Source organism: Hylobates moloch, unplaced genomic scaffold (genome assembly GCF_009828535.3).
Source record: "Hylobates moloch isolate HMO894 unplaced genomic scaffold, HMol_V3 SCAFFOLD_6, whole genome shotgun sequence".
NCBI lineage: Eukaryota > Metazoa > Chordata > Mammalia > Primates > Hylobatidae > Hylobates > Hylobates moloch.
Window position 1 is genome coordinate 81762791 of NW_026652281.1, and position 66810 is coordinate 81829600.

A 66810-nucleotide genomic window follows, 5' to 3' on the forward strand; every position below is an offset into this window, starting at 1 on the left:
TACTCAGGAGGCTGAGGCTGGAGAATTGCTTGAACGTCAGATGCGGAGGTTGCAGTGAGCCAAGATCGAGCCACTGCACTCCAGCCTGGGCGACAGAGCAAGACCCTGTCTCAAAAAAAAAAAAAGCCTAAACTATGTAAACTATATGACGTTGACATTGAGCTGGACAGTGGCTGGTAAGGGAACTGTCACTGAAAGTTGGAAAGATGGTGACATGTGTTATGCAATGGTGATGCATTTGGTTAAACTGTAAGCTTATGACCAAATGAGCTTTAGGCTTTAGGTAAAGAACTGGGAAAAGGGAATATTGGTAGCATGCTGTCACTGCTATTGCATGCATTTGAGGAGTTACTAGAAGAAAGAGATGACTCAGAAATTAATTGGTCAGTTTTTAAGCAGAAATGGAAGAGAATATAGAAATTGGAGGCAAGTGATCCACATTTTCAGTAAAAGATACAACTGAGAAAGTCCTTGAGCCACAAGATTTTTGTTTTTGTTTTTGAGACAGAGTCTTGCTCTTGTTTCCAAGGCCACCTTCTGGGTTCAAGCCTTTCTCCTGACTCAGCCTCCCGAGTAGCTGGGATTACAGGCATGCACCACCATGCTCAGCTAATTTTTGTATTTTCAGTAGAGACGGGTTTCACCATGTTGGCCAGGCTGGTCTTGAACTTCTGACCTCAAGTGATCCTCCAACCTCGGCCTCCCAAAGTGCTGGGATTACAGGTGTGAGCCACTGCGACCGGCTGAGCTACAAGGTTTGATTAAAAGTCATCTTTGTGGCAAGGGCCATATCAAGTACGTGGCTATTATGCCCTTTGTAAAAATCTCCAAACTGATCAAAGTGGTTCCCAATAAATCCTCTGAGCTAGTCAAGATGATTCAGAGGAAAGAGCTTAAGAGTGTAACTCACCTTGGCCGGGCGCGGTGGCTCACGCCTGTAATTCCTGCACTTTGGGAGGCTGAGGTGGGCGGATCACCTGAGGTTGGGAGTTTGAGACTAGCCTAACCAACATGGAGAAACCCCGTCTCTACTAAAAATACAAAATTAGCCGGGCATGGTGGCACATGCCGGTAATCCCAACTACTTGGGAGGCTGAGGCAGGAGAATTGCTTGAACCTGGGAGGTGGAGGTTGCAGTGAGCCGAGACTGCACCATGGCACTCCAGCCTGGGCAACAAGAGTGAAACTCCGTCTCAAAAAAAAAAAATGTAGCTTACCTGGGGGAGTCAGTAGGCTCAACTACAGTTAAGTCCAATGTCATGGTTATGTCTGAAAATAATTATGGGTATGCTGTTGACCCATGGATCTGAATGGATTAAAATACATAAGTTCGGTTTTGGAGGGAATTGCCCTGCTTCCTCTGCCTAATACCCCCTCACCCTGACAAAAAGCCACCAGGTTAAATCTTGACCATGAGTGTTCAAGACTTAGTATGACTTTTAGGTCCCCAAGTTTCTTTCTTTTTTTTTTTCTTTTGGAGACCGGGTCTCACTCTGTCACCCAGCCTGGAGTACAGTGATGCAACCACAGCTCACTATAACCTCGAACTTCTGGGCTCACACAATCCTCCTGCCTCAGCCTCCCAAGTAGCTGGGACTACAGGCCCATGCCACCCCAGCAGGCTAATTTTTGTTTTTCAGATTTTTTTGAAACGAAATCTCACTCTGTCACCCAGGCTGAAGTGCAGTGGCACGATCTTGGCTCACTGCAACCTCCGCTTCCTGGGCTTGAGTGATCCACTTACCTCAGCCCCCTAAGTAGCTGGGACTACAGGTGTGTGCTACCATGCCCGGCTAATTTTTGTATTTTTTTGGTAGAGACAGGGTCTTGCTATATTGCCCAGGCTTGTCTCAAACTCCTGAGCTCAAGCGATTCACCTGTCTTGGCCTCCCAAAGTGCTGGCAATATAGGCGTGCGGTGCACCACCATGCCCAACATATTTTTGTTTTGTTTTGCTTTGTTTTGAGATGAAGTCTTGCTCTGTCACTCCAGCTGGAGTGCAGTGGCACAATCAAGCCTCACTGCAGCCTCTACCTCTGGGCTCCAGTGATCCTCCTACCTCAGCGTTCTGAGTAGCTGGGACTACAGGCGTGCACCACCACACCTGGCTAATTTTTCTATTTTTTTCTGGACAGGGTTTCAGCCTGTTGCCCAAGCTGGTCTTGAACTTCTGGTCTTAAGGAGTTCTCCCTCCTTGGCTTCCCAAAGTGATGGGATTACAGGTGTGAGCCACCATGCCCAGCCTAATTTTTGTATTTTGGGTTTTTTTTGTTTTTTTAGTAGAGATGGGGGTCTCTGTATGTTGCCCAGGCTGGCCTCAAGCAATCCTTGCCTCAAGTGATCCTCCTGCCTCAGCCTCTCAAAGTGCTGTGATTGTAGGGTGAACCACCATGCCCGGCCTGGGTCTCCAAATTTCTTTTTTTTTTTTTTTGAGACGGAGTCTCATTCTGTCGCCCAGGCTGGAGTGCAGTGGCGTGATCTTGGCTCACTGCAAGCTCCACCTCCTCGGTTCACACTGTTCTCCTGCCTCAGCCTCCCAAGTAGCTGGGACTACAGGCGCCTGCCACCATGCCCGGCTAATATTTTTTGTATTTTTAGTAGAGACAAGGTTTCACTGTGTTCGCCAGGATGGTCTCGATCTCCTGACCTCGTGATCTGCCCGCCTCGGCCTCCCAAAGTGCTGGGATTACAGGCGTGAGCCACCGCACCTGGCCCTGGGTCTCCAAATTTCTATGGGCATGAAGGAGACTGAGAAAGCTACTCTACTTCAGAAAGACATAACCTCCAATGTCCTCTCAATTGTGGCCAAGGAGAATAAGTGGAAAAGGGTGGTTTACTCTAAGGGCAGAGCCAAGAATGTGGTGAAGAATGAACTAGGGAACTCTTCCCACTCCCAGGGAAAGGCGGGGGTTCTTCTCAACATCTGCCCAGCAGCACTTTAGACTTACTGGGGACCAGAGCCTGCTGTGTGTCTCCCGTCCTTCGTTCCTTTTTTTTTTTTGACACAGAGTTTCCCTCTTGTCGTCCAGGTTGGAGTGCAATGGCACTATCTCGGCTCACTGCAACCTCTGCCTCCTGGGTTCAAGCAATTCTCTTGCCTCAGCCTCCCGAGTAGCTGGGACTACAGGTGCATGCCACCACGCCTGGCTAATTTTTGGTTTGGGGGTTTTTTGTTTTTGTTTTTGAGATGGAGTCTTGCACTGTCGCCCAGGCTGGAGTGGAATGGCACAATCTCGGCTCACTGCAACCTCTGCCTCCTCGGTTCAAGTGATTCTCCTGTCTCAGCCTCCTGAGTAGCTGGGACTATAGGGGCCCGCCACCACGCCCGGCTAATTTTTTGTATTTTTAGTAGAGACTGGGTTTCACTATGTTGGCCAGGCTGGTCTTGAACTCCTGACCTTGTGATCTTCCCCCCCTCGGCCTCCCAAAGTGCTGGAATTACAGACGTGAGCCACTGCCTGGCTAATTTTTGTGTTTTTAGTAGAGACAGGTTTTCACCATGTTGGCCAGGGTGGTCTCAAACTCCTGACCTCAGGTGATCCACCGGCCTCGGCCTCCGCCTCCCAAAGTGCTGGGATTACAGGCATGAGCCACTGTGCCAGGCCCCGTCCTTCCTTCTGAACGGGAGTGTGCTCTGCTGTTCTCCTGTCCTTGTTCTGCTTTATATGTTAGATGTGTGCATGTATGTGTGTGTGTGTGTGTGTGTGTGTGTGTGTGTGTGTGTGTGTAGAAATGGGGCACAGATAACTTGTCTCTGTCTCTCTCTTATTTTATAGCTCATAGGTCTCTGAATCAAGAGAAGCCACATCTGGACCTGATATAGAAGAGACTATTAGAGATCCTGGGCTTGAGGCTGATTCCATGTCAGATGGGTCACTTAGGTGGTCTCCCTTGGGAAGGGGATGCATTTATTTTGCATATGGAAGAAAATGCAAAGGCAGTATTTGTAAGGAAGAGGGTAGACGGGGGAAGATTTTATAATTGTTCAAAAACATTCACTGGGCTGGGTGCGGTAGCTCACGCCTATAATCCCAGTGCTTTGGGAGAGTGAAGCAGGAGAATCACTTGAGGCCAGGAGTTTGAGACCAGCATGGGCAACATAGTGAGACCCTATCTCTACAAAAAATAATAAAAAAAATTAGCTGGGCGTGGTGGTGCTTGCCTGTAATCCTAGCTACTTAGGAGGCTGAGGTGGGAGGATCACTTAAGCTCAGGAGGTAGAGGCTGCAGTGAGTTATGATTTCACCATGCACCCATGCACTCCAGCCTGGGCAACACAACAAGACACTGACTCTAAAAAACCAACCAACAAAAAAAATCACATGTATTCACTGGCCCTCTCTTTGGGGACCTGCTATATAGAATGGTTTTTTGTCCCCAGTTCACTGACATCAGGTTTGGCTATGTGGCTTTGCTTTAGACCATGGACTTTGAGTGGAAATGACATGTGCCACTTCCACGGGGAAGCTTTAAGAGCTGTCATGGGGTCTGCCACCTTTCCTCTCTTCTGTGTCTGGAGAGGGAAAGTTCCAGCTTGAGGCTTTTCCTTCAGACAGGGCTCTGGAATGAAGATAGCATGGAACAGAGCGGTCCCATGGAGGACATGGATATGAGTGAGAAATCAACATGGTGTTGTGAGCCCCTAAGAGTTGGGGGCTGCTACTACTGCAGCGTAACTGGATCCCAGCTGATAGATGCAGCCTCCCTGTGGGTTGTGGATGCTCCCCTGTTCAGGTATCCTTTCCCATCACCATGACAACTGACACACCATAATGAGCTATGCTGACGTTAGGAAGTCTCCGCCTTTGCCCCTCTTCAGAGCTGTTCACCCTCAGGTCCTAACCAGTGAGCCTCTTTCTTTCTTTTCTTTCTTTCTTTCTTTCTTTCTTTCTTTCTTTCTTTCTTTCTTTCTTTCTTTCTTTCTTTCTTTCTTCTTTCTTTCTCTTTCTTTCTCTTTCTTTCTTTCTTCTTTCTTTCTTTCTTTCTTTCTTTCTTTTCTTTCTTTCTTTCTTTTTTTTTTTTTTTTTTTGAGATGGAGTCTTGCTCTGTCACCAGGCTGGAGTGCAGTGGTGCGATCTCGGATCAATGCAACCTCTGCCTTCTGGGTTTAAGCAAATATCGTGCTTCAGCCTCCTGAGTAGGTCTGAAACTCCTGACCTCAGGCCATCCGCCCGCTTTGGCCTTCTAAAGTGCTGGGATTACAGGCATGAACCACTGCGCCCAGCCGAGCCGAGTCTTCTTGATTCTTGCTGGCATTTGGCAACTAGTAGCAGCTGCTCACAGGAATTGTAAAAACATCTGGTGGGGCCCAGACCTTCTAGCATCAACATGGTGCCTAGTAAATGTCAATCTCACATGCATACTGAGATGCATTAAAAAGAAGCTGTCCAGGCCAGGCGCGGTGGCTCACGCCTGTAATCCCAGCACTTTAGGAGGCCAAGCTGGGCAGATCACAAGGTCAGGAGTTCGAGACCAGCCTAGCCAACATAGTGAAACCCTGTCTCTACTAAAAATACAAAAATTAGGCCAAGTGTGGTGGCTCATGCCTGTAATCCCAGGACTTTGGGAGGCCAAGGCAGGTGGATCACAAGGTCAGGGGTTTGAGAACAGCCTAGCCAATATGGTGAAACCCCATCTCTACTAATAATACAAAAATTAGCTGGGCATGGTGGCATGTGACTATATGCCCAGCTACTCAGGAGGCTGAGGCAGGAGACTCGCTTAAACCCAGGAGGCTGAGGTTGTGTTGAGCCTAGATTGCGCCACTGACCTCTAGCCTGGGCAACAGAGCGAGACTCCATCTCAAAGAAAATAAAAAGAGCTGTCCAAAAGGGTAAGACGGAGAGAAGCAAAGTCCAAACAGGCCATCATTCCATGGATGCCCACCCTTTCCAAGCAGCCTCAACATAATGGTTAGTAAGGTCTGGCGCCCTGGCTCATGCCTGTAATCCCAGTACTTTGGGAGGCAGAGGTGGGTGGATCGCTTGAGCCCAGGAGTTTGAGACCAGTCTAGGAAACATGGCAAAATCCTAGCTCTATTTAAAAAAAGGAGGGGAAAAAATTAAAAGGCTGGGCATGGTGGTTCACACCTGTAATCCCAACACTTTGGGTGGCTGAGGCAGGTGGATCACTTGAGAGACCAGCCTGGTCAACACCATGAAACCCCATCTCTACTAAAAATACAAAAATTAGCTGCACCTCGTGGTGCACACCTGTAGTCCCACCTACTCGGGAGGCTGAGGCAGGAGAATCACTTGAACGTGGGAGGCGGAGGTTGCAGTGAGCCCAGATCACGCCACTGCACTCCAGCCTGGGCTACCGAGTGAGACTCTGAAAAAAAAAAAAAAAAAAAAGAGAAAAGAACATAATGATTGGCTAGGCATGGTGGCTTATGCCTGTAATCCCAGCACTTTGGGAAGCCGAGGGGGCAGATCACCTGAGGTTAGTTTGAGACCAGCCCAATCAACATGGTGAAACCCATTTCTACTAAAAAAAAAAAAAAAATTAGCCAGGCCTGGTGGTGCATGCCTGAAATCCCAGCTCGGGAGGCTGAGGCAGAAGAATTGCTTGAACCCTGGAGGCACAGGTTGCAGTGAACTGAGATCGTGTCACTGCACTCCAGCCTGGGCGACAAGAGTGAAACTCTATCTCAAAAACAAAACAAAACAAAAAAATCATAATGGTTAGTAAGTGAAAATTCTGAATTAGTTTGTGTATGTGTATTGCTGCATATAATAGAGACCCAAATTAACTGTGGCTTAAATAAGATAGAAGTTTATTTCTCTATTCTATAAAAGTCCAAGTTAGTATGATGGCTCTTTCCATGAAATCATTAGGAGCCAGATTCTTTGTATCATTCATTGATTCATTACTACCATTAGTAGAGACAATTTTCTGTGCCATTCAGGCTGGAGTGCAGTAGTGCGATCATAATTCACTGTAACCTCAAAATCCTGGGCTCCAGCGATCTCCTGCCTTAGCCCCAACAAAGTAGCAGGGACTACAAGCACATGCCACCACGCCTGGCTAATTTTTCTTTTTCTTTTTCGTAGAGGTGGGGTGTTACTATGTTGCCCAGTCTGGTCTCAAACTCCTGGCCTCAAGTGGTCCTCCTGCTTCACCCTCCCAAAGCTCTGGGATGACAGGCATGAGCCACTCTGCCCCTCCAGGTCTTTTTTATCTTGTTGCTGTTCCATCCCTAGGGCGTTGCCCTCACCCACATGATCCAATATGATTCACCACCACTTCCACAGTCTGGCTCTTCTGAGGGGTGATGGTTTGCCCTTTGCCCTAAAGAGCATGATTCAGAAGTACAGATCATTTTTGCTCTAATCCCCGTAGCCAGGATGTAGTCATACGGCTACATCCCGATGAAAGTGTTGCTGAGAAATAGAACCTCTACCCTGAGCAGCTTTTTGCCCAGATAAAAGTTCAGTTACTCTGGGAGAAGGGTAGAATGGACAATAAGCAATTGCCACCACACACATTGAATGTTAACCCATCCCAACTGTATCAATTTTTTTTCCTTCCTTCCTTCCTTCCTTCCTTCCTTCCTTCCTTCCTTCCTTCCTTCCTTCCTTCCTTCCTTCCTCCTTCCTTCCTTCCTTCCTTCCTTCCTTCCTTCCTTCCTTCCTTCCCTCCCTCCCTCCTTCCTTCCCTCCCTCCCTCCCTCCTTCCTTCCTTTCTTCCTTTCTTTCGACAGAGTCTCCCCTCTATCCCCTAGGCTGGAGTGCAGTGTTGCCATCTCGGCTCACTGCAACCTCTGCCTCCTGGGTTCTAGCAATTCTCATGCCTCAGCCTCCTGAGTAGCTGGGATTACAGGCATGTTCCACCATGCCCAGCTAATTTTTGTATTTTTTGTAGAGACAGGGTTTCCCCATGTTGGCCAGGGTGGTCTTGAACTCCTGGCCTCAGGTGATCCACCCACCTCAGCCTCCAAAATTGCTGAGATTATAGGCGTGAGCCACTGCCCCGGCTTCAAACGGTATCAATTTTCTGTTACTGATGTAACCAATTATCATACACTCAGTGGTTTAAAACCACACACATTTACTTTCTTACAGTTCTGGAAGTCAGAAATTCAAAATCAGTTTCATTGAGCCAATGTCTGGTGTCAGCAGGGCTGGTTTTTGTTGGTGGCTCTGGTGGACAATGTTTCCTTGCCTTCTTCAGCTTTTTTTTTTTTTTTTTTTTTTGAGACAGGGTCTCGCTCTGTTACCCAGGCTGGGGTGCAGTGGTGCGATCATAGCTCACTGCAGCCTCCATCTCCCGGGCTCAAGCGATCCTCCCATGTTAGCCTTCTCAGTAGCTGGGACCACAGGCTCATGCCACCACGCCCTGCTAATTTTGTTTATTTTTTGTAGAGATGAGGTCTCACTCCGTTGCCCAGACTGGTCTCAAAGTCCTGGACTCAGGAGATCCTCCTGCCTCAGTCTCCCAAAGTGCTGGGATTACAGGTGTGAGCTGTTGAACCCCACCCTCTTTCAGTTTAGAAAGGCTACCTGTATTCCTTGGCTGGCGGGTCCATCCTCCTTTGGAAAGCACATGGATCCATCTCTGCCTTCATCATCACTCCACTTTTTCCTCTGAGACTTATTCCTCCTGTGTGCCTCTTAGGAGGATGTTCATGATTACATATCGCCTACTTGGATAATCCTGAATAATCTCTCCATCTCAGGATCCTTCACATTTTCAAAATCCCTGTCATCATATAACGTGACATTCATAGATTCCAGGAATAGGACGTGGACATATTTAGGGGGGTCTCTATTCAGCCTACTGTACCGTGCCATTCCACACTTAACTCCTTCACTCATTTATTCATAAAATATGTATTGAGCAAGTCCTGTGTGCCAGGCATTGTGTTAGGTGCTAGAGAAATAGAGGTGAAAATACAGACAAGGCCTCTGCTTTCATGGAGTTTATATTCTAGTGAAGAGGACAAGTAAATATCTAAGCTATTCTAAGCTATAACATGTATTATCAAAAAAATTAAGGCCAGGCACAGTCGCTCACACCTGTAGTCACAACACTTTGGGAGGCTGAGGTGGGTGGATCATTTGAGGTCAGGAGTTCGAGACCAGCCTGGCCAACATGGTAAAACCCTGTCTCTACTAAAAATACAAAAAAATTATCCAGGTGTGGTGGTGCATGCCTGTAGTCCCAGCTACTCGGGAGGCTGAGGCACAAGAATAAGAATCGCTTGAGTGAGGAGGTGGAGGTTGCAGTGAGTCGACATCATGCCACTGCACTCCAGGCTGGGCAACAGAGTGAGACCCTGTCTTAAAAAAAAGAAAGGCCAAGTGCAGTGGCTCATGCCTGTAATCCCAGCACTTTGGGAGGCCGAGGAGGGCAGATCACGAGGTCAAGAGATCGAGACCAGCCTGGCCAACATGGTGAAACTCTGTCTCTACTAAAAATACGAAAATTAGCTGGGTGTGGTGGTGGGCGCCTGTAGTCCCAGCTACTTGGGAGGCTGAGGCAGGAGAATGGCGTGAACCCGGGAGGCAGAGCTTGCAGTGAGCCGAGATCATGCCACTGCACTCCAGCCTGGACGACAGAGTGAGACTCCGTCTCAAAAAAAAAAAAGAAAAGATGGCTGACACAGAGGGCAGAGCTGAGAGCCAAGAGGGCAGAAAAGAGCCATAGAAAACCATTTCCGGGCCTGGAAGCCTAAAAGAATTTCCCAGCTGGATTTGCAGTTGCTTTGGATTGGTGACTCCTTTTTACCTTTCATTGTTAGGGGACCTGTAGGTTCCTTTGCCTGCTGTGCAGCCATAGCTCCATTACACCAAGACAGCAGGGATGCAGCAGAGAGAGAGTTACTGGTGTAGGGCACCTAGTGCAGAGATGGGAAGAGGCCCTCGAATCTATCTCCCCAAGCAATTCTGGGAGAGGGTTTCTAAGGGGATTGTGGAGGGTAGGGGATTGTGGAGGGTAAGGTTTTGGGCAACTGGGTCATTGATTGATTGGGGGAAGGATGTAGAAGCTGCATTTTTGGGGGAATTAGCTCCTTGTGGAGTCCTTCAGGTCAGCTGAGTCAGTAGTTCCATGAGGACCTGAAGGAGTAGCTCTTTTCTTCTCCTTCTCCTTCTTCTTCTTTTTTGAGATGAGGTCTCTCTCTGTCACCAGGCTAGAGGTGCAGCGGGTCGCAGGCTAGAGGTGCAGTGGTGTGATCTTGACTCAGTGCAACCTCCGCCTCCCAGGTTCAAGGGATTCTCCTGCCTCAGCCTCCCAAGTAGCTGGGACTACAGGTGCGTGCCACCACGCTCGGCTAATTTTTGTATTTTTAGTAGAGACAGGGTTTCACCATGTTGGCTAGGGTGGTCTCGATCTCTTGACCTCATGATCGACCCCCCTCGGCCTCCCAAAGTGCTGGGATCACAGGAGTGAGCCACGGTGCCCGGCCTTAATTTTTGTATTTTCAGTGGAGACAGGGTTTCACCACGTTGGTCAGGCTGGAGTGCAATGGTGGAATCTCAGCTCACTGCAACATCCACCGTCTGGATTTAAATGATTCTCCTGCCTCAGCCTCCCAAGTAGCTGGGATTACAGGCATGCACCACCACACCCAGCTAATTTTGTATTTGTTTAACAGAGACGGGGTTTCACCATGTTGGTCAGGCTGTCTTGAACTTCTGACCTCAAGTGATCCACCTGCTTTGGCCTCCCAGAGTCCGAAGGAATATCTCAAAGGGAACACTTAATGTTGTGTAATGTCCAGGCTGTGATCCATAGAGCACTTAAAGGTAAAGGTAACTATAATCTTTTTTTAGACAGAGTCTCCCTGTCACCCAGGCTGGAGTACAGTTTCACAATCTTGGCTCACTGCAACCTCCATCTCCCTAGTTCAACCAATTCTCCTGTCTCAGCCTCTCAAGTGTGTGCTGCCATGCCAGGCTAATTTTTTTTTTTAGAGGGAGTCTTGCTCTGTCACCCAGGCTGGAGTACAGTGGCACAATCTTGGCTCACTGCAACCTCCAGCTCCTGGGCTCAAACAATGTTTGTTTTTCCCCCTAGTACTTTGGTGTTTGATTATCTTTTTTTTTTTTTTTTTTTTTTTTTTTTTTTGAGATGGAGTCTCGCTCTGTCGCCCAGGCTGGAGTGCAGTGGTGCAATCTTGGCTCACTGCAAGCTCTGCCTCCTGGGTTCATGCCATTCTCCTCCCTCAGCCTCCCAAGTAGCTGGGACTACAGGCACCCACCACCACACCGGCTAATTTTTTGTATTTTTAGTAGAGATGGGGTTTCACCACGTTAGCCAGGATGGCCTCGATCTCCTGACCTCGTGATCCGCCCGCCTCAGCCTCCCAAAGTGCTGGGATTACAGGCATAAGCCACCGCACCCGGCCTGGTGTTTGATTATCTATTATGTCAAACAGGCTGGCTTCAGTGGCTCACGCCTGTAATCCCAGCACTTTGGGAGACTGAGCGGGGAGGATCACTTGAGCCCAGGAGCGTAGCAATGTAGCAACTCACTGCCTCTATGAAAAGTTAAAAAAATTAGCTGGGTGCACCAGCAGTCTAGCTCCTCAGGAGGCTGAGGAGGGAGGATCACTCGAGCTCAGGAGTTCAAGGCTGCAGTGAGCTGTGATCATCCACTGCACTCCAGCCCAGGCAATGGAGCGAGACCCTATCTCAAAATAAATAAAAAATGAAGAATGTCGAACGCATTATCTGGTTTTTGTTTTTGTTTTCTTTTTTTGAGACATTGTCTCACTCTATCACCCTGGCTGGAGTGCAGTGGTGCGATCTCGGCTCACTGCAACCTCTGCCTCCTGGGTTCAAGCGATTCTCCCGCCTCAGCCTCCCGAGTAGCTGGGACTACAGACACGTGCCACCATGCCTGGCTAATTTTTGTATTTTTTTTTTCAGTAGGGACAGGGTTTCGCCATGTTGGCCAGGCTGTTCTGAAACTCCTGACCTCAGATGATCCACTCACCTCTGCCTCCCGAAGTGCTGGGATTACAGGCGTGAGTCATCGTGCCCCGCCTGTTTTAAAAAACCATATTGGCCCAACTCGGTGGCTCATGCCTGTAATCCCAGCACTTTGGGAAGCCAAAGCGGGAGGATTGATTGAGCTTAGGAGTTTGAGACCATTCTGGGCAACATGGTGAAACCCTGTCTCTACACAAAAATAGAAAACTTTGCCACCTGTGCTGGTGTGTGCCTGTAGTCCCAGCTACTCTCAAGGCTGAGGGAGGAGGATTGCTTGTAGAGCCTGGGAAGTCGGGGCTGCAGTGAGCCATGATCACACCACCGCACTCTAGCCTGAGTGACAGAATGAGACCTTATCCCAAAAGAAAAAATAAATGATATTGTATTATATGTGAACTTTGAATTATATGGTGTTGTATCTGAGGTTTGAATTTTCACGTTATGTTTAAAAATCCTGGCTGGGCGCGGTGGCTCACGCCTGTAATCCCAGCACTTTCGGAGGCCAAGGCGGGTGGATCACCTGAGGTCAGGAGTTCGAGACAAGCCTGGTCAACATGGTGAAACCCCGTCTCTACTAAAAATACAAAACTTAGCCGGGCATAGTGACATACACCTGTAGTCCCAGCTACTTGGGAGGCTGAGGCAGGAGAATTGCTTGAACCCAGGAGGCAGAGGTTGCAGTGAGCTGAGATCGTGGCATTGTACTCCAGCCTGGGCAACAAGAGTGAAACTCCATGTAAAAAAAAAAAAGAAAAAGAAAAAATAATACAAGAAATTAGCCGGGTGTGATGGCAGGCACTTGTAGTCCTTCTCAGCTACTCGGGAGGCTGATGCAAGAGAATTGCTTGAACTTGGGAGGTGGAGGTTGCAGTGAGCTGAGATCGTGCCATTGCATTCTAGCCTGGGCAACAAGAGTGAAACTCAGTCTCAAAAATAAATAGCTTGAACGCGGGAGGCAGAGGTTGCAGTGAGTTGAGATTGCACCACTTCATACCAGCCTGGGCAATAGAGCAAGACTCTATCTCTAAATAAATAAATAAATAAATAATCCTTCAGGATGGCAGTGAATTTAAGGACTAAACTAGGGAGAATCGACATCTTTTTTTTTTAAACGGAGTTTTGGTCTGTCGCCCAGGCTAGGGTGCAGTGGGCGCCATCTTGGCTCACTGCAACCTCCACGCCTTCCAGGTTCAAGGGATTCTTGTCCCTCAGCCTCCCAAGTAGCTGGGATTACAGGCACCTGCCACCATGCCTGGCTAATTTTTGTATTTTTAGTAGAGATGGGGTTTCACCATGTTGGCTATGGTTGGCCAGGCTGGTCTCGAACTCCTGACCTGAGGTGATCTGCCTGCCTCGGCCTCCCAAAGTGCTGGGATTACAGGCATGAGCCACTGTACCCAGCCCATTCGGCTTTATTTATTTATTTATTTATTTTTTGAGTTCGCCCAGGCTGGAGTGCAGTGGCACAATGTGGGCTCACTGCAACCTCCGCCTCCCGGGTTCAAGCCGATTCTCCCGCCTCAGCCTCCCAAGTAACTGGGACTCCACAGGCGCCTGCCACCATGCCCGGTTAATTTTTTTGTATTTTTAGTAGAGATGGGGTTTCACCGTGTTGGCCAGGACGGTCTCGATCTCCTGACCTCAGATGATCCTCCCTCCTTGGCCTCCCAAAGTGCTGGGCTTACAGGCATGAGCCACCATGCTTGGCCTATTTATTGAGACAGAGTTTCACTCTTGTTGCCTGGGCTGCAGTGCAATGGCACAATCTCGGCTCACAGCAACCTCCACCTCCCAGGTTCAAGTGATTCTCCTACCTCAGCCTCGTAAGTAGCTGGGATTACAGGCATGTGCCACCACACCCGGCTAATTTTGTATTTTTAGTAGAGATGGGATTTCACCATGTTGGCCAGGCTGGTCTCAAACTCCTGACCTCAGGTGATCCACCCTCCTCGGCCTCCCAAAGTGCTGGGATTACAGGCATGAGCCACCACACCTGGCCTATTTATTTATTTTGAGACAGAGTTTCACTGTTATCACCCAAGCTGGAGTGCAACGGCTTGTTCTCGGCTCACTGCAACCTCTGCCTCCCGGGTTCAAGCAATTCTCCTGCCTCAGCCTCCCAAGTAGCTGAGATTAGAGGTGACCGCCACTATACCCGGCTAATTTTTGTATTTTTCAGTAGAGATAGAGCTTCACCATGTTGGCCAGGCTGGTCTCGAACTCCTGATGTCAGCTGATCCTCCCACCTTGGCCTCCCAAAATGCTGGAATTAAAGCCGTAAGCCACCGGACCTGGTGGACATCTTTTAATAATCAGTCTTTCCATTCCGGTATATGGTATATGTCTCCATTTACTTAGGTCTTATTTCATATCCTTCAGGTTGGAGATATCATTTCTTTTCATACAGGTTTTGCACATTTCTTGTTTAGGTTTATTCCTTCATGGTCCATGGATTTTGTTGTGAATTGGGAATCCTTTTTCCACCAAGTAATTTTCTAATTTGTTACTTTAGTATAAAGGAAAGATAACTAATTTTTATACACAGTTTATTATCTATGAAAGGATAAAAGTAGAACTACTCAGTAAAAGGTTTCCATAATCAAGTATGGGCTAAACAAAGCTAAACAGATGTGTTCACTGTCGGACTTATCAATGCTTGTGATAATTTTTTTTTTTTTTTTTTTTTGAGGCAGAGTTTTGCTCTGTAGCCCAGGCTGGAGTGCAGTGGTGGGATCTTGGCTCACCGCAACCTCCACCTCCCAGGTTCAAGTGATTCTCCTGCCTCAGCCTCCTGAGTAGCTGGGACTATGGCATGCGCCACCACATCTGGCTAATTTTTGTAATTTTAATAGAGACAGGGTTTCACCATGTTGACTAGGCTGGTCTCAGAACTGCTGACCTCAGGTGATCTGCCTGCCTCAGCCTCCCAAAGTGCTGGGATTACAGGTGTGAGCCACCACCACCAGGCAATTGAAGACGTATCTTCTATGAGGAAATGGGTAGATTTTAATGAACAATACCCCTTTTGAGGGCAGATTCCTAAGTCCCAGGCCCTCACAACAAGGGGGCAGTGGGCCTGGAGATGCCAGCTCCTGGCTGCCAGAAGGACTGCTCCTCCAGGGCCATCCCAGCCCACTTTTGATCATCAAGTTTTGATCACCAAGAATCCCAAGAAGGGCACAGGGAATTTCTTTTCTTACCTGCCCATGAAACCTTCTGTCACTAGGCATCCTGAAACATACTTTGGGAAACTGCATTCAAAGACCCTTCTAGTTTCAAATCTGTGGATCCAGGGGTCTCCACTGAACCTTACCTGATGCCCAAAATCCCACCCATTCACTCCCAACCAGAACACAGAAGACGACCTGGTGCCAAAATGAAAGCTTTAATGAGTGTTACTCCTAGACAGTCATGTCTCAGCTTCTGCCAGCCTCCACTGTCCCAGCTCTCTTAGCTGGGCGACAGGTGAGCTAGTTGCTGAGGGGTAGGGATCTGGAGTCTAAAGAGCAGAGCCAGGCAAAAGGAGGTACAGGAAGCCCCCGATGGGGGCTGGGCTCCCGGAGTGTGGTGCTGGGGGGTCATGGGCTTCAGGCCGGCCCCTCTTCAGGCATTCCTAGCAAAGCCACCAGGGGCTCCAGGGGTGTGGGGGTCCCCATGGGCACAGGGTGGGTGCGTTCATGCTTGCGCAGGTCGCTGGCACTCAAGAAGGCCTTGGGACAATGGGGGCAGGTGTAGGGGCGCACTGAGCTGTGAGTGCGGCTGTGTTTGCGCAGCCCAGCCCGGTCAGAGAAGCTTTTGCCGCACTGGGTGCAGGGGAAAGGCCGGAGCTCCGGGTGTGAGCGCTCGTGCCGACGCAGCAGCGTCATTGTGGAGAAGGTCTCCTTGCACTCTCGGCACACAAACTGGGGGGGCTTCTCGTCAGCCTCCTCACCCCCCGCCTCGCCTGCCCCTTCCAAGGGACCAGGAGCCTCCCGGACACCAGCATCTTGGCATTCCACATGCTCCACCGTCATGCCCACCACCTGCCACTGTGTGGCCATCACACCACCTGACTCCGGGGGCAGCCCTAGCAGCCCTGCTGGAGGGTCCCCTAGCCCCGCCCCTGCTGCCGGGGCGGCTGAACTCTCACCTGCCACGCCCACAGGCAGCGCCAACCCCACCACCAGCTCCTGTGCAGGGGGCACCCCCGAGGCCTCACTGCTTCGATGGGTCCGCTCGTGCTTCCTCAGGCTCGACGACACCACAAAGGATTTCCCACACGCGTTACAGTGGAAGGGGCGCTCCCCCGAGTGCACCCGGCTGTGCTTCGTGAGGCTGGCACGCTCGGCGAAGGCTCGCCCGCACTCCTCACAGCGGAAGGGCCGCTGGCCAGAGTGCACCAGCGTGTGCCGCTTGAGGTCCCAGGACGCCACGAACGTCTTGTCACACTGCAGGCACTTGAATGGCCGGTCGCCCGTGTGCACACGCCGGTGCATGGCCAGGTCCGCTGGCTGCCGGAAGTCCTTGCCACACTTCTCGCAGTGGTACGGCTTCACCCCCTCATGCGCGCGCTGGTGGCGACGGAAGCTCGAGGGGTCGGAGAACATGCGGCCGCAGCGCGGGCACAGGAAGGGCTTCTCCCCCGAGTGCGTGCGCTCGTGGCTCTGGTAGGAACTGAGCTGTGTGAAGCCCTTGCCGCAGGCCGGGCAGCGGTAGGGCTTCTGTGCCGCGTGGATGCGCTGGTGGCACGTGAGCGAGGATGAGCGGGAGAAGCTCTTCCCGCACTCGGAGCAGAGGAAGGGGCGCTCGCCGGTGTGGGACCTGCGGGGGTGTGGAGGGCTTGGCATGAAGGCGACAGATCCATAACCTGACCCCACTGCCTGTCTGGTCTGTACTTTAGGGGTTCCCCAAATGTCCGTGGGGGCCTAGGCTTAATCTCCTAACAGCCACATGGCTGCACCCCAGAGGAAGAAGACTTCAGACTGGCTGGGTGTCTCTATTCCAAAGACCTGTCTCTGCACATTAAAGACCAAGATATGGGCCGGGCGCGGTGGCTCACGCCTGTAATCCCAGCACTTTGGGAGGCCGAGGCGGGCGGATCACGAGGTCAGGCGATGGAGACCATCCTGGCTAACACGGTGAAACCCCGTCTCTACCAAAAATACAAAAAATTAGCCGAGCGTGGTGGTGGGTGCCTGTAGTCCCAGCTACTCGGGAGGCTGAGGCAGGAGAATGGCGTGAACCTGGGAGGCGGAGCTTGCAGTGAGCCGAGATCTTGCCACTGCACTCCAGCCTGGGCGGCAGAGGCAGACTCCATCTCAAAAAAAAAAAAAAAAGACCAAGATATGGCCAGGCGCGGTGGTTCGCGCCTGTAATTTCAGCACTTTGGGAGGCCGAGGCGGGCGGATCACCTGAGGTCGGGAGTTCAAGACCATTGTGACCAACACGGAGAAACCCCGTCTTTACTAAAAATACAAAATTAGCCGTGCGTGGTGGTGCATGCCTGTAATCCCAGCTACTCGGGAGGCTGAGGCAGGAGAATCGCTTGAACCCGGGAGGTGGAGGTTGCGGTGAGCCGAGATCGCGCTGTTGCACTCTAGCCTGGGCAACAAGAGCAAAACTCCGTCTCAAAAAACAAACAAACAAAAACAAAACAAAAAAAACAAAAAACCAAGATATGTGTCCTCTGCCTTTTTTTTCCTGTTCCCCAGGCTGGAATGCAGTGGCCTGATCATGGCTCACTGCAGCCTCGACCTCCTGGGCTCAGGCCATCCTCCCACCTTATCCTCCCAAGTACCCGGGACTAGAAGTGTACATCCCCACGCTCGGGTAATTTTTTTATTTTTATAGAGACGAGGCTTGCTGTGTTGCCCAGGCTGGTCTTGAACTCTTGGGCTCAAGAGATCCTCCTGCCTCAGCCTCCCGAAGTGCTGGAATTATAGGCGTGACCTATTGTGCCCAGCCTAGAAACGTGTCATTAATGTAGAGGCTGAGAAAAAGAAAAAAAAATGACCTAGACAAACCAGGCCCCACTCACGCCTCCTGGTCTCCACAAAAGACCCTCAGAACTGCCCAACTCCAAACCCCGCCCCCTTTCCAGCTGGCCTGGAACGGAGGCCAATCTGACCCAATCCCATTCTCAGGGATCAACCTCAAGGCAGTCGCTACCTCTGCCCAATCAGGGGCACCAATTTCTCCCACATGCCTCCCCTTGGATCTGCCACGCCCACCTTCCCATTGGCTCACTTTACCCTGAGACTCAACCCCAGGCCCCATTGGCTGCAGCAACGCTGTCGCCCTGCCCCAGAAGGCACCCTCACCGCTCATGGTTGCGGAGGTCCTTTAGCTCCGCGTAGGCTTTCCCGCAACGCTCGCAGCTGTAGGGCCGCAGGCCAGCGTGAGTACGCCGGTGCTTGCGGAACACTGAAGGGTCAGCAAAGCTCTTGCCGCAGTCGGCGCAGGCGTAGGGCCGCTCGCCTGTGTGGCCGCGCTGGTGGATCTTGAGCTTGGAGAGCGCGCCATAGGCCTTGGGGCAGTGCGCACAGCGGAAGGGCAGTTCGCCAGCGTGCGAGGCCAGGTGCACGCGCAGGCACACAGGCTGCATGAAGCGGCGGCCGCACTCGGGGCATGGAAAGGGCTTCTCCCCCGTGTGGCTGCGCCCGTGGCTGCGCAGCTCGGGTGCCGTCTTGTAGGCCTTAGGGCATAGCGGACACGCATAGGGCCTAGGCTTAGCCACGGAGCCTGACACCTTGTCCCCACTGGCTTCCTCTGCCTTAGCTTCTGTCTCTGGCTTTGGCTTCACCTCGGCCACCTCCTCAGAGCAGTCTGCCGGCCCATGTGTGGCAGCGTGGCGCGCTGCCCTGGGCGCATTTGGAAATGTCTTGGTACAGGACAGGCACTTGTAGCGGCGGCCCGAACGCTTGTAGCCGGGGGCTGGGGACGGGGCCTCTGCAGCCTCCACTTCCATGGCCTTGGTGAACGGGGTTTCTCTGCAAGAGAAGCAAAGTTAGACCAAAGCCACATACCTTCGCCACTCCTGAAGGCCTCAGAGAGAACCCTATCTCATCTGCATTTCTCACCTCGGAACCCCCACATCCTTCCTGCCCAGCATTCCTGGCTCTGACACCCTGCGTTCATTTCCTCTCTGATCTGCTCATTGAAGAAAGGAGTTGGACCAAGTGTCCGCAGAGCCACTAAGAAAGGAGGCTGGGGGTCACAAAAGATTCACCTACACTTCCCCCCTCAACGGGCTTTTCCAAACACTGTGGCATTCCCAGAGGCCCAGGTTCCATTTGTCTCACCATCTTCCTTCTTCAGTTCAGTGTCCAAGAACTATGTCAGGATAAAGAGTGTACCCAGACGTGGGCCTGGCCTGAAGGTCTCCAAGCGCCCAGAAAAGACAGACCTGGGACCAGAAAAGGGCTGAGCCAGTGGGCTAAATCTGGTAGCTGGCACTGTCTGGAAGTGACAGGTCCCCAGCATCTGTGTTTTCTTTCCTCCTCTGGATGGTCAGCCCTCAGAGACAGCAACTGTTCACACAGAATTCTGGCCTTGCACAGCTGTACGGGCCTCCGCCCCAGACTGGAATCTGTCCACTCTCTGCTCTGGAATCTTGTTGGCCTGTTCCCACAACTCTGGTAATGGAGAATCACTCAAGGCAGCCTGAGCCATTGCTAGCAGCTAGAAGCCTCTTTCTGAGTCATAACTGATGTATCTGATCTAACATGGCCTCCTGGGATACCAGCTCTAGCTGAGATCCCTATTTTCTGGTCCAAAACCCAGACGCCCTCCACCCAGCTGCTCCTGGGGATCATGGTTGGGAGGAAACAGGATTAATGGCTGTATTAGTCTTAACACCAGCTCATCCTCCCTGGGGGATGAAGGGAAGAGGATTATGGCAGATCCACTTAAGGAGTGCTCAGCAGCTGCTGCTGGGGGAAGGGGTCTGAGGAGTGGGGGCTGCAGGGAGCCAGGTGTGCCCAGAGGCTAGGAGGCCTACATTCTACTTCCAGCCCTGTGGATTACTATGAGACCTCAATGAAATGAGTGTTGTTTATAAGACTATTTCCGGCCGGGCGCGGTGGCTCACGCCTGTAATCCCAGCACTCTGGGAGGCCGAGGCGGGTGGATTACGAGGTCAGGAGATTGAGACCATCCTGGCTAACACAGTGAAACCCCGTCTCTACTGAAAATACAAAAAAATTAGCCAGGCAGGGTGGCGGGCGCCTGTAGTCCCAGATACTCGGGAGGCTGAGGCAGGAGAATGGCGTGAACCCGGGAGGCGGAGCTTGCAGTGAGCCGAGATCACGCCACTGCACTCCAGCCTGGGCAACAGAGCAAGACTCCGTCTCAAAAAAAAAAGAAAAAAAAAGACTATTTCCTCATCTGGACACCTTAGGGGTTGGTGGCTTCTAAGTTAGGACACTGGGGTTCAGGAGGAAACTGAGCTGAGCCACGAGGGTGCTAGGGGAAATACAGAGACTCAGGGCCCCTTATGCTAGGAAAGGGCGAGAGAAGCAGCTTACCTGGTTGACCCAGGGAGGACACAGGAGCCCCTGATGCGTGGCAAGGGCCACATCTTTAGAGTCAGCACCCTTCTGCCTAAAGTCCTGGCCTCAGGCCTGCACGCTGCCCTCCCTCCCCAACCCCATGCAGCTGGTCTTCTCCCAAAAGTAATGAATGATGTTTCCTGTTCCCTGCTCAAGAACTTTCCATGGCTTCCACCACACCATGCAAATCCCCAGGTCCTTCCTGCTTGTTCCAAATCTGACAAGTCCTTCACTGGAGCACCACTTCCACAAGGAGGATCCTCAAGCATCTCCCCTTTGGGTTTGGCCCCAGTCCCACAAAACTCCATTCTATTCTCACTTGGTTATTTCACTTTTCCCACTAAATCCTAGGGCTTAGCCAGGTGTGGTGCCATGCGCCTGAAGTCCCAGCTACGTGGGAGGCTGAGGCAGGAGGATCCCTTGAACCCAGGGGTTTGAGGCTGCAGGGAACTATGATCGTACAACTGCACTCCAGCCTGGGCAACCTGGCGAGACCCCATCTCTACTAAAAATAAAAATTAGCCAGGTGTGGTGGCATGCGCCTGTAGTCCTGCCTACTTGAGAGGCTGGAGTGGGAGGACTGCTTGAGCCCAGGAGTTCAAGCTGTACCACTGCACTCCAGCCTGGGAGACAGGGCAAGACACTGTCTCAATCAATCAATCAATCAATCCATCCATCCATCCATTCTGGGGCTTGAAGATAAGTTAAAGGGAATGAATTCTAACCTTCCTGATGACTTGAATTCTTCCTACAGTTTCCAAGGGATACCTCCCTATTTCTGGATCAGGTACTCACTACCTCTTCCAGACGGTTTCTGGAGAGTCTGCCTGATAATGTTCTTCCTTAATAAAAATGATAGGTTGGGCAAGGTTCAGTGGCTCACACCTGTATCCTAGCACTTTGGGAAACCAAGGTGGGTGGACTGCTTGAGCTCAGGAGTTCAAGACCAGCCTGGGCAATATAGCAAAATCCCATTTCTACAAAATACACAAAAATTAGCCAGGCATGGTGGTGCATGCCTGTACTCCCAGCTACTCAGAAGGCTGAAGTAGGAGAAATGCTTCAGCCCAAGGAGACTGAGGTTGCAGTATGCCAAGGTGGTGCCACTGCACTCCAGCCTGGCAACCGAGTGAGACCTCATCTCAAAAATAAATAAATAAATAAATAAATAAATAAATAAATAAATAAAAAAGATAGCTCACATTTACTGAGCACTCGCCAAATACCAGGCAGTATCCTAAACGCCTTATGTGTATTAGCTCAGTTACCCTTCGTGGCAACCCCATGAGGAAAGTTCTATTATTCCATTTTCACAGATAAGGGAACCAAGGTCCAGAGAAATGGTTCAGTATTTTGTTAAGTGCCCAGTCCCTGAAGCCAAACTGTCTGGCTTCAGATTTTGCCTCCATCACTTCCCAGCTGATGTGACCTTGTGTAATGTACTGCATGTCTTAGAACCTCAGTTTTCTAATCTGAAAAATGGAGATAATGATAGTACTTACCTGACAGGGTTGGGTGAGGAATGAATTAGTCAAAAATAATTACTGTCCTCAATTATCAAAGAGTCTTCTCAGAGCCAGACACATTGCTGGGTGTGCTAGTTTATTTAATTTAATGTCTTATAGCTTCCTGAGATAGGGATTCTTGTCCCTACTTTACAGAGGAATAAATCGAGGTTCCAAGAGTTAAGTAACTTGCCCATGGTCTCACAATGGGTAACCTAAGCAGCTGGGACTTCAGTCCAGGTGTTTAATTTGCCTTAAGTTGCTGGGGTCTTGCTCAGTGGTCTGGGGCCTCTTAGGCTTGTCTGCTGCCTTGGCCAGCCCCACAGTGACCAGAATCCTGAGCTCAGGTCATACCTGTGTCTTCTCTCATCCTTGCAGAACTGCCTTGAGACCCTGGCCGGCACCCTTTATGTCTCTGCTTCCCTCTCAGAGGGCTTGGCCCAGTGGTTCTGAACTCTGGCCCTTCTACTGCCTCTTGCCAGCTCTGGGTCTCAGCCTCCCTATCTGTGAGTCAGACACCAGGTAGCTGGAGGGGAAATCCCTCCTCCCACGGCACTTCCCAGGGGAAAAGGTAGGGGAGTGCCAGGTTGGTCTCAGCATGGGCCCAGCTACACAAAGAGGCCAGGTAGGCTAGGTCTCTGTCTAACATCCCACTATTAAAAAGATTTTTTTTTTTTTTGAGATGGAGTCTCACTCTGTCGCCCAGGCTGGAGTGCAGTGGCACGATCTTGGCTCACTGCAAACTCCGCCTCCAGAGTAGCTGGGACTATAGGCACCTGCCACCACACCCGGCTAATTTTTTGTATTTTTAGTAGAGACGGGGTTTCACTGTGTTAGCCAGGATGGTCTCAATCTCCTGACTTCATGATCCGCCCACCTTGGCCTCCCAAAGTGCTGGGATTACAGGCGTGAGCCACCACGCCCGGCCTTTTTTTTTTTTTTTTTTTTATTAAAGAGCTTGAGGTAGGCCTCAGGAATCTGTATTTTAAATACACTCTGGATCATTCCAGCCAATACTTTCGTTTGTTTGTTTGGTTTTGAAACAAGATCTCACTCTGTCGCTCAGGCTGGAGTGCAGTGGTGCAATCATGGCTCACTGCAGCCTTGACTTCCCAGACTCAAGCAATCCTCCCACTTCAGCCTCCCAAGTAGCTGGGACTACAGGCATGCACCACCATGCCTGGCTAATTTTTATTTTTAGTAGAGATGAAGTCTTGCTATGTTGCCTGGGCTGGTCTAGAACTCCTGGACTCAAGTGATCCTCCCACTGCAGCCTCCCAAAGTGCTGGGATTATAGGCGTGAGCCACCGTGCCTGGCCCAACCAATACTTAAGAACCAAACACACATCCTTAGGTCTCCACAAGCTCTTAGGAGAGGAGCATTTTAAGTGTTCACTACACCTCTTTTTCACATATTGAGATTAAGGCCCCCACAAAGGAAAAACTGTACACAAGGACACACAACTGGTCAAGGAGCCAGACTCGAACCTAGGTCTCCAGGCTCCTGGGCAGGACTCTCTCAACCAGTCTCCATTCTCTCCCTCAGGTTGAATCATGAGACTTCCCACTGCTCCCAGGAAAAAGACCAATATCTTTTCCATGGCCAGCATAGCCCCAAACCATCTAAATCCTGCCTACCTGGGCAGATCACTTGAGGCCAGGAGTTTGAGACCAGCCTGGCCAACATGGTGAAACCCCATCTCTACTAAAAATACACACACACACACACACACACACACACACACACACACACGTACAAAATCCTGCCTACCTCACCTCCCACTCCTCTCCCTGGCCCACTGGGCTCTACCCGCAGACGCCCCCTTTCTTCTCCTCAAAAAGCTAAATTCCTTCCCACCTCAGGGCTGTGGCACTAGCAGTTCCCTCTGTCTGAGCCACTCTTCTCCCAGGATCTTTGTGTAGCTGTCTTTTTTGGTGTTATTTGGATCTCAGCTCCCAGTCACCTCCTCAAAAAGAGCTTTCTTGACCACCTTTCCTTTTCTTCCCCCCTTATAATATTCCAATTTTTTTCCTTTTTTAACCAACCAAGGAGCACTGAATGACTACCTTTCTCAATGCTATCTTTACCCCGATAATCGCTCTCTATCTACTCTTTATTATTATTATTATTATTTGACGGAATCTCACGATTATCTATCAAGCAATTCTCCTGCTTCAGCCTCCTAAGTAGCTGGGACTACAGGTGCCTGCCACCATACCAGACTAATTTTGTTTTTTTTTTTGAGATGGAGTCTCACTCCCCCGCCCAGGCTGGAGTACAGTGGCACAATCTCGGCTCACTGCAAGCTCCGCCTCCCGGGTTCATGCCATTCTCCTGCCTCAGCCTCCCGCGTAGCTGGGACTACAGGTGCCCGCCACCATGCCCGGCTAATTTTTTTTATTTTTAGTAGAGACAGGGTTTCACTGTGTTAGCCAGGATGGTCTCAATCTTCTGACCTCGTGATCCACCTGCCTCTGCCTCCCAGAGTGCTGGGATTACAGGCATGAGCCACCGCACCCAGCCCGATCCCAGCTAATTTTTGTATTTTTAGTAGAGATGGGGTTTCACCGTGTTGGCCAGGATGGTCTCGATCTATTGACCTCGTGTTCCACCCACCTCGGCCTCCCAGAGTGCTGGGATTACAGGTGTGAGCCACCACGCCCGGCCCTTTTTTTGAGATGGAGTCTCACTCTGTCACCCAGGCTGGAGTGCAGTGGCATAATATCTGCTCACTGCAACCTCCGCCTCCCAGGTTCAAGCGATTCTCCTGCCTCAGCCTCCCAAGTAGCTGGGATTATAGGTGCCCGCCACTACATCTGGCTTATTTTTGTATTTTTAGTAGAGAGAGGATTTCACCATGTTGGCCAGGCTGGTCTTGAACTCCTGACCTCAAGTGATCCACCCCCCTTGGCCTCCCAAAGTGCTTGGATTACAGGCATGAGCCACCGCGCCCAGCCCTCTTTACTTTTTAAAAATTGTTTTTATTTTTATTTATTTATTATTTTTGAGACAGAGTTTCACTCTTGTTGCCAAGGCTGGAGTGCAATGGCATGATCTCTGCTCACTGCAACCTCCGCCTCCCTGGTTCACGAGATTTTCCTGCCTCAGCCTCCCAAGTAGCTGGAATTACAGGCATCCACTACCACACCCGGCTAATTTTTTGTATTTTTAGTAGAGATGGGGTTTCACCATGTTGGCCAGGCTGGTCTCGAACTCCTGACTTCAGATGATCCACCACCTCGGCTTCCCAGAGTGCTGGGATTACAGGCATGAGCCACCGTGCCTGGCTTATTTTTATTTATTTTATTTTATTATTATTCATTATTATTACTTTTTGAGACAGAGTCTCCCTCTGTTGCCCAGGCTGGAGTGCAATGGTGTGATGTCGGCTCACTGCAACCTCTGCCTCCCGGGTTCAAGCAATTCTTCTGCCTCAGCCTCCCAAGTATTTGGGATTACAGGCGCCTGCCACCACGGCCAGCTAATTTTTTGTATTTTTAGTAGAGATGGCCATGTTGGCCAGGCTGGTCTCGAACTCCTGACCTCAGGTGATCCACCCACCTTGGCCTCCCAAAGTGCTGGGATTACAGGCTTGAGCCACCATGCCCGGCCTATTTATTTTATTTTTATTTATTTATTTTCTTTGAGAGAAAGTCTTTGTTGCCCAGGCTAGAGTGCAGTGGCTGGATCTCAGTTCACTGCAACCTCCACCTCCCGGGTTCAAGTTTCTCCAGCCTCAGCCTCCCGAGTAGCTGGGACTACAGGCGAAAGCCATCACACCTGAAAAACTTTTGTATTTTTAGTAGAGACAGGGTTTCACCATGTTGGCCACTCTAGTCTCAAACTCCTGACCTCAAGTGATCCGCCCGCCTCAGCCTCCCAAAGTGCTGGGATTACAGATGTGAGCCACCATGCCTGGCCTTTATTTTTACTTAGAGATTGGGTCTCACTCTGTCACCCTAGAGTGCAGTGGCTCAATCATAACTCACTTCAGCCTCGAACTCCTGCACTCAAGCAATCCTCCTGAGTAGCTAGGACTATAGGCACCCACCACTACACCTCGCTAATTTATTAAAAATTCTTTGTATATAGAGATGAAGGTCTCACTATGCTGCCAACAGTGGTCTCGAGAACTCCTGGCTTCAGGTGCTCCTCCACTTTGGCTTTCTAAAGTGCTGTGATTACAGGCATGAGCCACAGTGACCAGCCCCCTCCTCTCTAATTTCCTTTATGGTGTCATCTGGACAATACTCCTTGCAAGCTTACCATGGGCAAGGTATCATTCTAAGCATTTTGTGCATAATACTCAACTACTCAAGCCAATTGCACAGCTGCCTAGAAGTTTATTATAAGTGAATATGTTCCCTGTCCATTCATATATTGAAATTCTAACTCTCATTGTGACTGTATTTGGAGATAAGGCCTTTATGGAAGTAATTAAGGTTGAATGATGTCATAAGGGTATGGCCCTGGTCCAACAGGATTAGCGTTCTTATGAGAAGTGACACCACAAAGAAACAAGCTAACTAGTCAGGGTCCCAGCCAGTATTCAAATCCCAAACACCTGCTCTCTGAGCCCTGACTATTGCTTTGCTAGCATTACACATCTTATGGTTTGGTTGTTAATTCTTCATCACCAGCACCAGAGTCCAGGCTGGCAAAGGGCTAGGAAACCGATCATCTGCCTCCTCTATACCCAGAACCCTGTGTGGTGACCCAAAACAAATGGAAAGAATCAACCTCAGTTGAAATTTGAACCCAGGTCTGTAGCCTCTGCCTCCTCCACAGTAGGAGTTTGTGAGAATGTCCACCAATAACTGTTTATTAGCTAAATTCTTCCACCTTTCCAAGTCCACAAGGCCCAATTATTGCCCCAATATCCCACAGTGGGCTCCCTGCCGTGGCGATGAAGCCTTGCTTTGCCTCACTACTGGCTTAGGAAGGGGATGAAGTTCTGCTGTCTCACTAGGCAAGCAGAGATTCAATTTCCAAAAATCCTAGGCTAGGACCCTGGGGCAGGGATGAGGAGAAAAAGGAGGCACCTCAATCTTCCCATCTCTAAACAAGCAGTCACCACACAGGCCTCACGGCCAGGAGTGACCTAGTGAGCGGATGAACCCTGCAGAAGTCAGCGCTAATCATATCCTAGGCCTCCAACCGGGCCAGTTCACAACCTGATCCCAACCTACTTTTCCAGTCTCAGCTCCAGCGACAGAGTCCTCCTCCCGACAGCGACCGAACCTCCAGCCACAATTCTCAACCCCCCACCTATAGATGCAGTTTCCTGGGCTCGGGAGCCCTTGCCTGCCTTCTCCAACGGGAAAGCCCCTTTACATCCTTCAAGAACCCCCCTTCCCCAGTGCCCTCAGAAATACTTAATGGCAGTAGAGAGGTAAGGGCCCCACGCCGCTCTGGGCCTCAGTTTCCTCATCAATAAAATGGGGTCCCTTAAGTTTGTGGGAGTTTGAAGGGCGGTGGGGCCTATGAAGCGCGCCGAGGAGCCAAGAGTTGCAGAAACCCGGAGCTCCTCGCAACCGTCTGTACGCGGCGCCCCCGCCAGCCAGGCAGCCCTTGGAGGGCAGGACCCCGGTTATGAGCCTCAGAAAACGTGGCCTCGGAGGACGTGGCAAGGAGGACTGAACGAAGGATGAGGAGATGAACAAATGAATGGACGGAGGGCCGAATGAGGGACAAAGGCTTGCAAGATGGCGTTCTCTAGGACCGCGGGAGTGGTGGCCCGGCCTCGGCAGGGGAGGGGGGCTGCCGGCGCCGGGGATCTTGCAGCGCGTGCCGCGCGGCCGGGACAAAAACCCACAACATGGCGGGCTCTAGGACCCCCGGGACCGCACCGCACCGGGCCGGCAGCCGCGCGGGCCGAGCCTGGGTGTCCGCAGCCCAGAACCGCGGAGACAGCCGGCGGGTTCTAGGACCTGCTGGGCCCGCAATGCGCCCGGGGCCGCTCACCGCCCGCCCCGCCCGCGCTGCTCGCGCTGGGCCAACCCGGCCCGCCCTCGGCGCCCGCAGGGAAACTGAGGCCAGCTCGGATCGCGGCCGCGTGGGGGCTGCCCGGGGCCCTCGCGGCTTCCCGCCGGCGTTTCCTACCCGATGAGACTTGTGCGGACTCCGTGGCGTCGGCGTCGTCTCCTCGCACCGAAGGAGCCCGGACCCTGCCAAAGAGGGGCCGGCGCTAGGACCCAGCGGGGGGCGGGGAGGCGGGACCGGTGGCCCGGCGAGCGGAAGTGAGGGATATTCCTCAGCTAGGAAGGAAGGGAAAGTTCCCGGGGAACCTCCAGCCTATGGCGGCAGAGAAGCATCTTGCAAGAGGTCTCTGTGCTGAGGCAAGGGGACGCTGGGCAGGCTGACGGTATACGCCGGCCTCGTGTTAGTCTGGGGCCAGGTCACCGGCAATGTCTTCAAGAACCAGAAGGTGGGAGGACAAAAAGGCCATGCTCAAGCTCTGCAATTATATTCCACAACATTTCCTTTAATAGCAGGGAGTGGATTTCATGAAGTTTTCTCCATCTGCCTTGGGAAAAGTCCTCCAGGGAGCCCCACGAAAAGTGTCACCAAAGTACTGTGGCCAGGGCTGTAGAATCTTTTTCTCCCTTTTCTGCGCCTATTCAATATGCACCGGAACAATTCTAGCTGCTCTCTCCGGAAGTGTGGCTAGCGTTGCAAAGACGCCGCGTTGTGACCTACGTGGGCGGAGTCAGTCCTGCAGAGCTAGAACCTAGCGCCGGAAGTGTGTCTGCGTAAAACGGCGGCTTGGAGGCGGGGCAGGCAGTGCTCCCGAAGCGGAAGTTTCGCGGGGAAGCTTTTGCACCTAAGGACACTTCCTGTTTCCTAGTAACAATAGGAAGTGTCCGCAGAGCTGGGGGTAGACTCCTGGCTCATGCCAGCTGCGCCCTCTTTTCTCTACCTCCTTCCTCTTCTCCCCTTCTCCTTTCCCTCTTTCCCTTCCCTCCCACCTCCCGGGAACCCTGGCTGACTGTGCGTGCGTGGGAGCGCGAGAGCCCCCCGACAGCCACCCCTTGCGGCGCGCGGCTGCAGTTAGGGTAAGGGTCCCAGTGCGCAAGCGCGCTCCCGTTCGCGGTCCCCAACTGACGCGCCCGCGGCGGGAAGGAGAGGGGGCCGCCGGTGCGAGGTAGGCGTCCTGAGAGGAAATTGGCAGAGGAGATGAGTGAGGTCAGAGGACTTCATAGGTGGTTGACTAGGGGAGGGGACTTTTGATCAAAGGGGCTTTGTGAGGTGAGAATTCCGGGGGGCAGGTTCAGTGAAGGGGTTTACGGTCGGAGACAGTTGTGTTGGGGTCCCATGGGAAGAAGAGTCAGAGTTGGAGGACAAGAGGATGTAGGAGGTATGAGAGAGCAAGGGCTTTGGGATGAAGACCGCCTCAGTCAGTGGGTTTGCTCTTACGTGAACTAGGATAACGCATTGCCGTGTGTTCTGAGGATTGAGTGACACAATGAATATAGTTAGCACAGTGCCTGGCACATGGTAATATAATACTCTTCATGAGTTGCTGTCATCATCAGTATTAAGAGAGGAGGCAGAAGAAAAAAATGAGAAAGACCGGTGAGGGTAAGATCAGGAGGCATGGGAGAGAAAAGGTAGGCAATGAAGTGACATTACAACCTGATATTGATGTTATTCCCAAGATAGAAGATAGTTTGAGTTCAGGGGAAGTAGATAAAGGAAGTCGCTAAGAGAGTCTTTTGGGGTTTTTTGTTTTTTGTTTTTGTTTTTTTTGAGATGGAGTCTCGCTCTGTCACCCAGGCTGGAGTGCTATAGTGGGATCTCAGCTCACTTCAACCTCCACCTCCCAGGTTCAAGCAGTTCTTCAGCCTCAGCCTCCTGACTAGCTAGAATTACAGGTGCCCGCCACCACGCCCGGCTAATTTTTGTATTTTTAGTAGAGACAGGGTTTCACCATGTTGGCCAGGCTGGTCTTGAACTTCTGAACTCAGGTGATCCGCCAGCCTCGGCCTCCCAAAGTGCTGGGATTACAGGTGTGAGCCACCACGCCTGGCCCAGTTAAGAGAGTCTTAATTCTCTTAACTCTCTTGTCACAAGGAAAAGAGACCTTGTGACACTGAAATGACTCTGGGTGGCGGGGGAACAAGCCAGCCCTTTCCCTGAAGGAGGCCTCTAACCTCTCCTCTCAGGTCCTCAGCTATTAACTGGAGGAACAGCTGATTTTTCAGTGCTTCTCAGCTACTCTGTTTAGCTGAGAGATGAAGGAGGAAGATTTGGACTTCTCTTACTGAAAGGCCTAGAAAAGGTTCTGGTGTCCTTTTAAGATGTCACAGAAAATTTTTGTTTCAGGATTGTAGGGAGCAGATTCCTACTGTTCTTAAAGGACAGTAATGCCTTTTGGGTCGGGTCTGAAGAACATGATAACAGGTCTGTGATCAGAAGTAGGTTGCATCTCTCTCGACTTTAATTTCCTTAGCTATACCTGTAGGGATGACTTAGGCCTAGGGGAGCTCCTATATTTGGGAAGCTTGTGCACAGGGAGGCCTTAAATGATGGTGCCTGCAGATTGGATCTCGTAGAAAGCAGGTCCCTGGGCATGGATGCTTGGGGAACCTCTCAGTGACCTCAGGTGAACTTGTTGCTCGTAGAGCCAAGAGGCGAAGTTAATTCAGGCCTTCCTTTTAACCACTGCCCCCTCTTCCTAGGGCTCGGCCCCTCCACCAGAGGAAGGTGCTGCCACGTGTCTGCTCCTTCTGAACCTCCAGGTTTCTGCTACGTTGCCCCATGGAGGACACACCTGCCTCACTCAGCTGTTCCGACTGTCAGCGCCACTTTCCCAGCCTCCCAGAGCTCTCTCGGCACCGAGAACTACTCCATCCATCTCCCAACCAGGACAGTGAGGAGGCTGACAGCATCCCTCGGCCCTACCGTTGTCAGCAGTGTGGGCGGGGCTACCGTCACCCCGGGAGCCTGGTCAACCATCGTCGGACCCATGAGACTGGCCTTTTCCCCTGTACCACCTGTGGCAAGGACTTCTCCAATCCGATGGCTCTCAAGAGCCATATGAGGACTCATGCTCCTGAGGGCCGCCGCAGGCACAGGCCCCCACGCCCCAAGGAAGCCACTCCACGCCTCCAGGGTGAGACGGTGTCCACTGACTCCTGGGGCCAAAGGCTTGGCTCTAGTGAAGGCTGGGAAAACCAGACAAAACATACAGAAGAGACACCTGACTGTGAATCTGTACCTGACCCCAGGGCAGCTTCGGGTACATGGGAAGATCTGCCCACCAGACAAAGAGAAGGCTTGGCAAGCCACCCAGGTCCTGAGGATGGTGCAGACAGCTGGGGACCCTCCATTAACTCTGCCAGAGCCCCTCCTCTCCCCATCCCAGCCAGCAGCCTCCTTAGCAACTTGGAGCAGTATCTGGCTGAATCAGTAGTGAACTTCACAGGAGGCCAGGAGCCCACCCAGTCCCCTCCTGCCGAGGAGGAGCGGCGGTACAAATGTAGTCAGTGTGGCAAGACCTACAAGCACGCCGGGAGCCTCACCAACCACCGCCAGAGTCACACGCTGGGCATCTACCCCTGTGCCATCTGTTTCAAGGAGTTCTCTAACCTCATGGCTCTGAAGAACCACTCTCGACTGCACGCCCAGTATCGGCCTTACCACTGTCCCCACTGCCCCCGTGCCTTCCGGCTCCCCCGGGAGCTGCTGGAACACCAGCAGTCCCATGAGGGTGAAAGGCAGGAGACACCCTGGGAGGAGAAAGGGATGCCCACCACCAATGGGCACACAGACGAGAGCAGCCAGGACCAGCTCCCCAGTGCACAGATGCTGAATGGCTCTGCGGAGCTCAGCACCTCTGGGGAGCTGGAGGACAGTGGCCTGGAGGAATACCGGCCTTTCCGCTGTGGGGACTGTGGCCGTACTTACCGCCATGCTGGGAGCCTCATCAACCATCGAAAGAGCCACCAGACAGGTGTCTACCCCTGCTCACTCTGTTCTAAGCAGCTGTTCAATGCGGCTGCCCTCAAAAACCATGTGCGGGCTCATCACAGGCCCAGGCAAGGAGTTGGGGAAAATGGACAGCCATCAGTCCCACCAGCTCCCCTGCTGCTGGCTGAGACCACTCACAAAGAGGAAGAGGACCCCACCACCACCCTGGACCATCGGCCCTATAAGTGCAGTGAGTGTGGTCGTGCTTACCGCCACCGGGGGAGCCTGGTGAACCATCGCCACAGCCATCGGACTGGAGAGTACCGGTGCTCACTCTGTCCCCGCAAGTACCCCAATCTCATGGCCCTGCGCAACCACGTGCGGGTACATTGCAAGGCTGCTCGCCGAAGTGCAGACATCGGGGCTGAGGGTGCCCCCAGCCACCTCAAGGTAGAACTCCCACCCGACCCAGTGGAGGCAGAGGCAGCCCCGCACACAGATCAAGACCATGTGTGCAAACATGAAGAGGAGGCCACGGACATCACCCCAGCAGCAGACAGGACAGCAGCACATATCTGTAGCAACTGTGGGCTGCTCTTTGAAGACCCTGAGAGCCTTGAACGTCATGGCCTGACTCATGGGGCAGGGGAAAAGGAAAATAGCAGGACAGAGACCACAGTGTCACCTCCTAGGGCCTTTGCCTGCCGAGACTGTGGAAAGAGCTATCGCCACTCCGGCAGCCTTATCAACCACAGGCAGACCCACCAGACAGGAGACTTCAGTTGTGGGGCCTGTGCCAAGCACTTCCACACCATGGCTGCCATGAAGAACCACTTGCGCCGGCACAGTCGGCGGCGGAGCAGGCGGCATTGGAAGCGGGCTGGCGGTGCCAGCGGTGGGGGAGAAGCCAAACTCCTGGCAGCAGAGAGCTGGACCCGGGAGCTAGAAGACAATGAAGGCCTGGAGTCTCCCCAAGACCCTTCAGGGGAAAGTCCTCATGGGGCTGAAGGCAACCTGGAAAGTGATGGGGACTGTTTGCAGGCTGAATCTGAAGGGGACAATTGTGGGCTTGAGAGGGGTGAGACCCATTTCCAGGGTGATAAAGAGAGCGGAGGCACTGGGGAAGGACTGGAAAGGAAGGATGCCCGTTTACTTGACAACTTGGACATCCCAGGTGAGGAAGGTGGTGGGACTCGCTTCTGCGATGGCCTCACTGGGGTGGATGAAGACCAGAAGCCAGCCACTGGCCAGCCCAACTCCTCTTCCCACTCTGCCAACTCTGTCACTGGCTGGCAGGCTGGGGCCGCTCACACATGCTCTGACTGTGGGCGTTCTTTCCCCCATGCCACTGGCCTGCTGAGCCACAGGCCCTGCCACCCACCAGGCATCTATCAGTGCTCCCTCTGCCCAAAGGAGTTTGACTCTCTGACTGCCCTCCGCGGCCACTTCCAGAACCATAGGCCTGGGGAGGCGACCTCAGCACAGCCTTTCCTCTGCTGCCTCTGCGGCATGATCTTCCCCGGGCGGGCTGGCTACAGGCTTCACCAGCGCCAGGCCCACAGCTCCTCTAGCATGACTGAGGGCTCAGAGGAGGAGGGGGAAGAGGAAGGAGTGGCAGAGGCAGCCCCTGCACGCAGTCCACCACTGCAGCTCTCGGAAGCAGAGCTGCTGAATCAGCTGCAGCGGGAGGTGGAAGCGCTGGACAGTGCAGGGTATGGGCACATCTGTGGCTGTTGCGGTCAGACCTACGATGACCTGGGGAGCCTGGAGCGTCACCACCAAAGTCAGAGTTCTGGGACTACTGTAGACAAGGCTCCCAGCCCCTTGGGAGTGGCAGGTGATGCCACGGAGATGGTCGTGGACAGTGTCTTGGAGGACATAGTGAATTCTGTCTCTGGAGAGGGTGGAGATGCCAAGTCTCAAGAGGGAGCAGGCACCCCCTTGGGAGACGGCCTCTGCATCCAGGGTGGGGAAAGTTTGCTGGAGGCTCAGCCCCGCCCCTTCCGCTGCAACCAGTGTGGCAAGACCTATCGCCATGGAGGCAGCCTGGTGAACCACCGCAAGATCCACCAGACTGGAGACTTTCTCTGCCCTGTCTGCTCCCGCTGCTACCCCAACCTGGCTGCCTACCGTAATCATCTGCGGAACCACCCTCGCTGCAAAGGCTCTGAGCCCCAGGTTAGGCCCATCCCAGAGGCAGCAGGTAGCAGTGAGCCGCAGGTTGGGCCCATCCCAGAAGGAAGCAGCAGCAAGCCCCAGCACATGGCAGAGGAGGGGCCGGGGCAAGCAGAAGTCGAGAAGCTCCAGGAAGAACTTAAAGTGGAGCCCCTGGAGGAAGTGGCCAGGGTGAAAGAAGAGGTATGGGAGGAGACCACTGTGAAGGGGGAGGAGATAGAGCCCAGGCTGGAGACCGCCGAGAAGGGCTGCCAGACTGAAGCCAGCTCTGAGCGGCCCTTCAGCTGCGAGGTGTGTGGCCGATCCTACAAGCACGCCGGCAGCCTCATCAACCACCGGCAGAGCCACCAGACCGGCCACTTTGGCTGTCAGGCCTGCTCCAAGGGCTTCTCAAACCTCATGTCCCTCAAGAACCACCGGCGCATCCATGCAGATCCCCGACGTTTCCGCTGCAGCGAGTGTGGGAAGACCTTCCGCCTGCGGAAACAGCTGGCCAGCCACCAGCGGGTCCACATGGAGCGGCGTGGGGGTGGGGGTACCCGAAAGGCAACTCGGGAAGATCGGCCCTTCCGCTGTGGGCAGTGCGGGAGGACCTATCGCCATGCCGGCAGCCTCCTGAACCACCGGCGCAGCCACGAGACGGGCCAGTACAGCTGCCCCACCTGCCCCAAGACCTACTCCAACCGCATGGCCCTGAAGGACCACCAGAGGCTGCACTCAGAGAATCGGCGGCGACGGGCTGGACGGTCCAGGCGCACAGCTGTGCGTTGCGCCCTCTGTGGCCGCGGCTTCCCTGGCCGGGGATCTTTGGAGCGGCACCTGCGGGAGCATGAGGAGGAGACAGAAAGGGAGCCAGCCAATGGCCAGGGAGGCCTGGATGGCACAGCAGCCAGTGAGGTGAACCTGGCTGGCAGCCAGGGACTAGAGGCCCAATTGGGTGGTGCTGAGCCAGTACCCCACCTGGAGAATGGAGTCTCAAGGCCAGGGGAGCGCAGTCAGAGCCCCATCAGGGCAGCAAGCTCAGAAGCCCCAGAGCCACTGTCCTGGGGCGCAGGGAAGGCAGGTGGGTGGCCAGTAGGTGGGGGACTGGGGAATCATAGTGGAGGCTGGGTTCCTCCGTTCCTGACCAGGTCAGAGGAGCCAGAGGACAGTATCCACAGGAGTCCTTGCCACACTGGTGACTGCCAGCTCAATGGACCTACTTTGAGTCACATGGATAGTTGGGACAACAGAGACAACAGCTCTCAGCTGCAGCCAGGGAGCCACTCCTCCTCTTGCAGCCAGTGTGGCAAGACTTACTGCCAGTCGGGCAGCCTCTTGAACCACAACACCCACAAGACAGACCGACACTATTGCCTGCTCTGCTCCAAAGAGTTCTTGAATCCTGTGGCCACAAAGAGCCACAGCCACAACCACATAGATGCCCAGACCTTTGCCTGTCCTGACTGTGGCAAGGCCTTTGAGTCCCACCAGGAACTGGCCAGCCACCTGCAGGCTCATGCCCGGGGCCACAGCCAGGTGCCAGCCCAGATGGAGGAGGCCAGAGATCCCAAAGCCGGGACTGGGGAGGACCAGGTGGTTCTCCCTGGTCAAGGGAAAGCCCGGGAGGCCCCATCAGAAATCCCCAGAGGCCCAGGAGAGAGTGTGGAGACAGCCAGGGGAGGACAAGCGGTGACGTCCATGGCGGCTGAGGACAAGGAGCGGCCCTTCCGCTGCGCCCAGTGTGGGCGCTCCTACCGCCACGCTGGCAGCCTGCTTAACCACCAGAAGGCCCACACCACAGGGTTGTACCCCTGCTCCCTCTGTCCCAAACTTCTCCCTAACCTGCTGTCTCTTAAGAACCACAGCAGGACCCACACGGACCCCAAGCGCCACTGCTGCAGCATCTGTGGCAAGGCCTTCCGGACAGCTGCCCGGCTGGAGGGCCACAGGCGGGTCCACGCACCCCGGGAGGGGCCTTTCACCTGCCCCCATTGTCCCCGCCACTTCCGCCGCCGAATCAGCTTCGTGCAGCACCAGCAGCAGCACCAGGAGTGGACAGTGGCTGGCTCCGGTAGGGGGCATGAAGGGTCCTAGGAGGAGGTGGGCACACAGTGGAGGGTGAAGTCCGGCCCCAAAGTGGGTGGGGGAGCAAGGAGTGAGAGGAGAGAGCCCCGGGGATTCTAAGAGGTGGGTGGGGGCTTGGCTATGGGGTGAGAGAAGTAGTTTGAGGATGTGCTGAGCTGAGCACCCGCAGGTCAGATATAACAAATAGCAGGGTGGGTTGGGCAGCACGTGGGGGCGTGGTCAGGCCGAGGGTGCTGCCTGGGCTCCTCCATTACACTGTAGCCAGAATGGAATGGTCTTTCTGTTCAGGGGAAGGTCGCTGGGTACCCCCTGGCTGCTGTGTCTGGAAACCCTCCTGAGTCAGCCAGTAAAGTAATGACTTCCAGAGAAAAAGAGGAAGCCATTGGTTTGGTCTAGGTTCCATTCTTTCCTACAGCAGGCCAGGTGCCAGGGAACAAGGGATGGGGCATGGGCTCCACGGCTTCCCTGCTGACTTGGCCATGGAAACTGGGTCACTGGTTGGCACCCTACTCCCTGTCCCTCTTTCCTTGTGCCTTGTCTCTGCTGCTCCTCTCCTTGGAAACTAGACCTCTGGTCCTTCCCTGTCAGTGTTGCTTCCATCTCTTCTCTAACCTTTATTCAGCCCCTTCTCCCTCTGCTGCCAACGGCCTTTTTAGGATCCAACCAAACCACCCTTTCCACCTGTGCACCCTGCCACCCTCTGCACACCTTTAACTGGAGGACTGAGTCACAGATAATTGTTTCCTTGAAGTCCAGGCCCAGCTGCAGCAACAACAGTCATTAGCCCATGTCACATCCCTGATCAGAGGGCATCTCCGTGGGGAATCGCCTCCACCCAGCACTGCTGGAGGCCGCGGCTGCCAGGGAATGGGGCGGCCGGTTCCCTCAGCAGGACCTGGGCTGGCCTCTCCACCTCCTCTAGTAGAGGCGGACCCATTCCATCTAGTGGCCACCGAGGGTGGGTGGCCCTGAGATGGTGGGCCCTTGACAGGCGTTGTCAGAGCAGGGGGCCAATGGGAGTCACCTGAAAGCTGAAGGAATGGCTTTAAGGATAGAAGATTTCTCATGACCTCAAGGGATATGAGCGAGGAGCCAGTTTACCAGGGCTGGGAAAATAATTAGGAGGCCTAGAATCCCTGTTCTCATCTGGGCCTCCTGGGCCAGGGGCGGGGGAATGGCCTGCAGGGCTGGGAGGGGGTACACGCTGTGCGGGGTCTGCCCCTCAGTCGGTGACCTCCTCTCTCTCTCCCCCCAGGAGCCCCAGTGGCACCAGCGACGGGCAGAGGGGACTTGCCATTGCCCCCTCCACCCACCCCCACAACCCCGCTCCTGGATCCTTCACCCCAGTGGCCTGCAGACCTCAGCTTCTCCCTCTGAACTTCAAGTCTCCAAAGAACAGAATCTGGGGGAGGGAGCGCGTGCAGGGAGGGGCTTGATCTCCACATTTTCTCAGGAGTAGTTCGGGCATCCCCATATCTTCTCCTCTCCCCTTGTGAAGAGGACCCAGATCTGGCTTCTTTCCCAAGGAGGGGGTGGGGTGTTCCTCGCATCCCTGTCCTTGAAGGACCTCCTTCCCCCAGCCTCATCACCGTGCTCTTCCCAGTGCCAGCCTCTGCTGAGATGCCGTGCCACCCTCAGCAGCCAGATTGCAACACCAGGGAGAGGCGGATGCAGAGCCCCACCGGTGGGAAAGTTGCCTGTGGAAGGGAGCCTTTTGCTACAATTTGTAACTTATTTTCTAAAGTCTATTTTGTAACAATTTATTTAAGTTTAAAAAAAGGAAAACTGCTGCCCCCCAAAAAAAGAAATTTTCAAAACACGTGGCTGGCGTGATTGTATCTGAAAGGGTAAAGGAGGAGGAAAGCTGGGACGCCTGCTTCGGAGCAGAGTTGGGTGTGGGAGTGTCCACAGACACCCCTGTCCTGCAGGGTGGGGAGTGGGCATCTGTGGCCCCAGGCAGGTTCCTTCCCACAGCTGCTGGGCTTCTGGGCCTGCCCTGGTGCCTGGAATCACACATGACAGGGTGGGGAGGACAGGGGCAGTAATGCTGTTTGCCTGCCTGCATTCTCTTGTCCTGAGAACGGCCAGGTCCCCTGTCAGCAGCTGGCTGGTTGGCCTGTGGGAAAGGAAGGAGGGTGGAGTTGTCCTCATCCTCATGGCTTTTGTCCCTCCCTCCCTCCCCATTCCTCGAAGGAACAGATGAGAATACTGAGGCTCAAAGCGGTTGAGCAGCCTGCTCCAAGTCACACGATGACAAAGAACCAGAATCTGAATCAAATGGGTCTGCCTGTTGCTCCACGCTACCCAGGGCAGCTGGAGTGGGTTAGAACGGCGCGTTCTCACTGGAGAGAGAAGAGTCCTGGAGAGGCAGGGTTTGGCAGGAGGCCCCAGGGCCACATACTCATGTTGGCCAGGCAGCTTCCAGGCTCAGCCTCGGGCTCTGGTTCCTCAGCGAAGTAGACCTGCCAGTCCAAACTGCTGACCCAGTCCTCGTAGGCAGGGAGCGCGGTGAAGACCGCCGGCCTGGCGGGGCCTTGGCAAGCATCTCCAAAGCTGTGCAGCCCGGCCAGGAACCATGTGCCCCTCACCTCATGCACCAGTGGTGCCCCAGACAGGCCCTGTCAGGGGTCAGGTGACACTGGGTGACTTTTTATAGGCAGCTGTGCAGGATGGTAGAGCAGGCTAGGGAAGCTCTGGCTGTTTGGGGGCTAACTGGCAAAAAGGCTTAGTTTCAGGTGGGAGGTGGGTCCAGAGGCCAAGCCTGGAAGGTCCGTTCTTGAGCTATTGGGTGAGGGGATGCCAGGGGCCTATTAGGTAAGGCGTGAGGGCCTGGGGCTCACCTCACAGCTGGGCAGCTCACCCACAGCACTGGTACACACCATCCCCGGCAGAATAGGGCTGCCGTCACCCCCAGGAGCTGCATGCAGCCGGCTGCAGGCCCTAGGCCCCAGGAGGGTCACGGGCACTGTCTGGAGGGAGCTGATGCCTGTGGAGCAAGGGAAAGCTGACTGCCCTGGCCTGCAGGTTGGATGGACAGTGGCCCTGGCCCTGTGCCCACCTACCTGCTCCTGGGCGGGCCCATCCCAGGACCCAGCCGCGCTCCCCATCAGGCAGGTGGTGGTCAACATAGGGCAGGCAGAGGGGCCGCAGGCTGGCTCCCAGTGTCACAGGCTGGGCCAGCAGCAGGAGGGCCACGTCATAGCCCCCCTCAGGGTGGGTGTAGGCTCCGTGCAGGATGAGCTGCTTCAGGCCCCACTCCTCCGGTCTGGTCCCCAGCCCTACGCTCCATTCCTCTGGGGCCTGGCGCCTGTGCAGAGGCAGTGTGGACAGCACCAGGTGACAGGGCTGCCAGCAGGGGCAGGGGGCACAGCAGAGAGGGGTCCAAGACTCACCCAATGAAGCAGTGGGCAGCAGTTAGCACCGCCTCCTCTGATACCAGGGCTCCGCCACAGGCCAGCTGCCCCTGGTGCATCAGCCTGGCATCCCAGGGCCATGGAGAGGGTGCTCCTGCCTGGGGACCTGCTGTCCTCAAGGATCCACAGGCTGAAACAGATGAGTGCCTCATCTGACTTCTTGCTAAGCGCTTCCCACTTCCCGTCAAATCCTCACACTATCTTTTGAAATTGAATTTTGTTCCCCTCATTACTGAAGGTAACCAAAGTTCCAGAGAGGTTAAGAGACTTCCTCGCTCTGTAACTACAGGCAAGTGGCAGACTTGTGATTCACAAGCCAGGGCCTGAGCTTTTAGCCCTGTGGGTCTGATGGGACCCCCGTCCCAGCCTCATGGGAATGCCCCTACTTGTCACTCCCCTGCCCCACCCATCTGCACCCTCCAGGCTAGGCCTGCCTCCTGTATTCCTGGCTCATTAGTGCATCTCTTACCATCAAGACATAATATCCGTCCCAGGAATTACTTTGCATTCAATTTGCATGCCAGTCACTTAATGCTGGAATTCTGACTGGAAGCCCTACCCTGTGCAGGCTTGCTGGGTCCCTGCTGGAAGCCTGCCACTTCCCCAGAAACTCAAGTCAGGTCTCAGAGATTCCTCTTCTCACCTAAACTCCAAAACTGTAGAGTTCCAAAGTGCCTGCGCCTCTCAGCCCTAATGGGGCTGTTCCCATCCCAGGGGGTGAAAGAGCCCCCTAATTAGGCTCGGTGGTGTGGATGCCTGTGCCAGTTCCCTAGTCCTAACTGAGGTTTTCTTCACAGTGGCTTCTACCCACTCCCAGCATGCCCCACTCGTACCTACACAGCTGTCCTCATCACTCATCTCCGGGGTCTCTGGGCTCTGGGCCAGGAAAGCTGCCCCCTGAACTCGAGCCTGCAGCCAGGAACTGTGAGCAGCTGTGTTGGTCAGCAGCACAGGAGCGTCCTCCTGGGCACAGCTTGATGCAAAGCTGATGATGCCAGCCTGAACCCAGTGTCCATCAGGCTCGAGGCACAGCACAGGGCCCCCGGAATCTCCCTGGAGCCAGGCAACAAAGCCAAGGACAGATGCCTGAGGCCAGCTATGGCAGACACCCTCTGATTGCAGCTCTTTCCCCCAGTCCTGTGAGTCCAACCCCCAGCCCAGGGCTAGGCCCCGCCCCTTCTGCTCCTTCTCTTCTCCCCATCAGACCTGACAGGGCCCCTGCACCCCAGGCTGGGGGCCCCCACATAGCATCCCAGGCCGGGCCGGGTTGGACAGGTGTCGCTGGTGCAGCTGGTTGTAGATACAGTTACATGTGGGGCGACTGATAAGACGCAGGCGCAGATTGCGTAGGGTCCCAGGAGCTGGTGAAAGAGACGGGGCTGGGGCTGGAGTCTGGGATCTGGGAAGCAAGGGAGACTGGAAGCCAGGACAGTTGGGAGCTGAGACTGTGACCTTGGGCAAGCAGAGCGCCTCTCCAAGCTTCAGTCTGGGCCAGCACTTACCATCACTGGTGTCCTGATCCCAGCCAGTGGCCCAGCAGGAGGCTCCAAAGGGGAAGCGATGGGCAGGCTGGGGCAGGCAGAGGGGTGTGTGGGTCGTGGGGTGGGCGAGCTGCAGCAGGGCCAGGTCTGAGCCCTGGCTGTAGTGGTTATAGGCCCTGGGCAACTGCAGGGCAGCTACCCCCACCTCCTCGGCCCCAGGGCTGAGTCCCTCACGCTGCAGAGAACCCAAGACCACTGACCAGGAGTTCAGTTCTGTTGCTGCTGCCCTGGAAGGGGAAGGACAAGGTCCAGGCCACTGAGTGCAAGGGTAGACAGTGACAACATGGGAGACCCCACAGGTAGGTGGAAGATAGCAGAGAGCACTCCACGGCTTTTTCTTTTTGAGGTAGGGTCTCGTCCTGTCACCCAGGCTGCAGTGCAGTGGCATGACCATGACTCACTGCAAGCCTTGATCTCCCAGGCTCAAGCGATCCTCCCACCTCAGCCTCGTGAGTAGCTGGGACTACAGGCGTGCACCACCATGCCTGACTAAATTTTATAGTTTTTGTAGAGACATGGTCTTGCTATGTTGCACAGGCTAGTCTTGAACTCTTGGGCTCAAGCGATCCTCCCTCCGTGGCCTCCCAAAGTGCTGGGATTACAGGCGTGAGCTACTGTGCCTGGCCTCAGTCTGTGACTTTAAGAAAGGTCATTCCCTTGCAACCTAAGTTTTCTGATCTGTAAATCTTCTACCATGAAAGGTGGTTGTTACAATTAACTTGACAATACTTGTACCCAGTACATGGCAGATTCTCAGTAAATGGTTCTTTATTATTACTCTAGAGGCAGGGACTAGGCTTGTGGGGCTTGAGACAAATCGTCCACCCCCCAGAGCCGGAGACCCTGCCTGACCCCAGCCATGACTTACTTTTCAAAGCAGTGGGCAGCAGTGAGGACCCAGGTGTCCGCCACCAGGGAGCCGCTGCAGATGTGGGCTCCCTGCTTCCTCACACTGGCCTGCCAGGGCCACTCGCCAGGGACTGTGTTGCCCTCCTGAGGCTTGGGGGGGCCGGGGCCATGCTGTCCACAGGCTGTGGAGAGGGGTGGGTCACATTGACAGCAGATCCCTGTCCTGACCTCACCCCAGTCCCGACCCAGACCCAAGTAAGGCCCAGGCCCCGTGTCCCCAGACCTTACCATGCTGAGCGGCTTGAAGACCTGGGAAGAGAGAGACACAGGTGAGACGCAGGGACTCCAGGCCTGCCTAGCTTTGGGGAGGGGAGGGGATGGGCTGGGGGGCGGGCCCAGGGTCCTTGCCTGTGACTCTGATTACCTCACCAGCCCCTCCCAGAATGAAAATATTTATATGAGGTCGAGACAGCTTTTATTGGAACCTATTCAGTGTGCACACGCAGTAATTAATTCTCCTTCAGCTGTGCTCAGCACTCCGGGGCTTGGGGTTCAGCTTGGGAGTAGGCCAGCCCTCCTCCAGGCTTCAGAACCCCCAACTCCTGCCCCTGCCACTGAGTCAGCCAGGCGGCCTCTGTGTGTAGAGAGCATTAGCTTAATTGTCCTCTTAGTAGCAGAGGCCTAAGTAAGAGGAAGGATTAGAGGCCTGCGTCATTTCCAAGTGGGGAGGGCCCCAAGAAATGGAGACTTACCTCACCCTGGTCTAGAGACTCAGTCTTCCCCACCTTCCCAGAAACTGCCTGAGAGCCCGCCAGAGAGAGGGCCCCGCCCACTGCCCCTCACAGGCACACAGGCACCCCGTTACACAGCTGAGCCAGGCTGCCCAGAGGATGGATGAAAAGAAAGGGAAACTGAGGTCAGAGGAGCCCAGAGTTTGCCTGAGGTCATTGTGGAAGTCGGGGAGGCAGGCACAGGACACACACAGGCAGCACCACACACACACACACAAGACCACAGCCCCCGCCAACGCAAACTGCAGCTGGCCCGAGAAAATCTCATCCATGTTGACACAGGTGGCCACATATACCGCCCCACAGGGTCCCACGGAGTTACATCCCCACTGGTGGACTGTCGCCCACAGGCGGTCCCCCTACCAAGGAGCAGGGACTGCTGGGGCAGAGATGGCCCCTGAGCCCCCACCAGGCCACCCCCATACCCCAACACACGGCAGCTTACCCTCCATGAGGACCGTGGCACCCGCGATGAGCAGCACTGGGCCCCAGCACCACTTCATGCCTCCCCAGGCCACTCTGCCGCCCGTGCTCTACTCTGAGAGAGGCCACCTGGGTCTCCCTGGCTCCACCTCTGCTCCACCTCCAGTTGGCTAGGAGTCAGCTGTCTGCTTGCCCTAGCCAGCAGTTCCTAGCTCTGGGGCTGTGGCTGTGTGACCCTGGGCTTGTCAACACCCCTCTCTGGGCCTTAGCCATGGAGCCAAATTATCTGGGTTTAAATCTGTTTCCTTACTACTTGAGTGGCCTGGGAGAGCTAACCTGCCTACGCCTTGTCTGAGAAACAGTTGTTGAATGGAAAACGCCTCACTGGCAGCCTGGCACAGGGCAAGCTCACTCCCAGCATGAGAGCGCCATCCTGGAACCGTGGAGGGCACGTGGGCAGCTCCTCCCAGTACCCACTTTTCATTTCTACTCCCCCACTTCTCTTCCAGCCAGGGCTGGGTGGGTTTCACATGCCTTCTCCCAGGTCTGCTCAGAGACAGTGTGTGCCAGGCTGGGTGTTGAGGGGCCAGCGCCCACTGCTGCTTGCTCGCTGTGAGCCTTTGGCAAATCCCAGTATCTCCCTGGGCCTGCTGGCTTCCCGGGAAACAGGGTGACAGCGGTGCCCACCTTCCTCACAGGCGCAGAGGACTCGGTCAGGCGGGAAGAACACTTGGGTGCGTGCCTCCTCTTCCTCTTCCCACTCCTAACTCAGGCTGGCCCAGACCATTCAAGAACCCTGACCCCAAGACAGAGGCAGCTGTGGGTAGGGTTTAGCATATATTATAGATGCTGGCCGGGCATGGTGGCTCACGCCTGTAATCCCAGCACTTTGGGAGGCCAAGGCAGGCGGATCACCTGAGATCGGGAGTTTGAGACCAGCCTGACCAACATAGAGAAACATTGTCTCTACTAAAAATACAAAATTAGCCGGACCTGGTGGCGCATGCCTGTAATCCCAGCTACTCGGGAGGCTGAGGCAGGAGAATCACTTGAACCCAGGAGGCGGAGGTTGCAGTGAGCCAAAATTGTGCCATTGCACTCCAGCCTGGACAACAAGAGTGAAAATCTGTCTCAAAAACAAACCAACAAAAAAAGCATATAGATGCTGGAGCCAGATGGACCAGGTGGATTCAAATCCTGAGAGCCTCCTGCGGTAGCTGTGTGATCTCAGGCATACTAATTAGCCACACTGTCCCTATCATCAAGATAGGCATAATAATAGTACCCACCTCATAAATCACTGTAAAAATTAAACGAGTTTAACACGTTAACACAAGTTTTTTTTTTTTTTTTTTCTGGAGATGGTCTTGCTCTGTTGCTCAGGCTAGAGTGCAGTGATCATGGCTCACTGCAGCCTCAACCTTCTGGGTTCAAGCAGTCTTCCCGCCAGCTTCCCAATTAGTTGGGACTACAGGTACATACCACCATGCCTGGCTAATTTTTTTTTTTTTTTTTTTTGTAGAGACAGGGGTCTCACTATTTTGCCCAGGCTGGTCTGGAACTCCTGGCTTCAAGTGATCTTCCTGCCTTGGCCTCCCAAAGTACAGGGATTACAGGTGTGAGCTACTGCACCCAGCCAACACAAATTCTTAAACAGTGCTTGGCATGTAGGTAAGTGGTCAGGGCATAATAGGCAAAACAAAAACCTTCACAACCTGGCCCTGGCCCTCCAGGGCTACCAATACTGGCTTGGGATGGTCAATAAGGCAACTGGAGGGTTTAAAGTTAAACTCAAGGAAGAACTTCCCAGCAAGCATTTACAGAACCAGAAGGGCAGCCTGCCCTTCCAGGTGTGTGCTTAGCCTTCCCAGGAGAGGAGGCCTGGCTCCTGTGGGCAGCAGGAGCGAGCTGCCAGCCTGTTTCCTGGGGGTGGGGGCCGATGGCGCCCCAGGCCTTGCTGACTCCACACGCTGGAGATGAGACTACCCATAACCACCCTTCCCGGCAGGCCCTCCACTCTCCCTCTGACTCACCCTTCCCAGCTCCAGAGAAGGCGACACCAAGGGAGGCCCAGCACCATAGTCCATGGCAGACACATGGTTCAGACTTGGCTGATTGATCTAAGAAACTTTATTGCTCAGAATCTTCCCTCCCTGGGCAGTGGAAAGAGCTTTGGAGACCAGCCCATGGGGACAGAGTCAGAGGCACTGGGTGTAAAAAAGAGCGAGCGTGTGGCACATTTGGTCCATTGTTGTGGGCGGGTATGGCAGGAGGAGGGGGTAATCTAGAAGCCCTGCATCTAGGGCCTTCTAGGGACCCAGATATGGCCCCTTGGGCAAGGCTCACATGCCAAAGCAAAGCAGATGAGGCCAGCCTGGCTTGGGTTGAGGGCTCAGTGCCTCTTAGCCTTGCCCTGAGGTTCTTGGACCTTCTGGAAACTGAGCCACATCAGGCTCACGTTGATAGCATAGGTGGTGATGCAAACGATGCAGAAATCATAGAGCACGAAGAACAGGATCCAGGCCAGGTAGACAGAACCAGCGAGAGACACCAGGGAGCTCAGCAGCAGCAGGACAGAGGCCCAGCGTGTCCGCAGGCAACCTGCAAGGCAGAAGAGGGTCCAGTGTGGGCTTCAGGGACTGGCCACCTCCCGAACACTCCATGATGTCACCACACCACCTAAATGCCAGGAGCTGCTGGGAAGGGTCTCTAAAACAAGAGGCTCCAGGGCAGATGTGGTGGCTTATGCATGTAATCCAAACACTCCGGGAGGCCGAGGTGGGAAGACTGCTTTAGGCTAGGAGTTCAAGACCAGCTTGGGCAACATAAAAAGACCCAATCTGTATCAAAAATTTAGAAATTCAGCTGGGCACGGTGGCTCATGCCTGTAATCCCACCATTTTGGGAGGCCAATGGGGGTGGATCACCTGAGGTCAGGAGTTCGAGAGCAGCCTGGCCTACATGGCAAAACCCCATCTCTACCAAAAATACAAAAATTAGCCGGATGTGTTGATGGGCACCTGTAATCCTAGCTGCTGGGGAGGCTAAGGCAGGAGAATCGCTTGAACCTAGGAGGTGGAGGTTGCAGTGAGCCGAGATCACGCCACCACAATCCAGCTTGGGCAACAAGAGCGAGACTTCGTCTCAAAAAAAAAAAAAAAAAAAAAAAAAAGGCCCAGTGAGGTTGGCTCATGCCTGTAATCCTAGCACTTTGGGAGGCCGAGGCGGACAGATCACCAGGTCAAGAGATTGAGACCATCCTAGCCAACATGGTGAAACCCTGTCTCTACTAAAAATACAAAAATTAGCTGGGCGTGGTGGCACGTGCCTGTAGTCCCAGCCACTTGGGAGGCTGAGGCAGGAGAATTGCTTGAACTCGGGAGGCAGAGGTTGCAGTGAACCAAGATCGTGCCTGGTGACACAGCGAGACTATGTCTCAAAAAAAAAAAAAATTAAAAATTAGTTGGGTGCAGTGACATGTGCCTATAGTCCTAGCTACTCAGGAGGATCACTTGAGCCAGGAGTTCCAGGTTACAGTGAGCTATGATTGTGCCACTCCAGCCTGGGCAACAGAGCAAGATGATTTCTTAAAAAAAAAAAGAAGGCTTCAACAGGTCCCCTCCAAGGGACTGGTCTCTGAAGCTCTTGCCATTGCCCAGGGAGGGAAAGTTCTGAGCAATAAAATTTCTTAAATAAATCAGCCAAGTCTGAACCATGTGTCAGCCGGGACCATGGTGCTGGGCCTCCCTCGGTGATGCCTTCTCTGGAGCTGGGAAGGGTGACTCAAAGGGAGCGTGGGAGCCTGCTGGGAAGGGTGGTAATGGGTAGTCTCATCTCCAGCATATGGCATCAGCAAGGCCTGGGGCGCCATCGTCTCCCACTCCCTTGGTTCCTCTGTCTGTTCAATAATTCCTGGGACCAGATACAAATTTTCCTGCTGAGCACTAAATGAGATAAAAGATAGCTCATGCTCAGCTTCTCCTTAAAAAGGAATTTCGGCATCTTTTCCACAAAACTGGTGTGTTGGTGGGGCATGGTAGCTCACGCCTGTAATCCCCCCAGCACTTTGGGAGGCTGAGGCAGACAGATTGCTTGAGACCAGCCTGGGCAACATGGCGAGACACTGCCTCTACCAAAAAAAAAAAAAATACAAAAATTAGCTGGGCATAGTGGTGCACACCTGTGATTCCAGCTACTTGGGAGGCTAAGGTGGGAGGATCACTTGGGCAGGGAGGGAGAGGTTGCCATGAGCTGAGATCACGCCAGTGCACGCTAAGGGCATCCTAGACCTCACTTTGGGCAACAGAGTCAGACCCTGTCTCAAAACAACAACAAACAAAAACCTGCGGACCTAGGATGTCTTTAAGGGCCCTTCAGCCTCTAACAGTACTTAAACCAATTAAAAGACTCCTGTAGGCCGGGCGCAGTGGCTCACGCCTGTAATCCCAGCACTTTGGGAGGCCGAGGTGGGCGGATCACCTGAGGTTGGGAGTTCGAGACCAGCCTGACTAACATGGAGAAACCTCATCTCTACTAAAAATACAAAATTAGCCGGGCGTGGTGGTGCGTGCCTGTAATCCCAGCTTCTCGGGGGGCTGAGGCAGGAGAATCACTTGAACCCGGGAGGCGGAGGTTGTGGTGAGCTGAGATCGTGCCATTGCACTCCAGCCTGGGCAACAAGAGCAAAACGCCGTCTCAAAAAAAAAAAAAAAAAAAAAAAAAGACTCCTGTTAGTTACCTCCCCACATCCCCACCCGCAGGATGCTCCGCGATGAGCAGCTAGCTGGCTGTCAGCTGTGTGGATCACCAAGATTGCATGGAGTGGGGCTGAGCTGACCAAGGGGGATGGGGGCGGGGCGGGCAGGGAGGGGGCGGGGCGGGCAGGGAGGGGGCGGGGTGGGGCAGGGAGGGGGCGGGGCCACTCACCTAACAATAGCTGTAGTGTGTAGAAGATGCAACCGAATATGCTGTTGGATTGATTGAGGATACTGTCCTGTCCCAGCACATGCTCCACCAGCCCGAAGCCCCTGCCCCACCTGGCAGAGGGGTGGGGTGGGGTGGGGTGGGGTGGAACCAGGTTAGGACTGTCAACCCAGTGCCTTGGACCCTCCCCGAGAAAGGTGATTTCCAAGAAGCCACCTGGGCTATCCTCTGTTCCCCCACCTCCCATCCTAGTCCAAGGGTCGATGACCTCCAGGCACCGGGCACCTTTGGCCACGTCAGGATTCCATGTCACTGACCCTATCCTCCCCTCTCCCCAGACCAGGCCCGGACGTGGCTACTCCGTAGGCCCTGCTTTTCGTCTTAGACCTTAAGTAACTCTCTAATTCTCTCTTTTTTTTTTTTTTTTTTTTTTTTTGAGACGGAGTCTCACTCTGGCCCAGGCTGGAGTGCAGTGGCGCGATCTCGGCTCACTGAAACCTCCGCTTCCCGGCTTCAAGCGATTCTCCTGCCTTAGCACCCACCCCCCGCCCCCCGAGTAGCTGGGATTACAGGCGCCTGCCATAGCGCCCGGCTAATTTTTCTATTTTTGGTAGAGATAGGCTTTCACCATGTTGGCCAGGCTGGTCAACTCCTGACTTCAAGTGATCCACCCGCCTCGGCCTCCCAAAGTGCTGGGATTACAGGAGTGGGCCACCGCGCCCGGCCCTTAAGTAATTCTTAAAATGGCAAGGCTGGTATAACAGTTCACTCGGTTTTGCATCAGAGACTGGGAGTCGGGGGCAGATTATCTTTGCCCTGGACCCCAGAATCTCCAGCTCCCTGGCCACTCACTCGCCTCCTCTGTATTCCGTCATTATGCTACCGCCTGGCCATCACGCACAGCCAGACCGGGCCACCTCGTTACTCGGCGCAGCCATCGCCAACACCCCCCTTCACCTGAGCGCCGTCCTTGAGACCATCGTCAATCTCTGCCTCCATCCTGCCTCCCCGCCTTTCCCGGTCACCGTTATTCCTTGGCATCCAATTCACGTGCGAGTTCCCGGAATAATCCCAGTCCCCAACACTGTCTGGTCCCCTGCCTCGGACACTTATTTCGAACACCAGTATCTCTGGGTAGCTCAGCCCCTGTGCAACGACCCCGCGAGCAGTCCAGCCCCGTGTCCGTTCCCCAGGCACACCGATTGCAGACTCCAGAATAATCATCTGGCATCCTGGCCGCCCTGCTCCGAGGCCCCACGCCTCCCACTCCCGTGCACACCTGGAGGAGAAGACGCGTGAACAGCTGATGGCGGTGCCCACGTCGCAGAGCGCGCGGTAATCCCGGTCCCGGGCGCGCGCCGCCTTCACGTGCAGCGCATAGAGCGAGAGCACTAAGCCCGTCAGGCAAAGAGCGAGCCGCACCCAGCCAGGGCTCCCCCAGGTGCTGCCCATTATCTCCAGGTTCCGCCCGAGGCGCCCGCGGAGAAAACCAGCCACGGAGCAGGGGCCGGGCGGCGAATGGCCGCGCCCCTCCTGGCCCTCTGACTCAGCGATTGGCCGGCCGGACTCGCACTCCGCGACCCAAATGGCTGTTCCCGAGCACTAGTCAATCGGGCGTGTTAGGAAAACAGCGAAGAATGCCAGGACTAGTGAGGCGGGTAAGGGACGCGCGGAATCGCTGCTCCAGCGGCTGCCAGGCATGATGGGAGTTGTAGTCGGCGCGGCTGCAAGGCATCAAGGGAAATGAAGTCTCCACAGATTTAAAAACTGAGTTGGCCGGGCGCGGTGGCTCACGCTTGTAATCCCAGCACTTTGGGAGGCCGAGGCTGGCGGACTACCTAAGGTCAGGAGTTCGAGACCAGCCTCGCCAACATGGTGAAACCCCGTCTCTACTAAAAATACAAAAATTAGCCGGGCGTGATGGCACACGCCTGTAATCCCAGCTACTCGGGAGGCTGAGGCAGGAGAATTGCTTGAGCCGGGGAGAGGGAAGTTGCAGTGAGCCGAGATTGTGCCACTGCACTCCAGCCGGGCCGACAGAGTGAGGCTCTGTCTCCAAAAAAAAAAAAAAAAGTGTGTTAGTGTGGCTAACAGCATTTGTGCTTACCCTATGCCAAGTCCTGTTGTAAGAATTGCAGCATCTAGGACCTAGAGACCAGCGGATCAGGGGATCCAGCAAATACGGCGATCCGATTCGGGAACCAAGCATTTCCCCTGAAACTATTTCAGGCACCATTCGGGCTGCAGCCTCCCATCCTCCCGGGTCCTGCCTCACCAGTGCTTCCTGCTGGTGGGTCTCCCTTTCTCCCGTATATTCACAGAACCGCTCCTTTGGCCACACACACCCTTGACAGTATCCTAACCTGTCTACTGTCATGGCGCCCGCCTGGCAACACCTGAGCTTGGATCAACTCAACAGTCAGTCTCTCCTTTCCAAGCTGTGGGCCAGCTGAGGTCTCTCCTTCACAGACGTCCCATCTGATGGTGACCCATCTCTCCTACACCTTCAACCTCTCCATCCTCCCCATCTACATTGCAACTTGTTTCTCTTTCCCATCTCAGAAACAGCAACAAATCTCCCTTCACTAAGAGGTCCTTCACCAGCCTCCCCTCCCTGCGTTATCCCATCTACCCCTCCACATTCAAGTTTTTGGAAAGATTCTACACTCCCAGTCTCTACTTCCTCACTTCTTCCTTGCTGCCCATGCCATAAACTAGCTGCTGCCTCCAGCACTGCCCTGACACCTAGTGGCTGGTGTCACCAAGACGTTAGACCCAATGGTTATTTATTTATTTATTTACTTATTTTGAGACGGAGTCTCACTCTGTCGCCCAGGCTAGAGTGCAGCGGTGCCATCTCGGCTCACTGCATCCTCCGCCTCCAGGGTTCAAGTGGTTCTCGTGCCTCAGCCTCCCAAGCAGTTCGGACTACAGGTGCCTGCCACCACGTCCGGCTAATTTTTGTATTTTTAGTAGAGACAGGGTTTCACTATGTTGGCCAGGCTCGTCTTAAACTCCTGACCTCAAGTGATCCACCCACCTCGGCCTCCCAAAATGCTAGGATTACAGGCGTGAGCCACCGCACCCAGCCAATGGTTGTTTTTCCGGTTTTCTCTTGCTTGACCTCCCAGAGGGATCCCTTACTGTTGCACACACACTTCTGGGAACTCTCTTCCTCTGGCGTCTGTGATATTTCCGTCTTCTGCTGGCTCCTCCCTCTCCAGATGCTCTTTCTCACATCTACTGTCTTCTAGAGAGTGTGGTAGACAGAATAATGGTCTCCAAAGATGTCCCTGCATGAATCCCTGGAACTTGTGAATATGATAGGTTAAATGGCCAAAAGGGAATTAAGGTTGCAGATGGAATTAAGCTGACCAATCTCCTGATTTTATTTTATTTTATTTATTTTTTTGTTTGTTTTTGAGGTCGAGTTTTGCTCTTGTTGCCCAACTGGAGTGCAATGGCATGATCTCGGCTCACTGCAACCTCCGCCTGCCAGGTTCGAGCGATTCTCCTGCCTCAGCCTCCCGAGTAGCTGGGATTACAGGCACCTGCCATCACGCTTGGCTAATTTTTTAAATTTTTAGTAGAGACAGGGTTTCGCTATATTGGCCAGGCTGGTCTTGAACTCCTGACCTCAGGTGATCTGCCCACCTTGGCCTCCCAAAGTGCTGGGATTACAGGTGTGAGCCACCGTGCCCGGCCTAATTATTTATTTATTTATTTTTGAGATGGAGTTTTGCTCTTGTTGCCCAGGCTAGAATGCAATGGTGCTATCTCGACTCACCGCAACCTCCACCTCCCCGGTTAAAGCGATTCTCCTGCCTCAGGCTCCTGAGTAGCTAAGATTATAGGCATGTGCCACCACGCCTGGCTAATTTTTTGTATTTTTTTTTTTTTTTTTGAGACGGAGTCTCGCTCTGTCGCCCAGGCTGGAGTGCAGTGGCGCAATCTCGGCTCACTGCAAGCTTCGCCTCCCGGGTTCACGCCATTCTCCTGCCTCAGCCTCTCTGAGTAGCTGGGACTACAGGCGCCCGCCACCACGCCCGGCTAATTTTTTGTATTTTTTAGTAGAGACGGGGTTTCACCGTGGTCTCGATCTCCTGACCTCGTGATCCACCCGCCTCGGCCTCCCAAAGTGCTGGGATTACAAGCATGAGCCACCGCGCCCGGCCAATTTTTTGTATTTTTAGTAGAGATAGGGTTTCTCCATGTTGGTCAGGCTGGTCTCAAACTCCTGACCTCAGATGATCCACCCACCTGGGCCTCCTAAAGTGCTGGGATTATAGGCGTGAGCCATCACACCAGGCTCTGTTGATTTATTTTTATTTTTATTTTTGAGACGGAGTCTCGCTCTGTTGCCTAGGCTGGAGTGCAGTGGCACAATCTTGGCTTATTATAACTTCTGCCCCCCAGGTTCAAGCATTCTCTTGCCTCAGCCTCCCGAGTAGTTGGGACTACAGGCGCGTGCAACCATGCCTGGCTAATTTTTGTATTTTTAGTAGAGACGCGGTTTCACTATGTTGGCCAGGCTGGTCTTGAACTCCTGACTTTGTGATCTGCCCGCCTTCGGCCTCCCAAAGTGCTGGGATTACAAGTGTAAGCCACCACGCCCAGCCTATTTTGTTTATTTTTTCAAAGACCTTTGACACCCAGGCTGGAGTGTAGTGGCACTGTCATAACTCACTGCAACCTCCGTCTCCCAGGTTCAAGCGATTCTTGCACCTCAGCCTCCCTAGTAGCTAGGAGTACAAGTACGTCCCACCACACCTAGCTAATTTATTTTTATTTTTGTAGAGATAGGGTCTCACTTTGTTTCCCAGGCTGGTCTAAACTTCTGGTTTCAAGCAACCTTCCTGCCTCAAAGTGCTGGGAGTACAGGCATGAGCCACCACCACACCTGGCCTAATTTGCTGATTTTTATTTAGTTTTTATTATTTATCTTAATTTTTTTTTTTTTTTTTTTTTTTTTTTGGGGGGGGCTCCCTCTTTCCCCCCGGGGGGGGTGCGGTGGGGCGGTCTCGCCTCCCTGCAAGCGCCCCCCCCCGGGGGGACGCCGCTTTCCTCCCTCCCCCCCCCTCCGTAGGTGGATTTTTTTTTTTTTTTTTTTTTTTTTTCGAGACGGAGTCTCGCTCTGTCACCCAGGCTGGAGTGCAGTGGCGCAGTCTCGACTCACTGCAAGCTCCGCCTCCCGGGTTCACGCCATTCTCCTGCCTCAGCCTCTCTGAGTAGCTGGGACTACAGGCGCCCGCCACCACGCCCGGCTAATTTTTTTTGTATTTTTAGTAGAGACGGGGTTTCACCGTGGTCTCGATCTCCTGACCTCGTGATCCACCCGCCTCGGCCTCCCAAAGTGCTGGGATTACAAGCGTGAGCCACCGCGCCCGGCTATTTATCTTAATTTTTATTTTGAGACAGAGTCTTGCTCTGTCATCCAGGCTGGAGTACGGTGGTGCAATCTCGGCTCACTGCAACCTCCCCCTCTTGGGTTCAAGCAATTCTTGTGCCTCAACCTCCCAAGTAGCTGGGATTATAGGTGCCGGCCACCAAGCCCGACTAATTATTGTAATTTTTTTTTTAGTAGAGACGGGGTTTCACCATGTTGGCCAAGCTGGTCTCGAACTCCTGACCTCAAGTGATCCACCTGCCTTGGCCTCTCAAAGTATGGGGATTACGGGTGCGAGCCACCGTGCCTGGCCCAAATTTTGTATGTAGAGATGGGGTTTTGCCATATTGGCCAGGCTGGTATGGAACTCCTGACCTCAGGTGACCCGCCTGCCTCCGCCTCTCAAAGTGCTGGGATTACAGGCATGAGCCACCGTGCCTGGCCCACAAGAGTCCTTAAAAAATGAAGAAGGATGGCAGAAGAAAGTCAGAGGGAGATGTGAGTAAAGAAAAAAGACACAGAGAGCTGCAATGTTTCTGGTTTGAAGATGGAGGAAGGGGATCGTGAGCTAATAAATACGGGTGGCCTCTAAAGGCAAGAAAGCGTAAAGAACTGGATTCTCACCCTAGAGTCACCAGGAAGGAACTATCAACATCTTGATTTCAGCCCAGTGAGACTCTGTCAGACTTCTAAGCTACAGAACTGTAAGATAAATTTGTGTTGTTTTACATCATGAAATGTGCAGTAACTTGTTATAGCAGCAATTAGAAATGAATACAGAGGACTGGGCATTAGGCCTGTATCTCAGCTTTCTCTGGTCTGGTGTGTTCCTGTTATTTATTGTTGGCTTCCCCCAGAATGAGTGATCTAAGAGGAGGCAAAATAGAAGCCACAATCTCTTTATGACTTAGCCTCAGAAGACACACACTGGGGCCGGCTGCAGTGGCTTATGCCTATAATCCCAGCACTTTGGGAGGCTGAGGCAGGAAGACCACTTGAGCCCAGGAGTTTGAGACACCCTGCACAACACAGGGAGACCCTCACTCTATAAAAAATAAACAAAATTAGCCGGGTGTGGTGGTGCACACCTGTAGTCCCAGAACTTTGGGAGGCTGAGACAGGACAATGATTTGAGCCCAGGAGTTTGAGACAGGTCTGGGCAACATGGTAAGACTCTGTCTTTATAAACATTTTTAAAATTAGACAGGGCATGGTGGCTCATGCCTGTAATCCCAGCACTTTGGGAGGCTGAGGTGGGTGGATCACCTGAGGTCAGGAGTTTAAGACAAGCTTGGCCAACATGGCGAAACCTCGTCTCTACTAAAAATACAAAAATTAGCCGGGCATGGTTGTAATCCCAGGTGCCTGTAATCCCAGGTACTCAGGAGGCTGAGGCAGGAGAATCATTTGAACCCAGGAGGTGGAAGTTGTAGTGAGCCGAGATTGCCTTCCTCACTCCAAGAGTTATAAAAGATTTTGACCATATTTTCTTCTAGCATTTTATTTATTTGTTTGTTTGTTTGTTTGTTTATTTATTTATTTGAGACAGTCCCGCTCTGCTGCACAGGCTGGAATGCAGTGGTGCAATCTCGGCTCACTGCAACCTCTGCCTCCCAGATTCAAGCGATTCTCCTGCCTTAGCCTCCTGAGTAGCTGTGATTACAGGCGCCAGCCACTATGCACAGCTGATTTTTGTATTTTTAGTAGAGACGGGGTTTCACCATATTGGCCAGGCTGGTCTCAAACTCCTGACCTCATGATCCACCCTCCTTGGCCTCCCACAGTGCTGGGATTACAGGCGTGAGCCACTGTGCCTGGCCTTTTCCTTTTTTTTTTTTTTCGTTAGAGACGAGTTGTTATGTTGCCTCTAACTCCTGGGCTCAAGCAGTTCTCCCACCTTGGTTTCCCAAAGTGCTGCTGGGATTACAGGAGTGAGCCACTGCCCCCAGCCTCTGACAATTTTTGTGCACTAAGAATTTGGGAAGACCATTTTACCTGGCTATTTCTGGCTCATACAATTGCAGTCAGATGGTGGCTAAAGCTGGAACAATAAGCAGCTAAAACAGCTGAAAGATAACCTAGCACTCTCTCTCCCTTTCTCTGAGTAGTCTCCGGGCCTATCCATGTCGTCCTCTGCATGGGCTAGCTTGGGCTTCCTCACAGCATTAAAGCCTCAAGGCTTTAATAGTCAGCTTCCAAAATGGTCCTCAGTGATTCCTGCTTCCTGGTATTGATACCATTGTGAAGTCTCTTCTCACAAAGAAAGGGGCTGAACTGGCCCATTGGGATAATGCAGAAATGACAGTGTGTGACTTTAGAGGCTGAATCATGAAGATATTGTGGCTTCCATCTTGCTCCTTTGTAGATCACTCATTCTAGACGACGCCAGCTACCATGATATGAAAGCACTCAAGTAACCCTAGGGAGAGGTATCCTTAGTGAGGAACTGAGGCCCTGTAAGAAACATGGGTGTGCTGCAGTCAAGTGGGCATAGGCCAAAGTAAACATCCAGAGTGACTCAGTGAGTTTAGAGTGCAGGCATATAGCTCCACTTGTTATCACAGCCGTGTAGCCATAACATGGGAAGGCTCATCACTTGGCTCTGAGCCACTGTTGTCTGTAAAAGGTATAATTGCCCTGCTGACACTGTGCACAGGGCTCGGCCCAACATGGCTTGACATGGGACATGGCTCTTGTGCAGGTGCTTGTGCCCAGAGAAAGAGAGAAAGCCAGAGCTGTCCGTCTCGGGGAAGCCAAGACACAGCTCAGCTCGCTCATGCCCAGAGGGAGAAAGAGTAAGGCTGCGGGGCGTGGTGGCTCATGCCTGTAATCCCAGCACTTTGGGAGGCCAAGGCAGGTGGATCACGAGGTCAGGAGTTTGAGACCATCCTGGTCAACATGGTGAAACCCCGTCTCAACTAAAAATACAAAAATTAGCTGGCCATGGTGGCGCATGCCTGTAATCCCAGCTACTCAGGAGGCTGAGGCAGGAGAATTGCTTGAACCCAGGAAGCAGAGGTTGCAGTGAGCCGAGATCACACCACTGCACTCCAGCCTGGGGAACAGCGCAAGACTCCGCCTCAGGAAAAAAAAAAAAAAAGAAAAGAAAACAAAGAGTGAAGCTGCTGACCCTGAAGGGAGAGCTGGCCACACAGCCGTGTGTGTGGGGGAGCTGCCGGAGTAAGCAGCTGAGACAGAGCAGACAGTGAGAGAGTAAGATGCTGATGATGAGAAAGCTGCTGAATAAAGCCATGTCTCATTTACCTGCTGTCTCTTGAGTGTTCTTCTAGCTCCCTGCCTCACGTGCACTGGTTCGTCTCACACCTCAGCTGGGGCTGGAACCCAACCCTGAGCATGACAGGACTGCCAACAACCAGCAGTAACCTGCTGGGCATGTGAGGGAGCTACCTTGGAATCAGATTCTGTAAAACAGTCACGCCTTCAGATGACGGTAGCATTGGCCAACATTTTGACTGCACTTCATGAGAGACCCTGAGCCAGAACCCCCTAGATTCCCGACCCAAGGAAACTGTGTGTGATAAGTGTTTATTGTTTTGTTTTTCTTTTTGAGATGGAGTCTTGCTCTATTGCCCAGGCTGGAGCACAGTGGCACGATCTCAGCTCACTGCAAGCTCCGCTTCCCAGGTTCATGCCATTCTCCTGCCTCAGCCTCCTGAGTAGCTGGGACTACAGGTGCCCGCCACCACGCCCAGCTAATTTTTTTGTATTTTCAGTAGAGACAGGGTTTCACCGTGTTAGCTAGGATGGTCTCAATCTCTTGACCTCGTGATCCGCCCGCCTCTGCCTCCCAAAATGCTGGGATTACAGGCGTGAGACACTGCGCCCAGCCAGTGTTTATTGTTTCAAGATATTGGCCAGGTGCAGTGGTTCACACCTGTAATCCCAGCACTTTGGAAGGCCGAAGTGGGAGGATCACTTGACCTCAGGAGTTCAAGTTCAAGAACAGCCTGGGCAACATAGTGAGACCTTGTCTCTATTTAAAAAAAATGTTTTTAAGATGTTATGTTTGAGCCGGGTATGGTGTGGCTCATGCCTGTAATCCCAGCACTTTGGGAGGCTGAGGTGGGTGGATCACCTGTGGTCAGGAGATGGAGACCAGCCTGGCCAACATAGTGAAACCCCGTCTCTACCAAAAATACAAAAAATTAGCTGGGTATGGTGGTGGGTGCCTGTAATCCCAGCTACTAGGGAGGCTGAGGCAGGAGAATCGCTTGAACCCGGGAGGCAGAGGTTGCAGTGAGCCAAGATCGTGCCATTGCACTCCAGCATGGTGCTATGTTTTGGAGGTAATTCGTTACACAGCAATAAATAATTCATACAGGGCACCAGCCTGGCCAACATGGAGAAACCCTTCTCTACTAAAAATTATGCGGGTGCAGTGGTGCATGCCTGTAATCCCAGCTACTTGGGAGGCTGAAGCAGGAGAATCCCTTGAACCCGGGAGGTGGAGGCTGCAGTGAGCCAAGATTGCACCACTGCACTCCAGCCTGGGTCACAGAGCAAGACTCTGTCTCAATTTTAAAATAAAATAATAATAATATAGGGCAGTCAGACTGCCCACCTGGCAGCTCAGGACTCTAGCACATGTGCTCCAGAAAGCCAGGTGGAAGCTACATATTTTATGATCTAAACTCAGAAGTCATATAGCATCCCTTCCCCTGTAATCACAAGCCTTCCCAGTTCCAAGGGGAAGGAACATAGACTCCCTCACTTCTTGATACAAGAAGTGTCAAAGTTATATGGTAAGAAGTTGGCCAGGCCCTGCTTTTCTCCACTGCTCATGCCTGTAATCCCAGCACTTTGGGAAGACGAGGTGGATGGATCACTTGAGGTCAGGAGTTTGAGGCCAGCCTGGTCAACATGGTGAAATCCTATCTCTGCAAAAATACAAAAATTAGCTGGGCACGGTGGTATGCACCTGTAATCCCAGCTACTTGGGAGGCTGAGGCACGAGAATTGCTTGAAGCTGGGAGGCAGAGGTTGCAGTGAGCTGAGATTGTGCCACTACACTCCAGCCTGGGTTACAGTGCAAGACTCTGTCTCAAAAAAAAAAAAAAAAAAAAAGAAGAAGAAGTTGGTTGGGCCCAGTGGCTCACGCCTGTAATCCCAACACTTTGAGAAGCTGAGATGGGAGGATCACTTGAGGCCAGAAGGTCCATTGATACCAGCCTGAGCAACACAAGGAGATCCCGTCCCTACAAAAATTTTTAAAAAATCAGCTGGGTGTGGTGGCAGGCACCTGTGGTCACAGCTACTCGGGATGCTGAGGTAGGAGGATCGCTTGAGTCAGGGAGGTTATGGCTGCCGTAAGCCATGAACATGCCATTGCATTCTAGCCTGGGTAACAGAGTGAGACACTGTTTCAGAAAAATAAAAAAATAAAAATAAATAAAATAAAATAAAATAAATAATGTTGTAGGCCAGGCGTGGGGCTCACACTTGTAATTTCAGTGCTTTGGGAGACTGAGGCAGGAGGATTGCTTAAGAACAGGAGTTCGAGGCTGCAGTGAGCTGTGATCACACCACTGCACTCCAGCCTTGGTGACATGAGCGATATCTTGTCTCGATAAATAAATACATATAGTTCTCTTTTACATCGAGTATATGTAAATTTTTAAAAATACATTGAAAGCGCTTAGAAAGCCACCTGACCTGTATACAGTATTCTGAAAAGGGGGTCGCGAGGTGCATGTCCAACCTCCGCCGCCGGGGGCAGCAGCGAGTCCGGGCCGAGCCGGGGCCTAGCGAGCCGGGTCAAATGGGGTGAGGCCTGTGCTAGACGTCTCCACCTCCGTGGCAGCCGCAGCCTCCTCTGCCTGCGGCTCCTGTCCACGCCGCGGCCACGTGAGCGCCGGATTCTGGCGCACAGACCACTGCCAGTCCTTTGCTGCTTTGCGCAGCCTGTCCTCCCTGCCAGGAACACCCTTCCCGCTCCCTTCTACCACGGGCTCCAGCCGTGCCTGCCTCAGGGCTGCTGCCGCCTGGCTGTACTCCAGGACGTTGGGAAAGAATGGGTGGGAATGGTGTGGGTGGGGGGCAAAGAGGAAACCCAGAGATGCAGGACACCCCTTTCCCGTGGTCTGCCCCCAATTGCTCAGGCAGGCCAGTCACGGTGAGGGGTCCTCCCTCCAAGTTTATATTTATTATTATTTATTTTTTTCACCTCCAAGTTTATTATTTATTATTTATTTATTTATTTTTGAGACGGAGTCTCGCTCTGTCACCCAGGCTGGAGTGCACTGGCGCAATCTTGGCTCACTGCAACCTCTGCCTCCCGGGTTCAAGTGATTCTTCTGCCTCCCGAGTACCAGGGATTACAGGCGCTTGCCACTGCATCCGGCTAATTTTTGTATTTTTAGTAAAGACAGGGTTTCACCATATTGGCCAGGCTGGTCTCGAACTCCTGACCTCAGGTGATCCGCCTGCCTTGGCCTCCCAAAGTGCTGGGATTACAAGCGTGAGCCACTGCACCCGGCTGACCTCCAAGTTTAAAGACAGCCACCAGGCCCAGTGGCTCACTCCTGTAACCCCAACAACTCAGGAGGCTGAGGCCAGGAATTTGAGACCAGCCTGGGCAACACAGCGAGACCCCGGCTCTAACAAAAATAGGCCAGGCACGGTGGGTTATGTCTGTAATCCCAGCACTTTGGGAGGCCGTGGCAAAAGGATTGCTTGAGGGGGAAAAAATCACCCTGGGGATAGTGGTGCACACTTACAGTCTCGGCTACTTGAGAGGCTGAGGTGGGAGGATCACTTAAGTTGGAGGCTGCAGTGAGCTACGATGGAGCGACTGTATTATAGCTTGAGCAACAGAACGAGACCCCATCTCCAAATAAATAAAAAAAGATAGCCTCCAAAGATGTCACTTGCTTCACTTAGCACTTTTTATTGAACATATTTAGGAAATATATAACCATGGTAAGGAAAATTGCAATTAGTACAAATACACACTACACATATATGCACGTGCACACACTGAAACGTGTCCCTTCCAGCGCCTCCTGCCTGGATAATTTTTTTTTTTTTTTTTTGCAACGGAGTTTTGCTCTTGTTGCTCAGGATGGAGAGCAGTGGCGGGATATCAGCTCACTGCAACCTCCTCCTCCCGGGTTCGAGCGATTCTCCTGCCTCAGCCTCCCGAGTAGCTGGGATTACAGGCGCCCGCCACAACCCCTGGCTGATTTTTGTATTTTTAGTAGAGACGGGGTTTCACCATGTTGGCCAGGCTGGTCTCAAACTCCTGAGATCCGCCCACCTCGTCCTCCCAAAGTGCTGGGATTACAGGCGTGAGCCACCGTGCCTGGCCTAAAGTAATTGTCTTCTTACTGGTTTCTGTGCCTTTGGTCTCACCAAACGCCCCACTCTAAATCACTGCAGACAAGGGGTTCTGTCTAAGGGGGAGAGCCCACCAGTTAAAACCCTTCAGTGGTTCCTAACTACCCTAGGACAAATGCAGACTTATCCTTCGCTCTCTGCTGCCGCCCCTCTCCTTCCCAGATCCCATATGGCTCCAGCCACATCCTCAGACCATCTGGGCTGTTGTCTGTCCTGCCACACACCCTTCCCACCCTGCTCCCTTGCAAATCCTACTCAGGTTGCACCTACACAGGTGTCTCAGTTCCTATCTGAGGCTCCCGCAGCCTCCTCTGAAAGTCCTCATCACAGCCAATGATACTGAAACTGTTTTCTTATGCAGGGCACGGAAAGATCTATTCAACTCACTGCCCGATCTCCTCTCCTGGTGCAGAAAAGACACCCAGTCAGCGACTTGCATTCTCTGCAGGCATGAGTGAATAATAATAATGCCTAACCGTTATATAGTGCTAATTCCACGCCTGGCACTGTTCTAGGCACTCATATAAATTCATGTAATCCACACAACCCCGAAACTGATGATATCTCTTCATCTTACCAAGCACTGAGCAGTTAAATAACTTGCTCCAGAAATTAAGGGGCCGAGCTGGGGTTTGAAGCCTGGCTTCCCATAAATGAACCAAGAACTGGAAGAAGGACAAGACCTCCGAGAAGGAGTCAGGTAAGGGCGTGATCTGTGCGCTTTACATCTAAGATCTTCCAGCTCCCAGGGAGCCCGTTTCATAGAGCAGGAGATAGAGGCCGGGAGGGACACGGAGAGCCTCGGGAGCCGCGTAGAGGAAGCGGTGCTGTTTGGGGTCCGGGAGCAAGGGCGTGGCCTGGATGCGCGGGCGCCTGGGGCTGCACGTCCTCAGACCAAACTACAACTCCCAGGACCCAGCGGGCGCTGCCGCCCACGCGACGTCACGGCGGCGGAGGCCGCAGGCGGCTGGGCTCCCGGCGAGTGGACTGTTCGAGCCCTTCCACTGGGACCCGGGCCCTGGCTCCGGCCCCGCGGTAAGTGGGGCGAACCCGGCCTACTCAGTCCGCAGAGGCCCCGCGGCGCACATCCGCAGTCTCCATCACAGCGCGGGCGCGCAGACGGGGCTGGCATCTACCATATGGGGGGCGTCCAGGCCAAGCCAAGTGACCCGCGTGGGGGGTCCCGCTGGGGACTCGGTGCCGCACCCTCCCGAGCCAGCCCCAGGGGCCCAGGGCTGGTGTTGCACGTCCGCTGGCCGCGCTCCCAGGGCCCGGGTTTGAAGGCGCTGGGCAGGCAGGGGCAGCCCCGCCCCCTGAGAAGGGTACCCGGGACCCCGGGGCGCTGGGGCGAGGTTTTTGGGCTGGAAGGGTCTGAGGGGCTCCTCCCCCAACAGCCCTCCCACCGCCAGTAGAGCCTCGGGTGGGGGAATAGAAGCCCCGGGAGGCTAGGTCCTTTGGGCGCGGCCTGTGTGCGTCTGGGGAGGCGGTGGGAGGGGTGGGGAGAGGTCGCCGGGGTCTGGGGAGACCGATGCACAGGTGGAGAGATGGTGCGGGCTCTGTGGATTCGGATCCTTACAACTTCCTCTTCCCTGCCCCGGTAGATGGGAGCTGCTCTCCGCGGGCTGAGCCTGTCAGCATCCTCGACGCACCCTGGTCCCTGAAGTCGGAGAAGAGCCTCTACCTACCCACACCCCCTTGCCCCATTTTGAGTCGCCTGGGTCCTCAGCCCTAGCGGATCCTCAGCCCTAGCAGCCACCGGGTCTGAAAGGAGCAGGACGATGATCCTGGCGTCGGTGCTGGGGAGCGGTCCCCGGGGCGGGCTTCCGCTCCGGCCCCTCCTAGGGCCCGCACTCGCGCTCCGGGCCCGCTCCACGTCAGCCACCGACACACACCACGTGGAGATGGCTCGGGAGCGCTCCAAGACCGTCACCTCCTTTTACAACCAGTCGGCCATCGACGCGGCAGCGGAGAAGGTGCGCAAGGGGGCGTCGAGCCCAGGGTCCGGGATGTGGGCGCGAGGGAGAGTGTTGGGGGTTCTCTGCTCAAGGCCTCTCTCCCTCTCTAGCCCTCAGTCCGCCTCACGCCCACCATGATGCTCTACGCTGGCCGCTCTCAGGACGGCAGCCACCTTCTGGTAAGATTCACGCCCTCTATTTTCCTCGTGGATCCTGGAGCTCTCCCAGACACCCAGGCTCCAGCCCCGCCTTCCCTTTTCTTTTTCTCCTAGAAAAGTGCTCGGTACCTGCAGCAAGAACTTCCAGTGAGGATTGCTCACCGCATCAAGGGCTTCCGCTGCCTTCCTTTCATCATTGGCTGCAACCCCACCATACTGCACGTGGTAAGGTAGAGAGGACCTTAGGTCAGCGGGCTACCCTGCTCAGGGGGCAAGTCTGGGGCCCAGAGTGGCAGACGATTGCTTGCATAAAGGTGTCAGGGCCACACAGGATTCAACCCCAGGCCTTCAGAAGTCAAAGGTGTGTATTCATGGAGCCTGGAAGGGTCGAAGTGGGGGTTTGATCACGTGGTCAACCAGCTGGGTGGTGATCCCCATGGGTAGGTGGGGGTGGCTGTTCTCTGCTCAGTGCCCATGCGGCTTTGTGAATTCCCACACCTCTTCCTTGCAGCATGAGCTATACATCCGTGCCTTCCAGAAGCTGACAGACTTCCCTCTGGTGAGTGCTGGGCCAGAGCAGGGTGAGGGGCTGAGAGGTTGGGCTTGGACCACCCTTCCTCATGACTGTGACCTGCAGATCAAGGACCAGGCGGACGAGGCCCAGTACTGCCAGCTAGTGCGACAGCTGCTGGATGACCACAAGGATGTGGTGACCCTCTTGGCAGAGGGCCTGCGTGAGAGCCGGAAGCACATAGAGGTTGGGGCAGCAAAGGAGAGGCCGGGCCTGCTGGGGGCTGGGAAGGGCACAGGATTCTGAGACCTCACTCTTTACAGGATGAAAAGCTCGTCCGCTACTTCTTGGACAAGACGCTGACTTCGAGGCTTGGAATCCGCATGTTGGCCACGCATCACCTGGCGCTGCATGAGGACAAGGTGGGGCTCTGGGACCTGAAACCCGCCTGGGAACGTTAAGTGAGACAGAGGAGACTGGGCTGGGGATCCGGGTCAAGGGCCTGGGGGCTGAGGCTGTGGGGCTGGTGCTTTGGGGCAGTTCCGAAGTTGCCAGCATCTTGGGGTGGGGCTAGGGGCGTGGGTAGTCCTGACCTCCTTTCTCCGGCCAGCCTGACTTTGTCGGCATCATCTGTACTCGTCTCTCACCAAAGAAGATTATTGAGAAGTGGGTGGACTTTGCCAGGTGAGGCAAGAATGGCTCAGGGGGTGGGCAGACGTCTGGGGCAGGGAAGGCTTGGGTCTGAGCCCTTGCCCGGGGCATGGTCTGCGGGGAGCAGGGTTTCTCAACCATGGCATGATTGACATTTCCAGCCAGATAATTCTTTGTTGTAGGGGCTGCCCTGTGCACATTAGGAAGTTCAGCAGCATCCCTGGCGCCAGCAGTACTGCCTAGTTGTGACAAACAAAAATGTCTCTGCACATTGCCATATATTACTTAGGGGGGCAGAATTGTCTCCAGTTGCAAACCACTGGTGGAGGGGCCCCTGACTGAACCCTCGCTCCTGTCCGCAGACGCCTGTGTGAGCACAAGTATGGCAATGCACCCCGTGTCCGCATCAATGGCCATGTGGCTGCCCGGTTCCCCTTCATCCCTATGCCACTGGACTACATCCTGCCGGAGCTGCTCAAGAATGCCATGAGGTAGGGTGGCTGGATGTGCTGGGTGGGGGGCGGCCAGGAACCGGGGTGCTTCTACCTACTGGTCTTTCCTCTCTGCATAGAGCCACAATGGAGAGTCACCTAGACACTCCCTACAATGTCCCAGATGTGGTCATCACCATCGCCAACAATGATGTTGATCTGATCATCAGGTTTGCCTCGCGTGGGAGTTGGGCTGAGGTGGATGGGATGGGGGTGGAGGCACTGTTTCTGACTTGATCTAGGACCTTGAGCCCCTTCCTGCCCCATTCTGGGACTTGGTCCCTGACCAGAGAAACTATTCTCTGGATCCTGAGATGGTCATGAGCTGCTTATTAATGGATCTGGAGCCAGCTGCAGGTGTAGGTATCCTGCCTTTGTCAGCAGCTGAGGAGTTTGAAATTGAGAAACAGTCAGGAGTCGGTCTAGGATGCTGGGCCGAGGATAAATGTCACATCCTGTGAGAAGGTATAAGCAGTCAGTGGCCCTGGCAGAGGTGAGGATGATACAAACAAGGCCCAAGGGTCTAGGTGGACCACATTCCAGCTCTGGGTGGAAGGGACAGGAAGGCAGACTTTGCACTGTCTGCTTGGGGGGTGGTGAGTCCCCTGTCAAAGCTGAGCCAAGCCCATTGTTGTTGCCATCTTGCTAGGATCTCAGACCGTGGTGGAGGAATCGCTCACAAAGATCTGGACCGGGTCATGGACTACCACTTCACTACCGCCGAGGCCAGCACACAGGACCCCCGGATCAGCCCCCTCTTTGGCCACCTGGACATGCACAGTGGCGCCCAGTCAGGACCCATGCACGGGTGAGACCCTGCCAGGCCAGGATGGAGGGGTGGGGGACCCCAGGAGACTCAAGCCTCTGAAGCCTCCTGTCCTGTCCCCCTGCCCACCCCCAGCTTTGGCTTCGGGTTGCCCACGTCACGGGCCTACGCGGAGTACCTCGGTGGGTCTCTGCAGCTGCAGTCCCTGCAGGGCATTGGCACGGACGTCTACCTGCGGCTCCGCCACATCGATGGCCGGGAGGAAAGCTTCCGGATCTGACCCCACAGCCTTTGGCCTGCTCGCCTGACCAGCCTGGGCCACATTCCCTGCAGGACCTCCCGGGTCAGGCAGAGCGGCCCCCTGCTCCACACACTGCTGCATCTTGGGTCTCAGGGCCCCAGACAGATGGACTTACATGGAGCTGGGCACCGCCCCGCCTCAACAGGGTCCACTGCCTCCTCGCCTCCAGACCTTGGAGGGGGGAAGTGGGCACCCTGAGGCCTCCAGCACCAGCTCCGCCATTCTCGTTCCTGGGGAACCCCCACTCTGACCTGTTGTTTGTTATTAAAGTTCACATTTTGAATGCCCTCTTGGGCCCCGTGTGTGGGGAGGGCAGGTGAACTTTTGTTTCTGTCCCCATTCAGGTTCACTGAGCCCTTGGGTTGAACTGGTTCGTATCCCAGTCTCTTACCTGCCCTGAGAGCCTGGCGGGCCAGGAGTAGAATGGGCCCCAAGTCTGTTGCATGTTTGATTTGGTGGGAGTGGGATGACTGCAGCACCTTATACAAAGAGCTTTCATTCATCTTGTTGAACGAATGTTTCCGGTTCCCAGATAATATTGAAGGCCCAGATTGACTCAGCTTCAGGCATCAGTTTTGACTCTTCCTTTCCTGGCAGTCACAGTTTCTAGAGGTGAAGGTCACCAGACTGGGCAAACTCCTGAGCCAACTGCTTCCCGAGCCTGAGTAAGGTTAAAAATACTGTGTCTGCTGCTGCTGCCAAGGAAAAGAACATACAAGGTTGTGCCCTGGCAGACCCTAGCAGGGACTGGGTGCCCCACTGCAAGGAAAGGTGGGGCCCTGATAGTGAAGACCAAGGATTTGGGCAAAGATATCAGGTAGGCTCAAGGTTAGACTTGAATCAGAACTCCAGATGACATCTTAGGTGGGAACACCCTACCCACCTTGCCAGGGAAAAAGAAAGGCCTAAGGGCGGCCTGGTGGGGCTGGGAGGAGAACTGGAAAGTTCTCTTGCCTTCACATGTGAGCTCCCACAGCAAACTTCATAAGGCTGGCTCTAGGCCTGTACCATCTCCTACCCTTCATGGGGATGGAGGGGAAGTTGTATCTGGAAGCCAAATGGCAGGGGCTAGGAAACCACAGTGACTTGCTAGACTGAAAAATCCTGCCAGCTGCAGGGCAGGGCACTGAGGCTGGAGAGGCAGGCAGCAGTCAGAGGCCAGGGCCCTGAA

The 66810-nt window shown here is 53.7% G+C and overlaps 5 protein-coding genes across 19 annotated transcripts; 2 read left to right on the top strand and 3 right to left on the bottom strand.

Moving 5' to 3' along the window:
• Positions 1-15208: 15208 nt before the first annotated feature.
• On the bottom strand, positions 15209-28731 carry ZNF668 (zinc finger protein 668). Of its 2 annotated transcripts, none has more exons than XM_032157217.2 (3): positions 28073-28731; positions 18236-18904; positions 15209-16736 (listed from the first exon to the last, which is right to left on the bottom strand). In XM_032157217.2, exons 2-3 carry the CDS (start codon positions 18880-18882, stop codon positions 15524-15526), a joined length of 1860 nt encoding a protein of 619 aa, XP_032013108.1. In that variant the 5' UTR covers positions 18883-18904; positions 28073-28731; the 3' UTR covers positions 15209-15523. The 2 variants fall into 2 exon arrangements, with proteins under 2 accessions (XP_032013108.1, XP_058296921.1); XM_058440938.1 differs by lacking the exon at positions 28073-28731 and adding an exon at positions 26078-26096.
• On the top strand, positions 26711-37938 carry ZNF646 (zinc finger protein 646). 7 transcript variants are annotated; one of them, XM_058440931.1, is made up of 3 exons: positions 26711-26732; positions 30652-36110; positions 37380-37938. In XM_058440931.1, exons 2-3 carry the CDS (start codon positions 30731-30733, stop codon positions 37499-37501), a joined length of 5502 nt encoding a protein of 1833 aa, XP_058296914.1. In that variant the 5' UTR covers positions 26711-26732; positions 30652-30730; the 3' UTR covers positions 37502-37938. The 7 variants fall into 7 exon arrangements, with proteins under 7 accessions (XP_058296914.1, XP_032013094.1, XP_058296909.1 ...); XM_032157203.2 differs by lacking the exon at positions 26711-26732 and adding an exon at positions 28938-29025 and having other exon boundaries at positions 37380-37878; XM_058440926.1 differs by lacking the exon at positions 26711-26732 and adding an exon at positions 29049-29114.
• A 221-nt stretch (positions 37939-38159) lies between these two features.
• PRSS53 (serine protease 53) lies at positions 38160-45251 on the bottom strand. Of its 5 annotated transcripts, XM_032157212.2 has the most exons (11): positions 43164-44645; positions 42216-42236; positions 41947-42109; positions 41040-41305; positions 40744-40898; positions 40371-40590; positions 39517-39667; positions 39187-39431; positions 38965-39110; positions 38526-38742; positions 38160-38240 (listed from the first exon to the last, which is right to left on the bottom strand). In XM_032157212.2, exons 1-11 carry the CDS (start codon positions 43219-43221, stop codon positions 38221-38223), a joined length of 1662 nt encoding a protein of 553 aa, XP_032013103.1. In that variant the 5' UTR covers positions 43222-44645; the 3' UTR covers positions 38160-38220. The 5 variants fall into 5 exon arrangements, with proteins under 5 accessions (XP_032013103.1, XP_032013100.1, XP_032013102.1 ...); XM_032157211.3 differs by lacking the exon at positions 38160-38240 and having other exon boundaries at positions 38464-38742; XM_032157209.2 differs by lacking the exon at positions 43164-44645 and adding an exon at positions 45175-45251 and having other exon boundaries at positions 40744-41305; positions 41947-42236.
• Positions 45252-45253: 2 nt separating this feature from the next.
• VKORC1 (vitamin K epoxide reductase complex subunit 1) lies at positions 45254-49751 on the bottom strand. Of its 3 annotated transcripts, XM_058440944.1 has the most exons (4): positions 49344-49751; positions 48068-48177; positions 47187-47270; positions 45254-45742 (listed from the first exon to the last, which is right to left on the bottom strand). In XM_058440944.1, the coding sequence occupies exons 1-4, from the start codon at positions 49514-49516 to the stop codon at positions 45534-45536; spliced, it is 576 nt and encodes a 191-aa protein (XP_058296927.1). In that variant the 5' UTR covers positions 49517-49751; the 3' UTR covers positions 45254-45533. The 3 variants fall into 3 exon arrangements, with proteins under 3 accessions (XP_058296927.1, XP_032013109.1, XP_032013110.1); XM_032157218.2 differs by lacking the exon at positions 47187-47270; XM_032157219.2 differs by lacking the exons at positions 47187-47270; positions 48068-48177.
• An 11994-nt stretch (positions 49752-61745) lies between these two features.
• BCKDK (branched chain keto acid dehydrogenase kinase) lies at positions 61746-66177 on the top strand. 2 transcript variants are annotated; one of them, XM_032157223.2, is made up of 12 exons: positions 61746-61841; positions 62408-62779; positions 62872-62940; positions 63034-63144; positions 63431-63478; positions 63557-63676; positions 63754-63852; positions 64041-64114; positions 64444-64572; positions 64653-64742; positions 65222-65380; positions 65474-66177. In XM_032157223.2, the coding sequence occupies exons 2-12, from the start codon at positions 62585-62587 to the stop codon at positions 65616-65618; spliced, it is 1239 nt and encodes a 412-aa protein (XP_032013114.1). In that variant the 5' UTR covers positions 61746-61841; positions 62408-62584; the 3' UTR covers positions 65619-66177. The 2 variants fall into 2 exon arrangements, with proteins under 2 accessions (XP_032013114.1, XP_032013115.1); XM_032157224.2 differs by lacking the exon at positions 63557-63676.
• Positions 66178-66810: the final 633 nt, after the last annotated feature.

What these genes read in the sequence shown, in the direction of transcription:
- PRSS53 (XM_032157207.3), bottom strand. Translation starts at nt 45,228, where the DNA reads ATGGACTATGGTGCTGGGCCTCCCTTGGTGTCGCCTTCTCTGGAGCTG. An exon ending in CTTCTCTGGAGCTGGGAAGG is followed by an intron (nt 42,237 to 45,174) that starts GTGAGTCAGAGG and finishes CTCTCTTCCCAG; the next exon opens with GTCTTCAAGCCGCTCAGCAT. An exon ending in ATGGGCCCGCCCAGGAGCAG is followed by an intron (nt 39,111 to 39,186) that starts GTAGGTGGGCAC and finishes CTTGCTCCACAG; the next exon opens with GCATCAGCTCCCTCCAGACA.
- VKORC1 (XM_058440944.1), bottom strand. Translation starts at nt 49,516, where the DNA reads ATGGGCAGCACCTGGGGGAGCCCTGGCTGGGTGCGGCTCGCTCTTTGC. An exon ending in CACACTACAGCTATTGTTAG is followed by an intron (nt 47,271 to 48,067) that starts GTGAGTGGCCCC and finishes TTTTTTTGGTAG; the next exon opens with AGGCAGTGTCTCGCCATGTT. An exon ending in GTGCTGGGGGGATTACAGGC is followed by an intron (nt 45,743 to 47,186) that starts GTGAGCTACCAT and finishes TCTGCCTTGCAG; the next exon opens with GTTGCCTGCGGACACGCTGG.
- ZNF646 (XM_058440931.1), top strand. Translation starts at nt 30,731, where the DNA reads ATGGAGGACACACCTGCCTCACTCAGCTGTTCCGACTGTCAGCGCCAC. An exon ending in GTGGACAGTGGCTGGCTCCG is followed by an intron (nt 36,111 to 37,379) that starts GTAGGGGGCATG and finishes CTCTCCCCCCAG; the next exon opens with GAGCCCCAGTGGCACCAGCG.
- BCKDK (XM_032157223.2), top strand. Translation starts at nt 62,585, where the DNA reads ATGATCCTGGCGTCGGTGCTGGGGAGCGGTCCCCGGGGCGGGCTTCCG. An exon ending in AGGACGGCAGCCACCTTCTG is followed by an intron (nt 62,941 to 63,033) that starts GTAAGATTCACG and finishes TTTTTCTCCTAG; the next exon opens with AAAAGTGCTCGGTACCTGCA. An exon ending in AGCTGACAGACTTCCCTCTG is followed by an intron (nt 63,479 to 63,556) that starts GTGAGTGCTGGG and finishes TGTGACCTGCAG; the next exon opens with ATCAAGGACCAGGCGGACGA.
- ZNF668 (XM_032157217.2), bottom strand. Translation starts at nt 18,882, where the DNA reads ATGGAAGTGGAGGCTGCAGAGGCCCCGTCCCCAGCCCCCGGCTACAAG. An exon ending in GACCTCCGCAACCATGAGCG is followed by an intron (nt 16,737 to 18,235) that starts GTGAGGGTGCCT and finishes ACACCCCCGCAG; the next exon opens with GTCCCACACCGGCGAGCGCC.